Source organism: Azolla caroliniana, unplaced genomic scaffold (genome assembly GCF_043228905.1).
Source record: "Azolla caroliniana isolate FFs.n. ecotype wild unplaced genomic scaffold, voAzoCaro1.0.p SCAF_8, whole genome shotgun sequence".
Lineage (NCBI taxonomy): Eukaryota > Viridiplantae > Streptophyta > Polypodiopsida > Salviniales > Salviniaceae > Azolla > Azolla caroliniana.
The window spans coordinates 6,338,391-6,410,479 of NW_028230443.1; the positions used below are offsets into that span (position 1 = coordinate 6,338,391).

Below are 72,089 nucleotides of genomic sequence, written 5' to 3' on the forward strand. Positions count from 1 at the left end.
CTTCTATTTCTAGTACATTGAGGCAACATATGTCACATTTTCTCTTTTTCTACTCAATATTCTGGCAACCCATTGTTTCAAGCTTCAATGTATGTCCATGTGCTTTAGTGTGATGGCACATCTCTCTCTTGGGCATGTGCTAAATGTAAACTTGTGCATGGCCAACCACCCTCAATAGTCTCCCATTATTGAGTATTAATGTGGCAATAGTATTCAAACTTACATTTATGTTGGGTTGTTCTCCATTTCGTATGGAGGAATACCAATGTAGTGGAGTAACACACACACACACACAATTAGATTGGGCGCAATCATGTTGCTCCTTGTTATTTTTTGACATACAAAATCCAAGTTTTTTCAACATAATTATGAGAAGTTTATGATACAACTTTGTGCACCTAAATTGTATGCATATTAGAATGGGAAAGTAGTTCCTTTGATTCTATAACTTAGACTAAAATGTCCATCTACCCATTCCATAATATTCTCAAGCATATCCTTTACGATATTCATTTTTAAATAGTTCTTGAAACCATTGATCCAAATAAAAGAGGATGAAACCATAACCTTACAAACAAAATGAGGAATGTGACATCACAAGATCCTGTGGACAATATGTCATATCATATATTTGAATTGACATAGTTGTTTATTTATATCCTTTGGAGTGCATCAACTTTTAGATGGAAAGTATGGCACGCCATTGTTCGCCACTTATGAAATTCAATAAGCACATAATGCTATATCAAATTAGTCCACAATGTTTTTCCTTTCCCCAAACCTTGAAGAGCTTTCTGAATGTGTAGATTTTAAAATCGAATCCATTCTTGTTGTAGCCAAACTCAGTAAGGGAATGCATGAAAACAGGTGCACCAATTTTCTCATTAGTTGATTTTGAGGCAAATTACATGTCCATATTCGATTTAATAAAGAAGCATCATACAAACATTTGTTGTGGGTCGAAGAAAAATAAAAGTATCCTTTACAAGGATTGCCTTTCATAAACAATGACATCTTTTCCACCTAAACCTTGGTTGTTCGGTTTTGAGAAACTGAGATTTAGAGAACTACACGATCTTGTCACTTTGTGGGTGAGTCCAAACGTTGGTCTCATCATGTTGTGTAGTTATTTTTATTCATATATATTTTCTTCACCTTTATCTTGGCTTTGATTTCCATGTAATAATTTTGCTCATTTAACAATTTGTACTTCATCATCTCCTCCATGTTTCAATATCGTATTTCTGCTTGTTCCATTAATGACTTTGGTCTTCTATCTTTAATCATTTTTCTTTTTTGTAACTAATAATGATGGTCACCTTTGGCTTTTGGACAATAACAACAAACATTCAAAGGCTTGAGTTTCTTTCCTCTTTGAAGGTTTCTCGTTTGCATAATCATCAAGAGTCTCTACAATCTTTTGATATGAATTTTATTGATAAACATCCAATGAAAAGTGTTTATCGAAATTTACAACATTAGACCCTAGACATTTGTAAGAACCATTATAAGAAATGACTTCTGAAGATGTTTTGAGAACACAAATGTTATGGGCATGACCATATGATATCCCATGGTGAGAATTTACCGTAGTATTCTATACGCATGCATAAGTGTGAGGGTTAAACGAGAGTGTAAAGAAGGGAGAATTACTTTTAATCCTTGGGATTGAGACAACCCATTAGACCAAGTGTGAACTTGCCTAGGGGCCTTGGGTCTTGCTATATATATGAGGCCTAGGTACCCTCATTTCATCATCTCTTGACTACGTCGAGACTCAGTTTCGTGGTGGGTCAACTCTTGTAACGAGCGTGCTAGCACCAGGTACGACTCGACGCCACGGCGGTGGTATGGGACGCCGATCGAGGCTCCAGTCCGTCTCAATCCCTTCACTCGGGGATGGTCAGGTGGATCGACACCCTTCATTCTCTCTTACCTTTCTTATTTCTTAAATCGTATATCCTTATCATATACTTACGTTAGACCATCGCTCTAACAGTTGGTATGAGAGCTCATGTTTCTAATGTTCCTTTTGTTGGTTTTTGTTTTCTTCTTGATTGACGTGTGGTCAACCTTGATCCAGATAACAATCAACAAAGGAACTTCGGTAACTTTTCCTTCTTTTTTCTTATTCTTTCTTCTCCCAATATAATCATGTATAGTCAATATGTGTTGTTTTTCATTGATTCAATAATGTTGTAGTGGTAATTAATTGGTTGTATCAAATGTTCACATATGTGTATGAGGTCAATACCTCATTTGACATATATTTGATATGTGATTTGTGTCGTATGCGTACGAGGTCAATACCTCACATACATATGTTACATTTGCGTATGAGGTCAATACCTCGATTTCTATGTAAATGATATGTGATTTGTGTCATATGCATAAGAGGTCAATACCTCAATTGTGTATTACGATTAACCCTTAATATTGGATGTTTCGTGTGCGTAGAGGCTATATGCCTCGATTACATATCTTGATTACATCATTGTTGGCTATTTGATATTACGATTTTTTTTATATGCATATGTGGTCACGTGTATACGTATTTGATCGTATATATGTGATAAATATACATATGTGTATATTAGTTATTACGTGATTTCTATATCATATGTGTATATTCGAGGAAAGGATCTTGGTGGCCATCCTCACATTTTTGTGAGAATGGCGTAGTCACCATCCTTTTTTAAACAATCTTTTTTGTTGACATCCCCGTTGATCACTTCGACTTCATTACGTGACGAAACGATCATAACCACAATGATGGTGAGAACGTAGGGCTTGACCCACTTCATGTGAGGTCGCTCCTATGACACACATATTCAACATCCCTCCCTCATTACATGGATACGATGCCACCATGAGATCATTCTTACGAAAGGCATTCGTAATGACGTAACCATGTGATGAGCCACGTGGGCCTACTATGAAAAGAGGGCTCATTTGGCTTGACCATTAGGTTGCACTTTGGCGTATGCCATCGTAATTATGAGACTTGAGGTTAAGTAACATACCAACATAGTTTGTGGTAAACGAGAGGGAAATAAGGACTCTTGACATATATATTTCTTTTAGAAAACATATATGGGCAAATGCCTCGCATATCTCTTATACGCATAAAACGTTAAACATTCAACACGAACAACCTATTTGGTTAGCTCAAGTGTTTAATGCATCTGTTCTCGAGTTCAAATATGACCAAGACCATACAACATTGTTGATACATATGACTATAACACATGTTTAGACTTTAAGTCTAAGTGCAATTCAGGGTCCTCGTAATAGGACTTAAAGAGCCGAAACCACATACGTGGGCACAGAAACATAGTTTATTGTTAACATTTTTTCCGTGTATAAACTATTCATGACACGAACATAAATGGTTGAGGCTCGGGGAGCCGCCATGAAAAAATCGATATAGAGATCAGGGAAAGACATTCATTTGTGACCCCCATGGTTTTTAAAACACCTTTGTGTTACCATAGTAACCTAATCTTGAACCTCATCTCATACGTCTAAAGGAGTATTGACGTGAGATCATGATATTGATTAATGTTGGCCCACGTGGTTGGGCCGATGGTAGTCTCATTTTGAGCTCTGTCCCACGCCAGATAGTACGAAGATTGCATATGTCGGCCGAGAACTAGGGTCTAAGGCCGCCGCCTGGTGGCGTGGGCTCCGGACTTTGGGGAAATTGCCCGATACCTGGACAAATTTTGTCACAGTTTTCAAGGGCCAATTTCTACAACCTCCCTCTCGAACCAAGGCAACACAAGCTTTAATGAACCTCTCTAGCATGAAGTTTTCCTTGCTAGAAGACTATGTTCACCATGCTAGAACCCAAATCCAAAAATCAGGTCTAGAAGGAGACAATTGGTTGATAGCTTGTTTGGTCAATGGCATCCCCAATTCGGACTATCACTGGATAGTGCACGATAAGGATTCAAAATCCTTCGAAGAGGCCGTTGAAATAGTTCTTCTCTAACAACGCACTTTGAAGGACCATAACAAACCGAATGAAGCGCCTGGGACTAAGCAATCGCAATTCGCTAGGAAACGCAAGACACCCAACGAATTCATGGATCGTGATTGTAAGCGACAACATCCTTTTTGCGTATTCTGCAAAAATAAGGGTCATACAAAAGAACAATGTCGAAAGCTCCAATAGAAAGAGCACGAAAATAGAGAAAAAGTTGCAGACCATAAAGGTCAGATTCCTAATGACCTTGAGGTCTATACACATCATTTAAGTAATTGTCAATGTTCTTTCCCTCACTATGTATTGGGACCCAATGATTTACTACGTGCAAACGGGTATATCAATGGATCTCCCGTACAGTTTTTATTTGATTTGGGAAGCTCACACAATTTTGTGAATGATCATTTGGTTCAGATATGGGGAATCAAACCCACCGTAAGTGATCACATCTTTAGGGTGCACTTGGCTGATGGAACAGTACAATACATCAATGGGGTGATTCAATCATTAGGAATTTCTCTTGATACTTACATAGAGGAAGTAGACTTCCATGTAATGAATCTTTGTACCATTGATGTAATATTGGGTTATCCCTGGTTTTTTAATAAAAACGCTTCTTCATCTATTGATTGGGTTAATCATTCAATTACTTTTGTGCTAAACGATTTTACTCATTTTATTCAATGTGTTAAAAAATAATCCTTTCCATTGTTTCCTCTCCATCAATATCCGAGTTGTCTTGTTCTACTTGTTGAGAGACAAGCTCAACATTCGGTGCGAAGTACGCAGCGTAACCCACTACGTAGACTAGGTGCGTGAAAAAGTATGCACAACAGGGCCGCATCGGTGTGAAAACCGAAGAGGCCGTTAGAGCGTTATTCCTCATAAGGAATAATTTTGGGAGTGAGTGTCGCGGCTCATTTATGAGCGTCAAGTACTGTCAATACTTTTGTCAACCCGATTGTCAGGGCTTGTATATAAGGTGCTCACTGAGCACGAAGTATGTACACAGAACAAAGTGTCATTATTTTGAATCCGAGTTTTCTGTTGTTTGCTCTCTCTCTCCATCTCCATCTCTGCGTTTTCTGTGTTTTACTAAATTGTCTTATTCCTCCAAACTGTGTACTCTGTGTTTTCGCACACACTTCCGCACAACGTATTCTTTTACATGGTATCAGAGCGCGAGGGTTGAAGTCCTCTACAGCCGACAAGAAAAGTTTGTGACGAAACAGAGTTGAAGTTGTTCGCTTTCGGAGAAGAAAAAGACAATACTATGGACAGAGGAATGGGAAGCTCACTTCTGACTGAAAAGCTTGACAGAAGCAACTACGCATCTTGGTCTTACAAGATGCACCAGTACCTGCTCGGCCATGGCTACTGGAGTTATGTCGAAGAAGCAAACGATGTGGCACCCGACTCGACACACAGGGACTATCCGGCTTGGGAACAAGCGGCAAGCAAAGTGTTGTACTGCTTCACGTCCTGTGTGAGCGATCAGCTTTTGAGCTATATTCGGGATGCCAAGACGCCGAAGGACGCGTGGGTGAATCTCAAAAGGATTTTCGCCACCAGCACAACGGCCAGAAAGCTGCAGCTCAGACAAGAGCTCAACAATGTACGACAAAGAGATATGTCGGTGGCTAATTACACCACCAAGATCAAAGAAATTTGCGACTCTCTCGCCTCCGTCAACGTGAACGTCGAGGAAGATGAAATGGTGCAGGTTTGTCTTGGTGGCTTGGCATCAAAGTTTAGACCTTTCCAAACGGCAATTTGCATGAGGGAGATTACACCTTCGTTTTTCAAGCTTCAGTTAATCTTGCTCATAGAAGAAAACCATGCAGGTGCGTCGACAAGTGCGCACACCGATGGCAAGATGCTTTACACGAAGGATGATAGGCCCCGTGGTCGTGGTGGACGAGGCGGATCGGTGCGCAACGAAGGCGGCCAAAAAGAGCAGAATGTACGGCATAATAGAGATGTCGGAAGTAATTCCAAACCCTCCACAAGCAGGGGGAGTCATGGCGGCGCCGGAAGATGGCAAGAGAAGACCGCGCCGGATTGCTGGTACTGTGGCAAGAAAGGCCACAAGGAGAGCGAGTGCTGGAAAAAGCGAGCCGATTCGGACAAAACCGGATCGAGCCGAAGAGACGCAGAGAGGCGTTCGAGATCACACTACGCGGAAAGCTCTGAACGAGCCGAAAACAAATCGGGCCCAGCCTTCGTAATGAAGCATAAGGCCAATTCTATGGTCGTGAACACCTCGAAATCAAGCGAGGTGTGGTATGTTGATTCCGGAGCGTCAAATCATATGACGAGTCACCAAGAATGGTTCTCATACCTGGAGAAACCGGAATCACAAGGAGTGGTCAAAACGGGAGATCACACTCCGCATACCATCGAACATGTCGGCGAAGTTCCTCTCAACCACGTCGGGCAGAAAGGGAAACTCATGAACGTGTTGTACGTCCCGACAATAACGAAGAACCTAGTGTTGGTCGATCAGATCGTCGACCAGGGAATGCAGGTTTGATTCACGCATCTCGGCTGCTTCATAGAATGCAGGGATGTTTATCCTCGACACTAATCAAGCCGGAACTGCGTTGTACGCGAAAGGACAAAAAGTCGAATCAGATATCGACCTGTGGCACAAGGGGTTCGGCCACGTAAATTTCCCACGGCTTCGTGAAATGCAGACGAAGAACATTGTTTTCGGGTTGCCGAAATTTCGTGGCCAGAGTGGCCAAGTCTGAGAAGCGTGTCAGATGGGAAAACAACACCAACTTCCATTCCCCAATGAGCGTAATCGTAGTCAATGTCCGCTAGATTTGATCCCTTCATATGTGTAGGGTTCGGCACAGAACGTGAGTCTCGGTGGAAACCATTACTTTGTAACCTTCATCGACGACTTCACTCAGCACACGTGGGTATGCACGATCGCGAAGAAGAGCGAAGTCTTCGCATGTTTCCTGAAGGTTAAGAGCCTTGCAGAAAGGGAAATAGGGCGTAAGATCAAATGCCTACGATTCAATGGCGAGGAGTACTTCTCCGACCAGTTCACAAGTTCTCTACAAAAGGAGGGAATTCGACACGAATTCTTGTGTAGATATAAGCCAAAGCAGAACGGCGTAGCCGAGCGGAAGAATCGGACGATTGAAGAAGCAGCTAGGGCAATGCTTGAAGAGAAGCATATGCCGAAATTCTATTGGGCCAAAGCCGTGAAGACGGCTATCTACTTGCAGAATTGGACTTCTGCTAATTGAGGAATGTCGCCAAATGAGCTGTATTTCGGGAAGAAGCCGAACTTGGCACACTTGAGGATTTTCGGCAGCATCGCGTATGTGCATGTGCCGAAGGAGATGAGGAGGAAGCTAGATGCCAAGGCTGAGAAATGTATCTTGGTCGGCTATTCAGACGAGCAAAAGGGGTATAAGTGCTATAACCCCCAAACAAAGGAAGTACGCGTAAGCCGCGATGTCGTATTTGACGAGTCCGCTTCGTGGTACTTGCCTTCTCCTCCAGAACCTTATGACTCCATTCCAATTTCTGAAGAAGAAATCAGCGAGGCTGAAATGCCTTCGCATGATGAGGACGTCGGAGCTCTGAGAGAGAGTCCAATCTCATTTCGGCTAAGCGGGCCAATTGAGGGGTTGGGCTGAGATGGCCAACCAGATGATGAGACGTCGTGCATTCACCGTGCACGAAGCCGAGGAGACAGCTTACGCGCAAGGAAAAAGGCAAGAAGAAAATGTCAGAATACGACTTCGGCAGCGCTGAGTCAGAACTGAAAAAGAACCTCCACGGAAGAGGTCAACAATAGCCGAGAAGGTCGTTAAATCGGGTAATCACGAATTACGCCGATCTACCCGCCTCAAAAACCCCGTAAAGAGATACGAGTATAATGAGTACATGGCGCACCACTAATCGTACATGACGCGAGTGGCGGAAGTGCGTGAGCCGGAGAGCTACGCAGAAGCGGCGAAGGATGCAAATTGGTGTGCCACAATGGAGGAAGAGGTGCGCCCCTTAACGCAAAACGAGAAATGGGACCTGGTTGACACACCGAAGGGTGTGAATCCGATCGGCTGCCGGTGGGTGTATAAAGTGAAACACAACACGGACAGCTCCGTCAACTGCTACAAGGCCCACTTAGTAGCAAAAGGCTACGCGCAACAACGCGGCATCGATTATGATGAGACCTTCGTGCATGTCGCGAAGATGACCATCGTCCGTGTTCTACTAGCCGTAGTGACGGCAAAGGGGTGGCACTTACATCAGATGGATGTAAAGAATGTGTTCCTACAAGGTGATCTTGAGGAACAGGCGTAAATGGTACAACCCCCCGGATTTCTATCCGAACAAAACACCTCAGCAGTCTGCCGATTGAAGAAACCCTTATATGGACTAAAGCAAGCCCCGCGAGCTTGGAACGCAAAGATTATGCAACAATTGTGTAGGATGGGGTTTGCAACGTCGAAATCAGACTCTTCGCTATTTGTTCGACAAGGTCAACACGGATCGATTAGTATCCTATTATATATGTTGATGATTTAGTCATCGCCGGTGCTGACCTGGACGAAATCCGTCGCGTGAAATCTCAGCTTGCGGCATCGTTTGAAATGAAGGATCTTAGAGACCTTCATTACTTCCTCGGGATTGAAGTGATCCGTACCCCCGAAGGCATATTGATCAACCAGCTTCATTACGCGCTCAACATGCTCTTCAAGTTCGGGATGGCAAACTGTAAGCCCATCTCGACCCCTCTGGATAGAAACACGAAGCTTTGCCCAGATAGGGCCAAGGCATGCGACCCAACACAGTTCCGATAGATTGTCGGGAGCCTTATCTATTTGACAATTACTCGGCTGGATCTTAGCTACCCGGTCGGCTTAATCAGTCAATTCATGTCGCAGCCTACGGCCGAACACTTTCAATGCACGCAACGGATATTGTGATATGTCAGCGGCACGAAAGACATGGCGTTGTTATATCGAGCAGGCATACCCGAACAATTAGTCGACTACACGGATGCCGATTGGGCCGGAAACGCCAATGATCGTAGATCCACATCCAGATACGCCTTCTCGTTAGGAAGTGCGGCGATCGCGTGGAGCAGCAAAAAGCAGCCCACAGTGGCACTTTCGGGTACGGAGGCCGAATATCAAGGGGCGACTATCGCTACGTGCGAAGTCATTTGGCTGAAACGGCTATTACAGATCTGCAAGTAGAGGTGTCTGATCCGACGACGATCATTTGTGACAACCTCAGTAGTATCCACCTTGCGAAGAAGCCCATTTTCCACGCCCGGACCAAGCACATTGAGGTGCATTACCATTTTATCCGCGAGCGGGTCCTTTCAGGTGAAGTCGAACTGGTGCATGTTCCGATTGATCGGCAGGTTGCCAACATCTTCACCAAGCCTCTTGGTCTCGACCAGTTACGGCATTTCACGAGTGAGCTAGGGTTGTGTCACCTCAACATGCCGAACTTGAGGGGCAGAAAGGAAGACGAACAGGAACAAGAGCATGAAAGGAGCGGAAGTGACCGTGATGAGGAATCGGATGAAGAATTCGATTTCGAACCGGCTGAAAAAGCTAAAGAAGAAAGCAAGGGCTGCAATCGTAGGGAAGAGCCGAGGAAAGCCAAATCAGGGGGAGATACAGCCAAGAAGGGTGTAAAGGCCAAGACCAAGATGTGGTCTAATGTAGTCAAAGGCCTGAAGATTGAGGACGAATTGCAGACAGCCAACTCGGATGAGAGTGAAATTGAATCGGAAGAGTTTGATTCAATCAGTATGTTCGATTCGGATACGGCGAAACAACTCAAGGCCATGCGGAGAAAAGGGCAGCAAAGGACACGTCGACACCGTGACAGCAAGGGAGCTGAGAAGGACCGAACTAGCAAACAAGCCAACCAGAAGGGTCAAAGCGCGTGGAATCGAACGGGTCGAGGAGCGCGAGCGAGGCATGAAGCCAAAAGGAACCGGAGCATAGATCCAGCGGAGCAAGTGGAACCTCAGGTTGAGCTTGAGGGGGAGTGTTGAGACACAAGCTCAACAATCGGTATGAAGTACACAGCGTAACCCACTACGTAGACTGGGTGCGTGAAAAAGTACACACAACAGGGCCGCATCGGTGTGAAAACCGAAGAGGCCGTTAGAGCGTTATCCTCGTAAGGAATAATTTAGGGAGTGAGTGTCACGGCTCATTTGTGAGCGTCAAATATTGTCAGTACTTGTGTCAGCCCGATTGTCAGGGCTTGTATATAAGGTGGTCACTGAGCACGAAGAATGTACACAGAACAGAGTGTCATTATTTTGAGTCTAAGTTTTCTGTTGTCTGCTCTCTCTCTCTCTCCATCTCCATCTCTGCGTTTTCTGTGTTTTACTGAATTGTCTTATTCCTCCGAACTTGTTGGGAGATAGGTCCCTCCGGATGGGAAGGGAGAAGAACAGTGCTGAAGAACAAACTCGGCCGAGGCCGAAACCGTATGACAAGTACCCGGCTACGGAGAGCCGGATGATGCAGACCCGGTGAGAACCGGCTGAGGAGTACCCGGCTACAGAGAGACGGATGGTGCAGACCCGGTGAAGAACCGGATGAGGAGTACCCGGCTACGAAGAGCCGGATGGTGCAGGCCCGGTGAGAACCGGATGAGGAGTACCCGGCTACGGAGAGCCGGATGGTGCAGGCCCAGTGAGAACTGGATGAGGAGTACCCGGCTACGGAGAGCTGGATGGTGCAGACCCGGTGAGAAGTGCTCACCGGATGAAGAGACATATTCGTAAATATGTTTCTGAGAGTCCATCGTGGCTATATTTGTAAATAGCCGAAAAGTCATATTAGTATAAATATGACTTAGGGCAAACTTTTAGCTGTTGTTGTCATACTTGTTGGTGCAAGGAAAAAGAGAGAGTGTGTAACAGTGTATAGAGACAGTGAGAGAGAAAGAGGTCGTTACCTCTGTTGTAACCGCCGCCTGTGGCGAAGATCGTGAGCACGAGGTCGTTGCCTCCGTGAACTCACTGTTGTACATTCTAGCATAGTGATAGTTTGCAGCCTGTGGGCTGCCGTGGTTTTTCCCTTAGTTTGGGTTTTCCACGTAAACATCCTGTGTACTCTTCTCTCCTTCGTGTCGTGTTTTCTTTCCCGTTTTCTGTGTCTGATCCTAAGCTCGGTTGTGGCCGAGCGTTGTGTATAAGGAGCGTTTTAGTTCCTGTTAGAACAGTGTACTCTGTGTTTTCGCACACGCTTCTGCACAACGTATTCTTTTACACTACTTTATTTTATTGTGTACTTGTTCCGAACATTCACGTTTACAATATCGATAATGTCTCGGTTCAATTATCATATTTTGAACAACAACAACTCGATGAAATCTTAAATGATTTTCATGATGTTTTTCCGAGTTAACTACCACATGAGTTACCTCCTAAATGTAATATAGACCATCGTATAGATATTGTACCTGGCGTTGCACCAATAAGTATACCTCCTTATCGCTTAATTCGATCCGAAGAGGATGAGGTATCGAAGCAACTCAAGGACTATTTACAAATGGGTTATATACATTATAGTAAATCTCCATGGGGTGCACCTGTTCTCTTGGTAAAAAAGAAAGAGGGCACATGGCGTATGTGTATTCATTACCGACGCTTGAATAAAGTGACGAACAAGAATTCATATCCATTGCCCTGGGCTAACGATCTAATTGACCGTCTCCAGGGAGCTCGGTATTTTACAAAACTTGATCTCCGTACGGGCTACCACCAAATTCGTATGAGTTTTTGGATATGCCTTTTGGTTTGACCAATGCTTCGGCCACATTTCAACAAGAAATGAATGACATTTTTTGAGAACAACTTGGAAAATTTGTTGTTATTTTCTTGGATGGTATTCTAGTTTTTAGTCATACATTAGAAGAACATGCTAAACATGTCCGCTTTGTTTTACAAACATTGCACGACAAGCAATTCTACGCGAAGGTCTCAAAATTCGAGTTCTTCAAGAAATCAATTACTTATCTTGGACATCTCATAACCGAACGAGGAGTTGAAATTGATCCTTCTCGCATCGGAAAAATCAAACTTTGGCCCACTCTTCGGAATATTCGAGAAGTTCGATCATTCCTTGGTTTTGTCGAGTTTTTGCGAAAATCCCGTCGTAATCACTCCTAATTGACGACGTTGTTTACTGATCTTCTAAAAGGTCAAACGTGTAAGTCTACAAAACCTATTCTATGGAATGCTACATTAGACCTCGCCTTTAAGGAACTCAAGGACCTTGTGTGCAAGCTCCTTCGCTTCTTTTACCTGATCCTTCAAAACCTTTTGAGGTTGAAACCGATGCAAGCGATTATGTTATAGGTGTTGTCTTATATCACGATGGTAAACCAATGGCATTCGAAAGTAAGAAACTTGATTCTGCTCAATGTCGATATACCGTTCAAGAAAATGAATTATTTGCAGTTATACATGCACTCAAAACGTGGCGCCATTATCTTTATGGAAATCGTTTTGTGGTAACTACGGACCACGAGTCCTTGAAATATTTTTGTGACCAACAAGACCTGAAAGGTCGTAATGCACGATGGGCTGATCTCATCTAGGACTTTGATTTTTCCATACGATATCATAAAGGTTCCATGAACACTCTCGTTGATGCACTAAGTCGCATCCGTGAAGTTAACATGCTTAGCTTCATTGAAATAACATCAGATCTTTATGATCACTTTCGAGGAAAGTATCCTGATGACAGTTATTTTGCGAAATATTGGGCAAGAGTTGAGTCTGGAACAGACACCACCACATCCTCGAAGGAATACTTCCACATTACTAACGGTCTACTCGACCGTAATGGGAAGGTTTGTGTTCCATATTTGCCTGAGGTCAAAAAGAGAATTCTTTTTGTCAAATGCCATGATGCACCCTCAGAAAGGCACCTTGGAATACATTGTACACTCATTCTCATCTCCACTCAATTCTATTGGCCTAAGATGCGTCCTGACATACATAGCTATGTGACTAAATGTCACCAATCTCAGGTTAACAAAGCCGAGCGACTTAAAGCCGTAGGAGTTTTACATCCCTTAAACATTCCCAATAATAAGTGGAAAAGTATATCCATGGATTTTATTGTTAGCCTTCCTTGCACCCAAAAAGGCCATGATGCCATCTGGGTTGTAGTTGATAGACTAACTAAAATGGCGATATTTATTGCTACTAAAACCACAGTAATAGCTCCTGAATTGGCTTACCAATTCGTTGACAGGTTATTTCATTTTTATGGGTTACCGATAGATATCGTGAGTGATCGAGATCCAAAGTTTACTAGTGACTTCTGGACACAAGTCTTTAAGAAGTTAGAAACTATGTTGAGCATCATGGATCACCCTCAATCCGATGGACAGAGAAAACGCGTAAATCAAATTATTGAGGACATGCTTCGAGCATACGTTGGTGCAAAACCAACAAAATGGGAACGTTATCTCCCAATTTTGGAGTTTTCTTATAACAGTTCCAAGCATACATCGACGGGATATAGTCCTTTTATGTTGATGTATGGTTTTCATCCACGAGCCCCAATTGTTGTTAATATACATCATGATGAGTTGCGAAGTACGCAAAACATTCTTCGGGATATGCAAGATATGTTGCCTATTGCACGAGATAATATAAAAACAACTCAAGACAGAGTGCGTTTTTACATCGACCACAATAGGCAACCTCATGTATTCAACCCTTGACAGAAAGTATTTTTACGTGTATTCAACCTCACAATTCTAAGACATTGACTACGTGTAAGTGCGCTAAGTTAGCCCCACGGTTTTGTGGATCTTTTCAAGTCCTCAAACACATTGGTTCATCAGCCTATCGTCTCGCTCTTCCCCGATGGCGTTGAAATTCATCCAGTTTTTCATGTAAGTCATCTAAAAGAACTTCTAGGTTATGGTGACAATATAGTTACAACTGAAATTGTGGTTACTTTTGAAGAATTATCTTCTAAACCACATGTACCAGAAATATTTCTCGATGTTAAAACAAAAAATTTGCGTACGAAAATAATCCGAGAAATTAAAATTAAATGGATTGATAAGTCTATCAAAGATGCCACATGGGAACACGAAAATACTCTTAGAACTAGCTTCCCTAATTTTCCATTGCAAGAGTGCAATGTTTTAAAGAGGGGGAGTATGTTACAGGCATGACCATATAATATCCTGTGGTGAGAATTTGCCGTAGTATTCTATACACGTGGATAAGTGTGAGGGTTAAATGAGAGTGTAAAGAAGGGAGGATTACTTTTAATCCTCCGGATTGAGACAACCCATCAGGCCAAGTGTGAACTTGCCTGGGGGCCTTGGGTCTCGTTATAAATATGAGGTCTTTGTTAATTGTTATCTAGATCAAGGTTGACTGCACATCGATCAATCACCATCAATCAAGAAGAAAACAAAAACCAACAAAAGAACCATTAGAAACATGAGCTCTAATACCAATTGTTAGAGCGATGGTCTAACGTAAGCATATGATAAGGATATAAGATGTAAGAATTAAGAAAGGTGAGAGAGAAAGAAGAGTGTCGGTCCACCCGACCACCCCCGAGCGAAGGGATCGAGACGAACTCAAGCCTCGATCGGCGTCCCATACCACCGTCGTGGTGTCGAGTCGTACCTGCTCGTTACAAAAGTTGACCCACCACGAAACAGAGTCTCGACATAGTCAAGAGATGAAATGAGGGTAGCTAGGCCTCATATTTATAGTGAGACCCAAGGCCCCCAGGCCAATTCACACTTGGCCTAATGGGTTGTCTCAATCCGGAGGATTAAAAGTAATCCTCCCTTCTTTACACTCTCGTTTAACCCTCACACTTATCCATGTGTATAGAATACTACGGTAAATTATCACCACATGATATTATATGGTCATGCCCGTAACAGCAAAGCAAAGTCAATACATCATTTTCCACTTGAATACAATGGTAACCTACCACCTCTTGGGGTTTTTGCCTTCATTATTGATCATTGGATTTAGAAATGATTGTTGTTAGTTATCACAAGGGTCAAATGCTACCAAGGTTATTTCTTGTCATATTATACATGTAGAAGGATAGGCACCATATGGACATATGTTAGGTCATTGGTAAAATGAGAATGACGAGGATGTGTTTACCACCTAATGGCTCATGGATTATCTTTGTGGTCAACCAATACTACATTTAATAGTTTCTTTACATTGGTATGACCCATAGCATCTAGGACTCCACATTTTTTGTCCTAGCACATGGTACGTAAGGGTATGGAGTGTATACATTCTACTTTTTCTAATAATCGTACACACATCGACTAGAAACACATGGATAAACAAACTTGGCTTCACATCATGCATATTTATACATAATTAATGGATTGTTGTTGTGTGGATGCACATAAAAGTTATAAATGAATGGATGCATTCATTTTCACATAATCAAGTAAAACTTTGCCCCTTCCTCAACGAAATATTCATATGAAATCCAAATTCAACTCAATATAGTCTTTCCATGTCTCTAATATGATCGTCCTTATGACTGGAGAGCATTATGTGGAATCATATTTCAGTCCCCCTTGGTGGAAGTATCATCAATTTCTTTTAGTTAGGTGGGATTGTTGCATCACACTTCACAATATTTAACACAACCCATGCAATTAAAGTACATTCACTATTTTGTCGTAAAGCAAAACTCCAACTAATTGATGATAAGTAAACCTCTAAAACATAGCACCAATAACATCAATCATACGAATTGATCAACTCGGATGGCAACAAAAGATGATGCAAACACTTAACTTTTTCTTTTTTTGTACATATTAACAAGTCCTTGAGGACATTTTTACAATTATATTGGTTTATAGATAAACTGCAAGGTTCTTTCTAATTTATATTTGTCATTTTGTTCTTTAGACTTTGTTGGTTTTGACTTGATGTAATATGTTACTTAGATGCAAATAACAAAAGCTTCAATTCTAACCATCCGAACAAATAAACTAAGTGGTGATACAACATCGATAACAAAAGCTTCAATTCTAACCATCCGAACAAATAAACTAAGTGGTGATACAACATCGATCCCAAAATGCACAAGAGAACAAAAGAGAAACCAAAGTCTTGAGTCTTTTCCACCATTAAATTATTCCAAGTTTTCTCCAATTGCAACATAACATTTTCCATTTATCTTTCTCTAGATACTTTTTTCTAATTAATACAAATTGAGCTTCAAACTAATTATTGCATGACTTCATACACTTGTTTCATTGGACTGGATACAAGTATCCATGATATGTTCAAAGTAACACCACATATGGAAGTCATAATTTCGAACATATGAAACAAGGAAGACAACATCTTTTTTCCTTGTAACACCATGCGTGGAAGTCTCTCACTATAAAGAGGAAGGGGGGGGTAGATGGTGAATGTTAATTATAAACATGTCTTAGATGGTTGCCATGTGTCAATATCACCTTTTTGCATATATGACACTCCTTACCATAATTGTACATCACAATCAAGAAGAACAAGTCCCAAATATCTCATGAGATATGCACTTTTAATGTCTAAGGTTTCTTGTCCATGTTTCTACATAGTTTTTTCTACTTTCTTTCTCCTCACATAACCACCACTCCCTGGTGTTTTGGAGCAACTAACCACACCATCACACCTCTCTTTCAAGCCTTTTCCCCATGGTCAATGAATGAGAACTCGATAAGTGTCCTTTTCAAGGTCAAACATAAACAACCTATATGAATGTAGGTTTTGCTATTGACGATTGCACTATCTCAACAGCACATGAACTCACAAACTCAAGGTTATAAAAACCTGAGTTTTCAACCACCATGCGAAAGGCTTCCTGTCCTTTTATTAGAAACAAGAAACCTAAATCATGTTCAATAGCATCAGATTTCAATCCAAAAGATGGTGTTAAATAAACATACAACAAATAAGTCTAAAAGAAACTGCATTAAAAATTGGGATACCTCCAAGGCTTGCCAAAACCTTTTCAAAGTTGAAACATGATAAACTAAGGATTGTACAAAAACAAAGAAAGTAAAGGTTGCGGTGACCATGGTTTGTTACATTTATATACAAATAGTGCTATCCATTTTTTAATAAATTTCAAAATGTTTCACTTAATTTTTTCGTCAAAATCCGCCACTTCATGGTATAATTAAGAGAAACAATGGTTGGATATCGAATGTAATTACACAGATGTTCATGGGTATAGCACATGTGTCAAGGATTACCACACTTCATGGTATGATTAGGCGAAGTAATGGTTGCATATGGAATGTAAGTGTATGCAATCGCCATGGTTTGTCATATAAATGTCATGAAGGATAAAAGCATTGTATTATATGAATTCATCGAAGAGTGGTAATCATACCTTAGATGTCAAGAGACGAGAGGCCAAGCCAAGTTATAGCCATGTGGTCTATAAATTCTACTATCAGGCCATGTATCCTCCACAATGAATCCTCTACTCGCCTCAGTCCAAGCCCCATTATCTTCAACCATTTCCGCTAGCATGAACCTCATCTTTCTAGGGCTATGTGATCTCTCTGCTTCTTCTTGCACTTTAGTAGACACAACCAAGAATTCATCTATAGTGAGCAATTGATTGAACCTTCCATCCTCTTGTTCAATCACAACTGGAGATAACCATTCTAGCTTTGGCACGATGTACCATTTGTTGCCATTGTGACTTCGACTGTGGGCAAAGTCAAGAAACCCACTACACCTAGTCCACCATCCCATCCAATGATCTACATTGAGCTTAGCATTTTTATTAATTTCATTGGAAACATTCACAAATGACTCTGTATAAGCCGACTTGGAAGGTTTACCATACTCCGTATGAAGCAAATGACACCACAGTTCATGCTCATAGAACAAGTAACCTTTTAAGAGAGCCCGTGGCGAGACTTGTAGACTTCTTGCATGCTTTTTATTACTCTGTTCTTCAACTTTGCGGTTATGACCCATTGAGGGTGGCACAAAAAGCTTCCATAGCATAGATGCTGCATGGTCATTGCATGCTAGGTCAACTTGCTTCATTAATCGTGCTTTCCGATCATATAATGTCTCTCCAACATGTGGACCTAAAAAACAGCCTAGGAATTCATTTCTGTGCAAGGTTTCCTTCATTGGGAACCTCACCTCTCCATCAATGATTTGACCTTTGAAAGTGAAATTAGACTGTACGGGAGCTGCATCTAGGGGGAATTCACTTAATGAACTTTTCCATGCAGCACAACATGGAGTTTTTATTCCAAAAATCTCCCATGGCCCAGCATACAACAAAAATTTGACAGAAACTTCCCAATGATATATCCTAGTTTCTTCATACACTTCACAATCATCACATAAGTCTGAAGATCCACTCTCGAAATATATAGAAATTTCGTTGACTGTAGTTTCTTCCTCAAACAGAAAATCAAACTCACCAATTGTATGAACTCGACTTTTGCCATATTTCTTGTCTATTATGATGTCTTTTTTAGATTCATTTTTCTCATCCTCATCAATCAGTTCTTCATCCTTTGTTATTAACCTTTGAAATTCTTCACAAGGACTTCCTGCATTCAATTTGATAAGTACATGTCCTCCTATTTTTTCTGTCATCAATTCACTTAGTACTTTGCCCTTGTTTGGTATTTTGAGCTTTGATGCTTGATGAGATGGTCCAAAATACTCCCTATGTGTTACCTGTTGAGATGTTAACAAATTCTTCACACGTGCCACAGGTGAGAAAAGCAGAATATATTCAACACAACAAGCAAAATGATCCCCTGCACAAAGCAGAGATATGAAATTTATAGACTACATAGCTACACGAAACTCATTGAACGGAGTTCATCAAAATATCATATACAAAGAAACACTTGAAATAATCCTCTTACCACTTTGATGTAGAAGAAAATTCAAACCACAATCATTCTGATTTACTAGCACCAAGGAGAGTGATTTTATCATTTTCCTATTTATTGGTAAGGTTATACCAGACATTAACAATCAAGTGTTATGATAACTTGCGATATGTTAGGAACTCCAAGCATAACCCACATTTTGAGCCAAGCATGATGAAGAACTGGTGGTCTGGACTATATATCAACTTGGATGCCCCTAATACCATCATCTCGTGCACAAGGGTTACTATCTCAATCGGTGTGTAATGATGCAATATAGACACACCAACCTTGATAATTTGATGGTGTACGATGGGGGCTGATATGTGGTCAAACATATTGTACTATATCAGTGCAATACCATGCATGTTTGTCATGTGTGCGCAACATATTAGATATCCCTTGGTGGATATTGAGATCAGGACTTCATGGTACTTATTTCAATATCTTAACTGCCTAGACTATACATCAAGGTCACTTTGATGCCATTGTCTAGCATTGAAAGACTTGTAATTGTCTGAAACTGTAAAATCAATGTGCAGCTAGGCAACAGCTTTAGCATCAACCACCCTACACGGTGCACAAAAATTGTCACAGATATTCATGATCCAAAGTCCGCTTATAATTTGAATGAACTAGTTATCTTCAAAAGAATATCAGAAATATACTGATGATCTTCTTACATTTATAGTCAAAGTAGGTAAAGTTATTTAAAAAAATTGCAAATTGAATAAAGAGAGAGAAAACCATGTTTTCTGGATCCTCCATGCGTGGGGAAGATAGTGGCAGATAGGGGAGAGTTGATCGCAAATGAAGCTATGGAGCTCTTTTGAACAATTAAGAGTGAAGCTCTCCCTCATGACTGCTTACAACCCAGAGGCCAGCGGGAAAATAGAGCGTGGGCATGGACCCGTAGTTAAGGCAATCATCAGAGCTTGCAAAGTACAAGTCAAAGATTGGCCCTGGTTATTGCCTTATACCTTGTGGGTCAACAGGACCACCCACAGTTCAGTGACAGGCTTCATGCCAGCCGAGCTCGTGTATGGACAAAAGTAAATGATGCACGTCGAAGAGACAATCACGTCATGGGTAGCGATAATGTGGGAGAGCTTCACACAACAAGGATAAGACAACTCGAGAGAAGGCTAGAAGGTTTGGAGTTGGCATTGGGAAAGTTAGAAGTTGTTAGGCTCAAGTATAAGAGCAGGTTCGACAAGACGCACCGACTACGTCCCAAGAAGATCGAAGGTGACTATGTGATCAGGGGGTCTTGAAGGTGAGACATCTTTATCGGAAATAGGAGATTCTGAAGCAGCTAGGATTTCAACCATGAACTCAGGTGAAAGACTAGAGTCGTCCAACTGAGACTCCACAAAATGAACATCCCTAGAATTAGGAATGGTGTAAGGGTTAGGAGTGATGTCAATAGGGCTGAGGAATACTCAGGATTCACCTTAGTATATGCTCTTTAGATGCAATAGTGGAGCTATGGTAGAAAAGATAGGGAGAGAGCAATAGTTGGAGGGGATCTGTATACATATCTGATGTTGTGCTTTAGGTAAGCACTTGGTGAGTACACTTGCAGGGTTCTGTGATGCTGCAAAAGAAGCATGCAAAGCCTATTAAAGTCAAAGGGGTAAAGCCTACAGATATAGACCAAGATTATTGGCAAGAGTTGAACGAGCTAGTTGCACATGACAGAGGGCACACCCATGTCAACTCACCTGATTGAGTTCAATTCCATTTTCAGCCAGCTAGTTGCCTTAAAATTCATCATTGGTGATGAGTTTAAGGTCACGATTTTACTTTGCACCTTGCCAAAAAGTTGGGATACTTTCAGGACTGCTATGAGCAATTCAAATGTGATGCTTCTTTATGCCGATGTAGAGAGTTCTCTACTCATGGAAGAGATTCGGCAAAACAATGCATCAAATAAGTCCTCTAGTGCGTTGCATACTAGGGGTAGGTCACAGCAAAGAGGCAAATTTGATAGTTATCGCCTTAGTAAATCACGTGGTAAAGATATAGAATGCCATCACAATGGCCAAAAGGGTCATCCTAAACATGATTGTTTCAAATGGAAGAAAGAGAAAGGAAAGGGCAAGAAGATAGATGATTGCATAGAAAGAGAAGAGAGACATTCAACCAAGGAAAAGCAATGCTAAAATTGAAGATAAATGTAGTCACTCATGACAGTGATAGTGGAAATGATGTACTCTTTGTCTCTTCATGCCATAGAGAACATGCTTTACTTGCAAATACGGATGGTGACATGCACACTTGGATACTCGAGTCCGGTGCAGTCCGGTGCTTCTTTTCAAGTCACCCCTAATCGTGAGTGGTTTTCAGATTACACAGGGGATCGACATGGTGTTGTCCATCTTGGGGACAACTATGCATGTGAAATTGCAGGTGTGGGATCCCGAGAAAAGAAAAATAGTACGCAGCAATGATGTTATCTTCCGGGAAAATGGCATGCATAAACCACCTGAAAAGACCAAGGAAGTACGTAGAGAAGAAATACCTTTTATACAGAAAAATGTGCACGCTGTACAGCAGCAAACACCTGCTGTAAATTTACCTGCAAATGCAGAAAATGAGGCTGGAAATGATCAGCCAACCTTTGCCCATAATGATGAGCCACCAAATGTGCAGGAACGGCTAGAACACCAAGCTGTTAATGCTGATTTGCAAGCTGAAATGCCTAGACAGCGAGTTGAAAATGATGATTTGCAGGCTCAACAGCTACCAAACAATGAGCATTGGGTTAGGAGATCATCTAGAGTTACTAGACAGCCTGACAGATTTGTTCCTGATGCAAACAGTGTGGCTGATTATGACATGGTGACTGATTGTGGCGAACCGTCTTGCTTCAAGGAAGCAATGGACAGACAGGACAATAAGAAATGGTATAAAGCCATGTGGTCAGAGATGGAATCTCTTGAATAAAATGACACTTGGGCTTTGGTGCAGTTGCCTAAAGGGCAGAAAACACTTCAATGCAAGTGGGTTTATAAAATGAAGGCCATTTCTGATTCCTCGCCAAAGTACAAAGCAAGATTGGTTGCAAAAGGATACAAGCACGAATATGGAGTTGATTTTGATGAGATCTTCTCGCCCCTGTAGTCAAGATGACTACATTAAGAACCATTTTGGGCTTAGTTGCAGCTAAAGATATGGAGCACATACAGGTGGATGTGAAGTCCGCCTTTTTACATGGCGATCAGCATGAAGACATATATATGCAGCAGCCTGAAGGTTTTGTGGCTAAAGACAAAGAGAAAATGGTTTGTAAGCTCAAAAAGAGTTTGTATGGGTTGAAACAAGCACCAAGAGAATGGCATCATAAATTTGATACATTAATGCAGTCTCAAAGTTTTCGTAGAAGTCAAGTGGACCACTGCTTGTACACCACGAAGGCAGGAGATGGCAGCCTGATTATCTTGGTTTTGTATGTTGATGATATGTTGATTGCTGGCAAGGATATTCATGCCTTGGATTCATTGAAGCAAAGCCTTCATGACAGCTTTGATATGAAGGATTTTGGTGATGCAAATCACATCCTTGGCATGCGAATACTCTGAAACCGCTCAAACGGGGAACTCTTTCTATCTCAGCAGGAGTATATCTCTAAGGTTTTGCAGCATTTCAATATGGAGAGGGGGAAAACAAGTGGGGTTCCATTGCCTTCATATTTGAAACTCAGTGCAGAAAACAGCCCTATATCTGATGATGAGAAGGCTGAAATGGCCAAGGTTCCATATGCTTCAGCCGTTGGCAGTTTGATATATGCGATGGTTGCTACATGCCCTGATATTGCTTTTGCAGTGGGAGGGGTTAGTAGGTACATGGCAAATCCCGGCAAAAAGCATTGGGAAATGGTGAAAGGTATTATGAGATACCTCAAAGGCACAAAGGACTTGTGCATTTGCTTTGGAAAGCAAAAGGCATCTGTCGTTGGTTTTACGGATGCGGACTATGCTGGTCACGCAGACTGCAGAAAGTCTATTTCTGGGTATGTGTTTACTTTCATAGGAGCAGTCTCTAGGATCTCCAGGCTACAGAAGTGTGTTGAATTGTCTACTACAGAGGCAGAGTATGTTGGTGCCACTGAGGCATGCAAGGAGGCTTTATGGCTTTCATATCTAGTGAGAAATCTTGACATTAAAGAGTTACCTATTCTTCATTGTGACAGTCAGAGTGCTATCATGCTAGCTCGGAATCCCGTCTTTCATGCAAAGACGAAGCACATACAGGTGAAGTATCACTTCATCAAAGATGTACTTGACAGCAAGAACATTGAGCTTGTCATAGTACATATAAATGATAACCCTGCAGATCTTCTCACGAAGGGTCTTCCAGCTGTCCGATTTGCTCATTGCTGACAGATGATGGGAGTTGGATAGATGTATGTAGTTCAGCTTTGTACGTACTTGGACTTAGCTGACTTTCTTCTTCTTCTTCTTTTTTCCTCACGGCACATTGCCTTTAGGTGGGAGGTGGTTGGGAATAAAGGGCCATCAAGCCTTTTATTAGTGCACGAGTGTGAACGCACACGTAGCACATTTTGACTTGTATATACATGTATATATCTAAAAACCAAAAAAAAACGGTACACTCTTTGTACCCAACACAGTGTGCATCTCTCTCTCTCTCCCTTTGTCTCTCACTCAGACTCTCTCACTCTTTGGTTGACCTAAACCCTAATCCTCATGCTGCCCTTCAGATGCCTACATAATAGCTTTACTAGTCTATAAGGAATCTTAGCCTATGACCGACCCCCTTGGAGAAGAAGTTGAGGAACTACACGTGCGGAAGGATGCGAGAGAGCATGATTATGGCTATGGCTATGCGAGATGCTCGTGTTGCTGATCTATCTGAGTTTTCATCTTCATCCTATTCAGTTCATGATCTGTACTATCTTTCCATCTATGCAAATCATTCTCAAGAGAATGCATCTCATGTTGCCATCTCTCACCCTCTTCTTATATCAATGTGGTAAAACCTTCAATACATCATCAGTTCACCCAGCAAGCTTTCTAAAGCATTGGTCGCAGCCTCAGGATCATGGTTCAATCTTCCCTTCTTTGAAGCCTTGTTTCTCATCATCAAACTTGATGTCTTATTCAAACCTTGGCTATTACACAGGCGCACACATATTTCATCATCTTTCATATATTGATACATTGTGGGAATTGCATCGATTTATAATGCAGTGTTCCAAGGGGAAATAAGACGAGAAATCTATTGATGATCATCAATCTGAATTTTCTGCGGTATCAAATGGAGCTTCCCGGATACCACAGCCTATGCAAACAGGAAGTGATGCTGATGAGGAGGAGGTAGATATAGGTGATGACATGCCTGCTAAGGAGTTTCCTCCTATCGTTATCGAGAAAGAAACGGGTGCTAACGCAAAGAATAGCAATTACAGTATTTCAAGTAGTGGTTCTGGGTCTTCCTCAAGCGATTCAGTTTCTGGGAGTGATTCTGCGACTGATGATGGACGCTCTCCTAGGACAGCATCCAAAATCTCCTCTGCAAATAAGGTCTGAAAAACAAAGAGAGAGAAACCTCTACCTCAGATTGGATGTGAAAATTTGCATCTTTGCATCGTGAAAATTTGTGTGTTTTCAGTCTAAAGTGGATATTGATACTTCAATGGGCTTCATGAGAATTTGATTACTGATTGTGGTGGAGGCTGAAAGTGCCCTTCCTTGTGGAATGTCCCCACCGCTGGTGCAAGAACCACTTGCGGGTTTGAATCCGATTGGCTACCAAAGAGGCAGAGCCCCTGTCTATCCGGATGATGGGTTGAAAAGACTTGTAAACAAGTGGATTCCTCCTCTAGATTCAAGAAAAAGAAGGAAAAACAAGGACAGTCAGACAGCCGACCGGAGAGGGAGACGGAGGCGAACAGCCGGATAGTCGGTCCGACAATAGACGAACAAAGACGAAGGGCTGGACAGGCAGGAAGATATACAGCAAACGGCACGCCATTTCGTAGTTGCCAGACCATGGAGACGACACGCACACAAAAGAAAAAAGAACAACATCAAAAAACCAATGGAAACAGGAGGAAGAACCCGCACCAGCCACAAGATGGGGAGCTAGAAGTAGGATCAACATGAACAGAAACCAGCAAACAAAGTGGCCGAGATAGATGATGTAAAGAAGAAGAAAATGAAGATAAAAGAGGCAAACAGAAGAAGAGGAAGATAGAGGAAGAAATCCTAGAAGGAGACAGAAAGAGGAAGAGAAAAAGCAAGACGGACAGAGAAGAAAGAAAGGATTTACAAGAGAGAAGGAATACAGGGGCATACGAATAATTTCACAAATTGGAGGGCATCAACAAGAAAAGAGAGGGCCATGCGAGGAATTTTAAAAACTGAAGGCCATCAACACAATTTTTAAAAACTTGAGGGCAAGCAATAAAATTCCAAAAAATCAAAGGGCATCAATAAAATTTTGTAAAATCACGATAACTCACATAAAATAAAATAAAAACACACACACAACATTGTAAGACCTAAAAGAAAGTACCAAAGTTACCATGTTAGGGGATGTTCCGACCGAACGAGAGGTTCGTGTTGTTGAAATATAAGTTTGTGTTACGCGTGTTCCAGTCAAGGGAGTTCCGACCGTCACGATAGGAGATGACCGAGGGGGTTTTGGTCCAAGGTCCAATGTTCGTGTTTATTAAAGGCATGTGGGTTCAGCCATGCAAGGCACTGTCCCACCAGGCGTGTCAAATTATTGTGTTGTCTCTGTCGACCGACAAAGGGTCGGACGTCTTAATCACTAAGTCGTCCTATCAAGAAGATTGTGGTTGGAGATGGAATGTTTGTCGACTAGGATAAATGCTTACTCAGAACATCACACAGACATTAATTACTCAAACTTGATTAATTAGATTATGGCATTCGATTATGATCGACTGTTAGTTATAAATATAATCTGTGTAATAGAGAAAACGAATCAGAACATCCGACACAGTAAGTACTCTAACTACCAAAATTATATTATTAAACCAAAACAGACTGATGTTGATACAATGCTCTTGGCCCCTTTTTATAGGCAACCTGAGAGACTTTTCCAAGATAATACACTTCCCTGTTTGGCAAGAACCTACAGTTACAGTAGCTGTTCTATTTTCTAAATTACTCTATTTTCTACTTTGGCAAAAATACAATATCGATTACTATCTTTTCACACTCTTCCAACTCTGACTCCAACTCCTCCTATCGACCTTTACATTTCGGGTAGCCAACCAGCTAGCAAAAACAGTGGTTGTATTTACAATCTTACTTTAATTTTTCGCCAATGTTTACACATGCCTAAGTGCACCACAGCAAAGCCGATTATATCTATCAAGTGTATTAAGTTTTGGTCCTATAACCTTCAAGGTATTCATGGACATAAACACAAATTTCATTTTCTTCTCTCATATTTGACATTTGAGGACAATAATAAACCTTTCTATCTCTTTCTTTTCACCCAAACAAGGTTTCAGCCCACTAATACATGGTTTCTTTCTAACCCTCCCCAGGATGTTTTTTCATCGTTCAAGCTCTAATTAAAACAACATACACATTTACTACGCAGCATGAACTGGCAAAAAGGCAAAGAAAAGAAAACGTTCTTCGAATTTTTTCAAGGAATATTCTTCCTGGATTTAAGGCATAGGTTAGCTTGGACCTCTTTCAAAAATAAAATACCACATTAAAGGAGACATACCTAGTCTTCTATTGTTTCTTTTTGTTTCAAACCACTCTTTGACATGGTCCACCTCAATTGTAGCAAGCCATTTTGCAGAGTCAGACCAGTTTTTACATCCTCCACCAATCAAGTCAGAGCAAACCATCGGAAGCTACAAAAAAATGACACACGTCAAGAAGAATCTTAATTCAAGTTAGATGTAAGGTGAATTTAATTGTGCAGCATGCTACCAAATTCAATTCTCACTATATGTACCTCAAGAGAGTCAATAAGTAATGGTGGGCTTGAAATCACCATACCAAGATCTCTAAGAAGTCTATTCATCAAGAAATTGTAGATAAATTGTAAGAAAATGTGACAACCATTTAAAATATAGAATATGCTCAATAATGTGACCATTTAACAAGTATATCACCAAGTCATAACAAGAACTACAAGAAACTTTAAAGAAACATTTTATGTAGTCAACATTAGAATGGTTTGGTATGTCTGTAACTTCAATTCACATTACAAGGGGCTGAAATGAACTGCACCTTTAAATTGCAGTCATAATTCCTAATTTAATCTTTCAACCCAATCTTAAAATTGTGAGCGCTCCAATTATGGGTGTTGGTAAGATCATTTTGAATACTGTTGATGGTAGTTCTTTCACCTTGTCAGATGCTTTGTTTGTGTCAATGATCAAGAAAAATTTGTTGTAAGTTTCAGCTTTGGCCAAGCTTAGCTTGGTTGTTAAATTTGTTGTTAACATGTGAACAGTCCATGATCTGTCCAATGGCAATGTTATTATTGTTTCTGCCATTTAATGCCGTGGGTTGTAAAAGCTCATAGATTATAAAATATCTATAAATGATTCAGCATGGGCAATACAGGATTCTCATGCTATTTCAGATGCAAAGGTTTGGCATGCACGCTTTGGTCATTTGATTTTTGCAAGTTTGCTTCACCTGCAGAAATCTAAAATGTTGTCCTCCTTGCCTAAACTTGAGGCACCTCGAAAGCATGTCTATAAAGGTTGTATTTTGGGAAAAATGCAACGTTCATCCTTTCCAATAGACGGTTTAGTTAGAGCTACGCAGAAATTGCACCTTGTTAATAGTGATGTTTGTGGTCCTATGCAGACACATTCTCTTGGGAACTATCTTTATTTCGTGACTTTCATTAATGATTTTTCCAGCATGCATGGGTACATCCATTGACGGCAAAGTCTGAAGTGTTTATGTGCTTGAAACAATTTCTAGCTTTGGCTGAAGACTTGTCAGCATGTAAAATGGGCACCCTCAGTTCTAATTAGGAGGGGTTGTTGGGTTTCTAGCTGAACGTTGTTGGGTTCTTGTTTTGAGCACAAAAGCTACCCCACTTTAGGGTTATGAGAGTATTTATAGACGAGGGGAAAAAACCTCCTAAAGAGGGAAAAAATGTCCTTATAATCCTAAGTGTGTTCACACACATCATTGTTGTAGGTGTGTTCACACACACCATGGTCATCAGTGTGTTTACAAACATCACTACTGAAATATATCAACAAATCCCCCTTGGGAGTGATGCGGTGAACAAGGAGTTGGCACTCATGGTTATTGAAGTGCGAAGCTATGTGGACAAAGATCAATCCACAAATGAAATAGGCTTAAAGATTTTCTAAAAGCTTCAAACTTCTCCGTAGACAGAGCCTTTGTGAAAAGGTTTGCAATGTTCTCCTATGTGGGGACATGAGCCAAACTTATCTCCCCAACAGAGAACCTTTCCCTAACAAAAAGCTTCAAACTTCTCCCTAGGCAAAGCCTTTGTGAAGAGGTCTGCAATGTTCTCCTATGCGGGGACATCAGCCAAATTTATCTCCCTAGCGGAGAAACTTTCCCTGACATAGTGATAATGCACCTCAATGTGCTTAGTGCGACCATGGAACACAGGGTTCCTCGCAACTGCCAATGCGCTTTGACTGTTAGTGAAGATGGTGGTGGCAACATACTAACCAACACCCAAATCAGCTAAAAGGCATCTAAGCCACACACACACTCAACTGTAGTTGTGAAAGCAGTCCTATACTCAGCCTCACAACTGGAAGTGGCCACAGTAGGTGTTGGGTTCTTGTTTTGATATACCCATGCATGCCTGGAAAAGTCATCATTGAAAGTCACGAAGTAAATATAGTTCCCAAGAGAATGTGTCTGCATAAGATCACAAACATCATTATGAACAAGCTGCAATTTCTGTGAAGCTCTAACTGAACCATCTTTTGGAAAGGATGAACGCTGCATTTTGCACAAAATATAGCCTTCACAAACATGCTTCCAACGTGCCTCAAGTTTGGGCAAAGAGGACACCATGTCAGATTTCTGCATGAGAAGCAAACTTGCAAAATTCATATGGCCAAAGGTGCACGCCAAATCTTTGCATTTGTAATAGCCTGATAATCTTGTATTGCACATGTTGAATCATTTATAGATCTTTCATAATCTATGAGCTTATACAGTCCACAACATAAAATGCCAGAAGCAATAATAACATCGCCATTGGACAAATCATAAACTATACACCTATCATCAACAAATTTAACAACCATGCCAATCTTGGCTAATGCTAAAACTGACAACAGATTTTTCTTGATCCCTAGCACAAACAAAGCATCTGACAAGGTGAAAGAACTACCATCAACGGTAGTCAAAATGATCTTACCAACACCCATAATTGGATAAGATGAGTTGTTGGTGCAGGTGACAATATGCCCTGTTGGGGTAGGCTCGAATGAAGTGAAGAAATTGCATTGCAAGGTAATATGTTTGGTTGCCCCATTGTCCAAGTACGAAACATCTTATTCACAACAGACTACATTGTTCAAGTAAAGATGGGTCAAAACTACAAACAATAGTAAATGCCCATTCTTCATCTACACAAGATTTGCAAACTCTAGTTTCGGTGCAGAGAATTCTGCAACAACCAATACTATCTCTTTTTTCTTTGCCTCTTTTGCAGCCAATTTTGGACAGTTCTTAATAATATGATTAGTTCCTTTACAGTATTTACGAATCAATTTTTGTTTCTGGTCTTGTTTTTTTTCGTTTACTTCTGTTGAAGTATTAGCAAATCTTTGCTTCCTAGCTGATGAATTCCATTTACCTTTGCCCTTTTGACTAGCTAGGAAAGCTTGATCTGCTACACGCATAATAGACCTGTTTTGCCTAGACTGATCTTCCTGTATAAAACAGAAACTAACTCCTCTAACGATAAGGCATTGGGATTACCATTGATCATTAAACGAAGAGTAGAAGCAAAACTTTGACATGAATCAAAACGAAGACCATTTAGAACGGTTTGCACAAGAGAACTATCTGGTATCATTTTATCAACAGAAATTAATTGTTCCTTTAAGTCTTTGATTTTCGTAAGAAAGTTGTCCATAGAATCACCTTCGTTCATGTGCTCATTCTCCAACTGTTTTGGAGATAATCAACACGAGCCTCATTTCTTGCTTGGTACAAAGTGGTAAGTGTATCCCAAGCATCCTTTGTTGTCTCGCAAGAGCGAATATGGGGAATAATGCCACGTTTCACAAACAAAGCTACTAAAGCATGTGCCTGAGCATCTTTGCCATCCCAACGAAGTTGCTCTGCATTTTAGTACAATAAAAACTGTAGCATGAGCATGAGTAGGATGATCAACATCCTCGATAGAATCAATACTATCGACGTTTGTGTTCTCAACAATAGGGCGTTTTTCAACCCCTGAACCACATTCCACAACTCTTTTGCTACTAATACATGGCGCATCACATAAGCCCAGAGAGGGTAATTTGTTCCATTCAATTTATCCTCAACAACAAGCATCCAAAATACATCATTGATCTCAACCATGGACATTGACTCAACACATTTTGATGCAAAAAAATGGACTGCTAAATGAATAGAAGGCAATAACGTACCTCTTTGACTTAGAAGTTGAACCAACGAAGAGAAAAGGAAGAAAATCTGATTTCTATGTAGCAACCACACAGAAGAGGGTTGTAGGAATGTTGTAGAAGACTCGCGGAGGCTTTTAGTAGGATTGAATCAACTTGGAAGCAAATAGAAAACACAACTAAAACTACGTAGAGGAAGAAAACATGCAGAAATTTGTTTTGCAGAAGCAGAAAAATGCCACCATATACAGCGCAGATGAAATGCGTATGGGAGCCGTCGCCTTGCTGTTCGCTCATTGCATTGCTGCTCAAACGTCGCTTACTTGCTCTGATACCACTATTGGGTTCTTGTTTTGAATCACAAAAAACTTTTCCAGTTTAGGGTTATAAGAGAATTTATAGACAAGGGGAAAAAACCTCCTAAGGAGGGAAAAAATGCCCCTGTGGTTCTAAGTGTGTTCACACACATCACTGTCCTAAGTGTGTTCACACATCACTATTCTAAGTGTATTCACACATTACTATCTGAAGTATATTCACACATATCACTACCAAAATATGTCAACAGTAGGTTGCTTCTTGCTCAACCAAGATATGCATGAAGCAAAAACCACTTGTGAACACACGAGTGTCATTGCAACCAGCCCAATCTAAGTCAAAAAAAACATGCAAGTCTGGACGTAGTCATCCCCCCTTCAGATAAAACAATCTAAGTGGTCGGGTACCCCTTAAGTAGCATAAGATGCGCTTAACTGCCTGCCAATGCTTAACTCTTGGGCAATCCATAAACCTGCTCATCTGAGAGAGAGGAAACTAAATATCAAGTCGGGTTATGCATAAGTAAATCAAGCATCCAGCTGCCTGCTGATAGAGAATAACATCAAATGCATCGCCAACATCATGAAGGCTCAAACGTAAACCAGTCTCCATGCGAGTGGCAATTGAAGGCAACACGAGCATTAGGGTTTAGGTCAAAAACAGAGAGGGAGAGAGTCTAACTGAGAGACAAAGGGAGAGAGAGAGAGAGATGCACGTTGTCTTGGGTACAAAGAGTGTACCTCTTTTTTGGTTTTTAGATATTATGTATATACAAGTCAAAAGTGTGCTACGAGTGCGTTCACACTCGTGCACTAATAAAAGGCATGATGGCCCTTTATTCCCAACAACAATAGGTTTACAATCTTTAAGACCAAAACGCTACAATAATATGTCAATGTATTTCGATTGACACAAAACTATTCCACCAACTTGAAAATATTGAATGCCCAAATAATGATGCAAATGCCCCAAATCTTGTGCGGAATAGTGCTCGGCCACAACCGAGTCTCACTCACTTCAATGGTGGAAAATAGAAAATAAGACGACACTGAGTATTAACGTGGAAAACCCTAATAGGGAAAAAACACGGGAGTTCTCGGATCTCCGAATAGGATCACTATAGAGGAGAGGTACAACAATGTGAGACTCAAAGGCAACGACCTCGAGCTCTATCTTCACACAATCGGTGGTTACAACAGAAAAGCTCTCTCTCTCTCTCTCTCTCTCTCTCTCTCTCTCTCTCTCTCTCTCTCTCTCTCTCTCTCTCTCTCTCTCTCTCTCTCTCTCTCTCTCTTGTGTAATATCTATTGTGTAATATTTACTTTATTTTGATTTGTTCTCAAAGACGAGAAAACATTTAAGATGTAATCTCTTATTCGGTCTTATAGGCCATTTTGGCCTCTTAAAAGACGTTAATATATCTTTCTTTCTTTCTTTCTCTCTCTCTCGTCTCTTTTCTTTTCATCTTATTTACTTTTATATTTACTGTGTAATATTTACTTTATTTTGATTTGTTCTCAAAGACGAGAAAACATTTAAGATGTAATCTCTTATTCGGTCTTATAGGCCATTTTGGCCTCTTAAAAGACGTTAATATATCTTTCTTTCTTTCTCTCTCTCTCTCTCTCTCTCTCTCTCTCTCTCTCTCTCTCTCTCTCTCTCTCTCTCTCTCTCTCTCTCTCTGCGTACAACGATACAACAGAACAACTACAATGATGATCACTCTAACTACTAACAGTGTTGCCCTAATTATATTTATACTTATATAACTTTGGGGCTATTTACAAATATGATCTCAATGGTCATGTCTGAACATATTTACTAATATGTTCCTATTTGTTGGTTCATACCCAATCCAGCCGACTCCTTCCAAATCCATCCGGTCCGGTTCCTTCCTTCCTCCCGTCTAATCCGACTCGTCCGGTTCTCATCTGGATCCCATCAGGAGGGACCTATTTCCCAACAAATCTGACATCTCAAAAGAGGCATTCAAATCAGCCTTAAAGTCAGCAATGTGTTTCTCATTGGGAACAGTGAGCAACATATCATCAACATACACAACCATGATCAGAAATACATCGTCAACACGCTTAACATATAAGGTGCTTTCAGTTGAACTATTCTCAAAACCAAATGCAATCAAATAGGCATGTATCTTTTCATACCAAGAATGTGGCACTTGCTTCAAGCCATAATGCCTTTCTCAACCTGCACACTTTGTGTTCATGCCCTTTTTGCACCAAACCATGGGGCTGAGATATATACACTTCCTCATGAAGATCACCATTTAGAAATGTTTTAATGTCCAACTAATGTACATTCCGACCATGATGAGGTGCAATTCCACAGATGCTACAAACAGTAGTCATACAGCAGGTGGAAGCAAAGGTCTCATCAAAATCAATGCCTTTTTTGGGGCATAACCTTTCGCAACAAGTCTAGCCTTATACCTGTCAATTGTTCCATCAAGTTTACACTTCAGCTTATATACCCACTTAGTGCCAATGGCGTTCTTGCCAGGAGGCAAGTCACATAAAGACCATGTACCAGTCTTTATAATAGCATGATATTCTGATTGCATAGCAGCCATCCAATTTTCTGAATTTTGTGCTTCATCAAAAGAAACAAGCTCATTCTAATCACAAAGATTAGAGGCAGCCATAGCATAACAATTTGATGCAAAAAAAGCACTATGAGAACCTGAACGAGTACGGTATGACAAAGGAACATCTAATTTGCTATCTTGCAAAGTCTACAACAGCCATTTAGGCACAGTCTTTGCCTGCTCTAGATCAGCCCTCTCATCAGTAAGTGCATCATCTAAGTCTGCATCAGAAATGGAACGATCTGCATCATTATGTGTAGCTTCCAAAGGCTGAGAAGGTGCCTCAAGTGGGCCAACACTTAACTGTCCACTTGTAGAATGCGGCAGCAAAGTTTCATACACGTGTCTCGAGCTAACTGATGACAGCCTCAAGCCAGAAACTATGTGGTAAAGCTTGACATTTGACCATACACCTCACCATTTCTATGAGTGACATGTTCTTTCTTTCAGCAACTCCATTCTGTTGAGGGAGGTGTATACAGCAATGTACGTTGATGTTTTATCCCACGTTCAGCCAGAAATGGATTAAAAACAGAAGACATATACTCCCCCCCTCAATCAGAATGGAGGGTGCCCATTTTACATGTTGACAGATGTTCAACCAAAGCTAGAAACTGTTTGAAGCACAGAAACACTTCGGACCTTGCCTTCAATGGATATACCCATGCATGCCTAGAAAAATCATCAATGAAAGTCACGAAGTCAAGATAGTTCCCAAGAAAATGTGTCTACATAGGAGCACAAACATCACTATGAACAAGCTGCAATTTCTGTGTAGCATTAACTGAACCATCTTTTGGAAAGGATGAACACTGCATTTTAGGGATGGGCAATGGTTCGGCTCAAGCCTAAACCAGTTTAAAGCGGCTTAGCGACTTGGCTTGGCTTGGCATGAACCTTGCCAAACCGGTTCAAACTGGTTAAGCCGATTCTTAATAGGTCTTAGTACATACTTAAAAGTTTAAAAGTTAGAACAATTAAAAAATTTAAGTTATAGTTAGAACTTAGATAGTAGAAGGCTGAAGCAAAGAATCGAGTGTCGAGTGTCCGCAGTTGACATAGACATTGAAAAGAGAGGGGGAGTGTGATTGAAAATTAGAATTTTTATTGTCCATAAAGAGGCCAATTTGGACCTATGGGACCAGAGTATACATGTGTTCTTGATATGTGTCTCTTTCCTACAAAAGGGTATTCATACATCATGAGCATGAGTAAGATGATCAACATCCTCAACAAAATCAGTACCATCAGCATTTGTGTTCACAACAACAAGATGTTTTTCCACACTCTAAACCACATTCCACAACCCTTTTGCTAGTAATACATGGCGCATCATATAAGCCCAAAGAGGATAATTTGTTCCATCCAATTTATCGTCAACAAAAAGCATCCAAAATACATCATTGCTCTCAGCCATTGCCATTGACAAAACATGTTTTGATGCAGAAAATAGATTGTTGAAAGAATAAAAAGGAATAACGTACCTCTTTGACTTAAAAGATGAACCAATGAAGAGAAAAGTAAGCAAATCTGATTTCTGTGCAGCAACCGCACAAAAGAGGGTTGTGGGAAGGTCGTAGAAGACTCAAGGAGGCTTTTAGTAGGATTGAATCAATTTGAAGTAGAAAAATGCAACTAAAACTATGCACAAAGGAATAGAAAACACGCAGAAATTTGTTTTGCAATAGGAAAACGCCACCACAGATGGCGCACACGGACTATGGAAGGGGGCCATCACCTTGTTGTTCACTCGTTGCGTTGCTGCTCAAACGTCTTTTAGTTGCTTTGATACCACTATTGGGTTCTTGTTTTGAATCACAAAAACTACCCCACTTTAGAGTTATGAGAGCATTTATAGACAGGGGGGAAAACCCTCCTAAAGAGGGAAAAAATGTCGTTGTAGTCCTAATTGTGTTCACACACATCATTGCCGTATACACCTCTACAAAATGGAGTTGTTGAAAGAAAGAACAGGTCACTCATGGAAGTGGCGAGGTGTATGGTCAAAACTCAAGCTTTACCACATAGTTTCTGGCTTGAGGCTGTCATCAATTAGCTCGAGACATGTGTATGAAACTTTGTTGCCGCATTCTACAAGTGGACAGTTAAGTGTTGGCCCACTTGAGGCACCTTCTCAGCCTTTGGAAGCTACACATAATGATGCAGATCATTCCATTTCTAATGCAAACATACATGATGCACTTACTGATGAGAGGGCTGATATAGAGCAGGCAAAGACTATGCCTAAATGGTTGTTGCAGACTTTGCCAGATAGCAAATTAGATGTTCCTTTGTCATACATACCGTACTCGTTCAAGTTCTCATAGTGCTTCTTTTGCATCAGATTGCATCAGACAGGTATAAGGCTAGGCTTGTTACAAAAGGTTATGCCAAAAAATGGCATTGGTTTTGATGAGACCTTTGCTCCCACCTACCATATGACTACTGTTCGTAGCATCTGTGCAATTGCAGCTCATCGTGGTTGGAATGTACATCAGTGCTAACATATTTTGGTAGTGATGTGTGTGAACACACTTAGGAAAATGATGTGTGAACACACTTAGGATAGTGATGTGTGTGAACACACTTACGACCACAAGGGCATTTTTACCGTCTTTCGGAGGTTTTTTCCCCCTATCTATAAATACTCTCATAACCCTAAAGTGGTTAAGTTTTTGTGATTCAAAACAAGAACCCAACAGTGCTATCAGATCCATTAAGCAAAGTTTGAGCAGCAATGCAAGAGCAAGGGTACGGCTCCCATACGCAGTTTGTCCACGCCATCTATGGTGGCATTTTTCTACTGTTGCAAAACAATTTTTTGTGTGTTTCCTTCCTCTACGCAGTTTCAGTTGTGTTTTTCTTCTGCTTCCAAGTCAATTCAATCCTACTAAAAGCCTCCTTGAGTCTTCTACAACATTCCTACAACACTCATGTGCGGTTGCTACATAGAAATCAAATTTCCTTCCTTTTCTCTTCATCTTCTAAGTCAAAGAGGTACTTTATTGCCTTTTATTCATTCAGCAGTCCATTTTTTGCATCAAAACGTGTTCAATCAATGGCCATGGCTAAGAGCAATGATGTATTTCGGATGCTTGTTGTTGAGGATAAATTGGATGGAACAAATTACCCTCTGGGCTTATATGATGCGCCATGTATTAGTAGCAAAAGAGTTGTGGAATGTGGTTCAGGGGTTGAAAAACGCCCTATTGTTGAGAACACAAACGTCGATAGTATTGATTCTATCGAGGATGTTGATCATCCTACTCATGCTCATGCTACAGTTTCTATTGTACCAAATGCAGAGCAACTTCGTTGGGATGGCAGAGATGCTCAGGCACATGCTTTGATAGCTTTGTTTGTGAAACGTGCCATTATTCCCCATGTTTGCTCTTGCAAGACAACAAGGGATGCTTGGTATACTCTTACCACTTTGTACCAAGCAAGAAATGAGGCTCGTGGTGCTTATCTCCGAAAACAGTTGGAGAGTGAGCACATGAACGAAGGCGATTCTATGGACAGCTCTCTTACGAAAATCAAAGATTTAATTTCTGTTGATGAAATGATACCAGATAGTTCACTTGTGCAAACTGTTCTAAATGGCCTTCCTAATTCATATCAGAGTTTTGCTTCTAACTCTTCATTTAAAGATGAAAGGTAATCCCAATGCCTTATCGTTCGAGGAGTTAGTTGCAAAACAGGTCTATTATGTGTGTTCTAGATCAAGCTTTCCTAGCTAGTCAAAAGGGCAAAGGTAAATGGAACTCTTCTGTTAGCAAGAAGGGATTTGCTAATACTTCACAAGTGAATGAAAAAAAACAAGAGCAAAAACAAAATTGTTTTGCAAATACTATAAAGGAACTAATCATATTATAAAGAACTGTCCAAATTTGGCTGCAAAAGAGGCAAAGAAAAAAGAGGCAGGACTGGTTGTTGCAGAAGTCTCACCACCAAAAACAAAGTCTACAAATCATGTCCAAAATGAAGAATGGGCATTTACTACTGTTTGCAGTTTTGACCCATCTTCACTTGATCAATGTATGTTTGCTATAGAATCATATGTTTGCTACTTCGACAGTGGGGCAACCAACCATATTACCTTGCAACGCAATTTCCAATCTTCATTGGAGCCTGCCCCTATAGGGAATACTGTGACATGCACCAACAACTCATCTTATCCAGTTATGGGTGTTCGTAAGATCATTTTGACTACTGCTAATGGTAGTTCGTTCACCTTGTTAGATGGTTTGTTTGTGCCAGGTATCAAGAAAAATCTGTTGTCAGTTTCAGCATTAGCCAAGATTGGCTTGGTTGTTAAATTTGTTGATGGCAGGTGTACAATTCATGATCTGTCCAATGGCAATGTTATTATTGCTTCTGGCGTTTTATGTCGTGGGTTGTATAAGCTCATAGATTATGAAAGATCTATAACTGATTCAGCATGTGCAATACAAGATTCTCAAGATATTACAGATCCAAAAATTTGGCATGCACGCTTTGGTCATCTGAATTTTGCAAGTTTGCTTCACCTTTAGAAATCTGAAATGGTGTCCTCCTTGCCCGAACTTGAGGCACCTCGGAAGCATGTCAGTGAAGGCTGTATTTTTTTCGCAAATGCAACGTTCATCTTTTCCAAAAGATTGTTCAATTAGAGCTACGCAGAAATTGCAGTTTGTTCATAGTGATGATGTATGTGGTCCTATGCAGACACATTCCCTTAGGAACTATATTTACTTCGTGACTTTCATTGATGACTTTTCCAGGCATGCATGGGTATATCCATTGAAGGCAAAGTCCCAAGTGTCTCTGTGCTTCAAACAATTTCTAGCTTTGGCTAAAAATCTATTATCATGTAAAATGGGCACCCTCCATTTTGATCGATGGGGGGAAGTATATGTCTTCTGATTTTAATGCATTTCTGGCTGAACGTGGGATAAAACATTAGTGTACAATGCCATATACACCTCAACAAAATGGAGTTGGTGAAAGAAAGAACAGGTCACTCATGTAAATGGCGAGGTGTATGGTCAAAAGTTAGGCTTTACCACATGGTTTCTGGCTTGAGGCTGTCATGTGTGCAACATATGTACTTAACAGGTGTCCCACTAAAGCACTTTACTCTATCACTCCATATGAGGCTTGGCATGGCCGCAAGCCATCTGTTGCTCATTTGCGTATTTTTGGTTGTTTGGCATATGCATTAGTGCCTAAACAACAACGCAAAAAATTGGATGCTAAAGCAGTGAAATGTATTTTTGTTGGATACATTTCTGAAAGTAAAGCCTATCGACTATATCATCCACAAACTAAACGCATTCTAGCTAGCCGTGAATGCTGTTTTTGTGGAGGATGCAATTCAACCATTGCTTTCATGCACTACGGAGACATCAGTTAGCTCGAGAGATGTGTATGACATTTTGCTGCCTCTTTTTATAAGTGGACAGTTAAGTGTTGGCCCACTTGAGGCACCTTCTCAGCCTGTGTAAGCTACTCACAATGATGCAGATCATTCCATTTCTGATACAGACTTACATGATGCACTTACTTATGAAAGGGTTGATATAGAGGAGGCAAAGATTGTGCCTAAATGGCTGTTGTTGACTCTGCAAGATAGCAAATTAGATGGTCCTTTGTCATACCGTACTCGTTCAGGTTCTCATAGTGCTTCTTTTGCATCAGATTGCTATGCTATGGCTGCCTCTAATCTTTGTGATTAGAATGAGTCTGTTTCTTTGGATGAAGCACAAAATTCAGAAAATTGGATAGGTGCTATGCAATCAGAATACGATGCTATCATGAAGACTGGTGCATGGTCTTTATGTGACTTGTCTTTATGGTGCATGGTCTTGATGAAAGGGCTGATAAAGAGGCAAAGACTGTGCCTAAATGGCTGTTGCAGACTTTGCAAGATAGCAAATTAGATGGTCCTTTGTCATACCGTACTCGTTCAGGTTCTCATAGTGCTTCTTTTGCATCAGATTGCTATGCTTTGGCTGCCTCTAGTCTTTGTGATGAGAATGATCCTGTTTCTCTTGATGAAGCACAAAATTCAGAAAATTGGATAGCTGCTATGCGATCAGAATACGACGCTATTATGGAGACTGGTGCATGGTCTTTATGTGACTTGCCTCCTGGCAAGAAGGCTATTGGCACTAAGCGGGTATATAAGCTAAAGCGTAATCCTGATGGAACAATTGACAGGTATAAGGCTAGGCTTGTTGCGAAAGGTTATGCCCAAGAAAAAGGCATTGATTTTGATGAGACCTTTGCTCCCACCTACCGTATGACTACTATTCGTAGCATTTGTGGAATTGCACCTCATCATGGTTGGAATGTACATCAGTTGGACATTAAAACAGCATTTCTAAATGGTGATCTTCATGAGGAAGTCTATGTATCTCAGCCCCATGGTTTGGTGCAGAAAGGGCATGAACACAAAGTGTGCAGGTTGAGAAAGGCATTATATGGTTTGAAGCAAGCACCATGCTCTTCGTATGAAAAGATACACGCTTATTTGATTGCATTTGGGTTTGACAATAGTCTAACTGAAAGCACCTTATATGTTAAGCGTGTTGACGATGTATTTCTAATCATGGTTGTGTATGTTGATGATATGTTGCTCACTGGACCCAATGAGAAGCACATTGCCAACGTTAAGGCTGATTGGCATGCCTCTTTTGAGATGTCAGATTTGGGGCATTTGCATCATTATTTGAGCATCCAATTTAGGCAAGTTGATGGTGGAATATCTTTGTGTCAATCAAAATACATTGACAAATTATTGCGGCGTTTTGGCCTTGAAAACTGTAAACCTATTGCCACTGCCATGGAGACAGGTTTATGTTTGAGCCTTCATGATGCTAGAGATGCATTTGATGTTATTCTCTATCAGCAAGCAATTGGGTGCTTGATTTACTTATGCATAACCCGACCTGATATTCAGTTTTCTGTCCCTCAGATGAGCAGGTTTATGCATTGCCCAAGAGTTAATCATTGGCAGGCAGTTAAGCGCATCTTTCGCTACTTGAGTGGTGCCTGGTCACTTGGATTGTTTTATCCCAAGGGGGGATCATTACCTCCAAACCTGCATGCTTTTTCTGACTCTGATTGGGCTGGTTGTTATGACACTCATGTGTTCACAAGTGGTTTTTGCTTCATGCTTGGTAGCTCATGCATATTTTGGTTGAGCAAGAAGCAACATACTGTGGCCACTTCCAGTTGTGAGGCTGAGTATAGGGCAGCTTTCACAACTATCGTTGAGTGTGTGGCTCAGACGCCGTTTAGCTGATTTGGGTGTTGGTCAGTCTTCTGTCATCACCATCTTCACTGACAGTCAAAGCGTAATGGCAGTTGCGAGGAACCCTGTGTTCCATGCTCGCACTAAGCACATTGAGGTGCATTATCACTATGTCAGGGAAAGGTTCTGCGCTGGAGAGATCAGTTTGGCTTATGTGCCCACACAAGAGAACATTGCAGACCTCTTCACAAAGGCTCTGCTCTGCCTAGGGAGAAGTTTGAAGCTTTCCACAAAGCTTTAGACCTACTCCCATTTGTGGATTGATCTCTATCCACATAGCTTGGCACTTGCTTAACCATGAGTGCCAGCTCCTTGTTCACCGCATCACTCCCAAGGGGGATTTGTTACATATTTTGGTAGTGATGTGTGTGAACACACTTAGGACAATGATGTGTGTGAACACAAAAATGATTCATATCCAGCATGACTCACTACAATTCTAGAATGTAGAATACAATTCCCAATGAACATCACTATTAGAGCTCTCATTTTCGCAAATAACGGTTGCCACTTCATGGATGAACTTCCTTGTATTGTTTTTTTTTTCCTGAGAAAAATACTTTAATGATGGATGTCTTGTTTTGCCAATGTCACATGTCTCTATGTTGTAACAATCTTCATAATATAGTTGTTGCAACCACAAGAGTTTAACACTTCTTTGAATCTTTGACAGCATAAACTTCTTCAACATGGATGCTTGAAGAGCTTCCTCTATTCTTATAGCTCAAATGATCAATTACAGTCAATTCTAATTGTCAATGATGGGAGATGTTGGAAGCTGAAGCATCATTCTAATAGCCGCCATAGTTTTCGTTGCCACTATGGCTCTAATGGAGTCCCTCAATGAATCACTAGAATCGATTATATACCTAGTTACTTGAATCTTAATTGTGCCTTATCCCTGTACACAGTTGAAGCATATACATAAATAAGTCACCAAGAAGATCCCAGTGACTAGGTTGACGGAACCCCGTTAGTGCCATGGCAGGGACAACAATTACAGGCAATGGAAGGTCCACATTGCACAGTCATGACGGAGCTACCAGCATCATTTGACTCGTTTACTGTTCATTGCTTTGACTTCCAAAGTCTTGAAAGCTACAGCATGGAATGGATATGACAACAATTCTAACAATTCCTCCCTGAGAATGTCTATAACAAAGGCAGATCAATTGTTCCTTGATGCGCATAGAAGAAAGAAGTACAATTAAACATCTCTAGAAGACCATAATAACCTTTAAGACCTGACAAAGATTACTAAGTGTATGGTTAACAACTCGAAGGTATGATGCCATAGAACAAATTGGAGCGAAATCTATAAGGGGAATTATTAGCAAGGAAGAATTTGAGCTTAGTCGACCATAATTTTTACTTTTATCGGATATTTTAGTGTTGAAACATAGAAAGACCTCATACGGATCACGGTTGTGCCACTGCAAAGGCGGGCAATGCCTGCCCTGTTCTAGTGAGACTGCATCGCCTTTCTCTGCACCACACACTGTTGCTCGTCTATTCTCATTGCTTCCTAGCCGACGATCATTGGCAAGCGAGGGCCATTGTTTCTAATAATAAAAAACTCGATACAAACATGGACTGCTAGTGCATATTACGACATCGACCTCACACACAGACTCGAGAAAACAGCGTAAAGCTTACTTGTGAGGCAGACGTTTGAGAAAGCTCCATGGATCCATGGCGGCGCAGAAGAAGGTGGGTGAGGGGGGGGAGGAGGAGGGTACAAAGGAGCCATGAGTGGGAGACGTCCTTCCAATCCTGTGGAAGGAGCCGGAGCTTTCCTCTCCGGGACGGCATCGCATGTCGGGGAAGCTTGTAGAGGAAGCCATCGCTTGCATCGGTGCCGAGGGACAGAGGATTTAGGGTTTACAGTTCAGGTTTAGGGTTTCGGGTTTCGGGTTTAAGCTTTCTTGGTGTCTGGCTCATGGGGCCGGGTGGCCGAAGGATGGGCCGGCCATCTGCCCGCCCAACCGTTGGAGTCCTTCTATGAGTTAATGAAATTTAGGATATACTTCTTAGCAGGCCATAAAGCGTGATATCGTGTGTTTGGCAAGTGGCATCAAGTAAACGTAATAAGAACGGGCCGATTTTCATTACCCTCTTATTCTTGTAGAGGAGAATAACACAATGATTGTTGAAAGAAGCAGGTGGAAAATGCCAAAGCTATGATTGGATCACTGACCTAAAGGCATCCAACCAGGGTTAGCTCATGATTTTACCTCATTATTTCTCATGCACAACACAATACCCCCAACACCATTTGCCTAAGGCTTCCTATGACACCTTACCAAACAAGTATTGATACAACGCGAAAAACTTACCTATGAACCATTTTGCTTAAATCTTTATACATTAGGTTAGATTCTCGCAATGATAAATTTACATCATTTGCGAATCAAAGCTACCTCGGAACAACATAAAAGATGGATGTTGATCCCACTTACCAACTTTGCAATAATACTTGCATTTGGGGTTCTATCGCTATCCCATCTACTTATGTCTCCTATCGTTGTCATAGTTCACACCACCCCTTGTACATAATGTCAAATTGGGACTATCATGGATGACACATGTCAATACCAATTATCAATGTATGAGTGCACCGGGGTAAAAGTACCCTTGGGTAGACACATGCCCGATAGGTGTTCGTCTTCTACTTACATTTTATCATTGCATTACAATTGTGCATGCATAACCAATTCGGAATATTGGTGGAACGACCACTATGGAGTCTCAATTAAGTCAAATTTTATCAATACATATATATAAATATGAGGTAGTGCAAGCAATCATGTTTCCTTAAGACCTAGATTTTGATTGGGTCAAAGAAAAATATATTAGTCCTATGTTTTAGAGAAAAAAAATTAGGCCAAACTTTGTTGTGGTGCACCCAATGCTCTAGTTTAGGTTTAGCCAAGCTTATATATCTATCATCATCGATACACATACCAATAAAAGCATGTGGTATAATTTAGGGAAAATTACCAAACTTAAAAGTTACAAAGTAAAATCGATTATTTTTCGAAAACTACTAAAATATGCTTTGTTGAAGTTGTGTCTCTTAATCACATGAAAATTAAATTTAAAGTGGGGCATATATTAATTAATCAGATTGTAATTTAATTTGATTCATTCGAAATAGCTTCGATTAGATGCTACATTCAATTGATATTATTAGTCATAAAATAACCTTAGGATAGAATCTAGATTATTTGTAAGCAAATATGAACTCTAAATATAAGCATATCCCCTCGATTGTGCACCAAATCTTAATTTTAGTGTCCTTAGGAGCATCAATATAACCAAGCATATGTTGGCAATGTTGAAGGTACAAAACAAGTATACGTTGGTAGTTTCGGTAACTTATAAACATGCCTCGGTAACTTCGGTAACTTAAAAGCATATTCCGGTAAATTCTCCCTACCATTTCTCATTCACGAGATTTAAGAGGATACCTTTTGTGATCCACGTACTCATTTGGAGTAAAACAAGCATGCTTTTCCAAAATATCACGAGATTGGGAGGTGGCCCTTCCGCATACAAGTCAGTCCAACTCTAGAATAAACTAAAGAAAAGGTTACCAAAATATGTCTATATATATATATGTATTAGAATTCCAACACAAGAATGCGTGTCCCCCTCAAAATTAAGAACGCTTATATGATGTGTGTAAGATTATGGAAAAATACGAGTTTGGTTACTAATATCGAATCTCTACATGGTCAAATATAATTTGGGATTAGGGTCATGCGAAGGGTGCAAAGAGGCTTACACAGAGAAGTGAAAGTGAAGCATAAACGTACGATGTGGGTGCAAATGCTTCCCTGGTGTCAAGATGGGACCATGTGGACACGACAGGCCTACACATTATTGAGAATGGGAGATCTTGAACCATGGAGTATGAAGGTTTGAGGACATTGATTTCAACTAACTAGCCTTCTGACGGATGTGAACATTTTGTGATTGCCAAAAGCAACATGGACATTAAACTCTTCCTTTTACCTGTCTTTCCCTATGTCTAGACCAAGCCTTAGGGATGTGAACATGTTGAATCTCGTTTTCCGAGAAAACACATAATACAGAGATAAAAGCAGTGGTTAATTTCAAGTCATTTTTTTGACACGTTCTCCATTTCGTAATGCAAAGAAAGTAGAGCAACTCCTAATGTAAAAAGCATTCGAGCGCCCCACACTTTCACATACGTTACTCGTAACTTTCTCATCTTTCTTTTTTGTTTTATACTTTATGTGCTCTCCCTTGTCTCTATATAGAGACAACACAATCAAATCTAAAGGCGGTAGGTATGACTTCACACCCAAAAAGGCATTTTAAACAAGTGTGAACACCGGAGGTTGGGGGACCGAAGGTGAAGAATAATGGGAAAATATTGCTCCTTCCTTTCCCTTGTGGGACTTGTGATTTTGCATCAAAGTCTCTTTCTACCTGTCCTCTGTTACAATATGAAAGGAGCAACAAAGAATTGTTTTGCTAATGATCATGCCCAAGGGTTAGGCCTAGTGCTTTTTGCAATGACAAAGGTGTGAAGAGTTGAACACTAATCTAAACCCTCATTGATTTGAAACAACCCTTGTTTCCCATCGTTCTCCATCCATTGTAGCGTGAAAGGAGAACTATGTTTTCCTATCATCATATAGAAGGGTTATCCCTATGTTTTCGTGTGCAATGCCAAAGGTTTAGGGAGCAAAACTACAATCACATCCCTCCTCGATTTGAAACAACACTTGTTTCTCGGCATTCTCCATCCATTGTAGGATGAAAGGAGCAAAAGAGGACCATTTTTTTCCCAACCATCATATTCAAGGGTTATCCTAGTGTGTGTGCAATGCCAAAGTCTTTGCTGCAAAACTTCGATCTCATCCTCCTTGAATTGAAGCACTAACATGTATCTCCTCTCCATATTTATATCATAGTGTGAAAGGAGCAACAAAGAACCATTTCTCTTGTGATCATATCTGAGAATTTTCCTACCCTTTTCGTGTTTTCGTGTGCAATGCTAGAGGTTAGATCCCAACTGACTCCGATTTGAAGCAAAATGCTTGTTTCTCCTCATATACTTCGTCCCATCATATTGTGAATAGAGCAACAAAGGACCATTTCCCTAATTGTTATGTCCAAGGGTTAGTTAACCCGGTATTTCCAACAAGCAATGCCAAAGAAAGGTTTCAAGAGCCCAAATCCCAGCCCTCCCTGACTTGAAGCAACAATTGTTTCTCTACTCACCCTACGCCCATACAGTGTGAAACCATCTATATCCCCGCAGATTGTCGTGTCCAAGGGTTAGCCTAGTTCTTTTCCATGTGCGAAGGCAAAGAATTTGGGTGTTCAATTCTGATTCCCCTCAAACATATTGAATCATCTATCTTTCTCGATCATTTATTTTCATTCATTCAATTTATTCAAAATTGTTGCAAATGGAGAGAGGAGGAAAAGGAAATCAATCAAATCATTTAGGTTTTACAAATTACATGGGAGGAGCTTCAATGGTGTTTAGCTCCATTGTGTTTATGGTGTGATCTTCATCTTTAATATAAGACCCCAGGGTTACAACATGATGTGATCAAACCTGCAGAACACATTCAATTCTAGGAGAAAGATGATATGATGATGGTGGTGATTATGTTGATGGATGATGATCATATGATACCTCTGGAAATGCTGCACGTATCATCTTCTGCAACACTGATGGAAAAAGCTTGATCTACTTATCCTTGGTTTGATCTTCTGAGTACTGCCAATGGAGAACCTCTTGCCTTTTCCTCTTTAGATTTGATCCTCTGCATTAGCCATGGAAAAGCTTTGATCTATATAATGTTTCATTTATTTTATGTTCAGCACTAGCTAGTAGCAAAGCAAACTTGTGCTAATCTAGGATCTTCTGCAGCAAATACGGAAATCTTGGGCTTTTCTTATTGATAATCTCCTGCACTGGTTATGGGGAGCTTGAGCTACTCTTAACTTCTCATTGATGCATTAGCCATGGAAACCTTGGTATATAATGCCGGTTGATAAGCTTCTATATTGACAATGAAAAGCTTAATTAGCTTCTGCATTAGCAATGGAAAGCTTCAGCTATTCTGATCGGGTATCTTCTGCACTAGCAGTGGAAAGCTTCATCTATTCTTGTCAATTATCTTCTGCACTTGCAGTGGAAAGCTTCATCCATTCTAATTAATTATCTTCTGCACTAGCGGTGAAAAGCTTGAGTTATTCTTCGTTCATGATGATCTGCATTAGTGATGAAAAGCTTAGTCTATACTGCTCGTTAATGGGTGTCTACACTGGCAATTGAACGTTTGATAGATGATGCTCATTTATGACAGAATTCACCCAAGCAATAGAAAGCTTCCTCTATATTTATTGATGGGCTTCTTCATGGAAAGCTTGATCTATACTGGTTATTGTTGATTTTCTGCATAACAACATTGAGATTTGTGAATTCTCATGGCTGATCTTCTGCCCTACCGATGGAAAGCTTGATCTATCCATATTGATGATCTTCTACACTAGTAATGGCAGCACGATGAACCTCAATCCAGATATTCTATGCCACAAATCACAGCAGCTGCAATGGAGAACTGCAGATCATACGCCTGTATAAATGACAAAGAAGAAATCTATGACTCCTGGATAGAGATCTTCTGTAGAATCAATGGAAAGCTTGATCTATTCATTGATATGACAAATTATGGATGCTCTGACAAGTACTAATTAGCTCCTTCGCAATTAGAAATCTCAAAACGCAAGAGGATAAGGAAAGCAGTAGCAGATCAAGTGTTCTTCTAAATCAGATGCTCCGATTAAGCAGCTATGGAGATAGCTGCAGATCAGTGGCTCAATAATTATGGAAAAGATAGTCAAACGACTCCTCAACTCTCTTCTGTGCCTTCAATGGAAAAGATCGATTTCTGTACTCAGCACATCTTATAAATTATGTTTCTGCCAAGTAAAATAGATTAGCCCCCTTCATGTTGAGAAACATAGAAGCAGCTATGGATATAGTACTGTAGTTCAATGCCTGTTTAAACAGCAGGACTCAAAAAATAATCTTCTTCTTCTTCATCTTCAGCAGCAGAGCAATAATGGAAAGCTTGATCTATTTATCATTGCAGATATTAGAAACCATGCTTCAGCCAAGTACATTAAATTATCACCTTGTTCACAGTCAGAAGCTCAGAATCAGGCAGTTATCGACAACTTCTGCAGATCAACACCTGTTCGAAAGAGGAAAGCTTGATCTAATACAGACTGCAGATGTTAACAGATCACAATGCAAAGCCTGTTCATAGTCAGATCAAGCCCAGAACCTATGGGGAACTGCAGATCAATAAGGAAATTAAGGCCTATATTGACTCCTTTGAGGGAACTGCAGCTTCAATGGAAAGCTTGAAGTTTTACTCACTGAATATATTACAGATAATGTTCTGCAAAAGAACAAAAATTCTGGATCAACAAATCAGGAAGCACAAGAAGCAACTATGGAGTACTCATAGAAACATATAAATGCAGTGTGGGAGAAGAAAAATGACTTACAGACAAGCGAAGGATGGCATACCTGTGTTGCTGTTGTTGTTGCATGATTGCTTGTTATTATCTCCTCCATGTTTCAGCTTTGCGAGCTCCACCTGTGTCTGCATGAATAGCTGTAGTCTCTGAAGCTCTAACTCTTTCGTAAACTCCATTCTCTGCTTCTCCATCTCCATCATCTGCTGATGCTTGGCAATCTCTATCCTCTCATAGACCTCACCGAATTTGGCTATGGCTTTAGCGAGAATCTTGATAGGATTACTACTATTCCGAGGAGACACGGATGTTGTGGTGGTGGTGGAATAGAATCGTTTACGTTTGAGACGATGTGCTGCAGATACTGTGTTGTTGTCTGCATCTGCGTCATGGCAGCTTATGTCTTCCGCCATGACCATATCTGGACTGTGTTCTTTGGACCTCGACAAGGTATCAGTGTCTACGGCGCCATGATTAGGGTTCGTGTTAAGGTTATCGTTAAAGTTCAGATTAGGGTTAGGGTTAGGGTTAACATTAGGGTTCAGATTAGGGTTAGCAGGTTGAGCTAGCGATGGATGAAGCTTCTGCGTACTATGATAAAACTCATGCTTAGGCTGAATTAGATGGATCTGCATATGCTTCTGTTCCGCCATTAAAGCTTCATGGTCAGATTCGAGAGGACGCTGCAAAGAAGGCATTGGGGTGCCTGTAGCAGAAGAAGGAAGAGCAGAAGAAGATGGCATAATCTGGCGCAGAGCAGAAGAAGGAGAAGGATTAGGCTGTGCACTCTGGTTCTGAAGCTTCGATGATGGAGAAAGCTTTTTTAGCAATGGCTTCTTTGTCGAGGTTCCTATTAATTCATCGAGCTGCTCAAAGAATGTCCATTTACTGGGCCCTCCTCCTGTCAGGATCTTACTCTTCTCGAGCTTATACTTCTTCTTCAATGTATCAAGCCGATTCTTACACTGAACATCAGTCTTTGGAGCTTTAATGGCGCCATTGAAGCTGCAGCGGGTGTTCACACAGTCTGCAACCTCCTTCCAGTGCTTCTGTTTCAGGTTACCCCGATTCAGCTCCACATATCTATCGCCCCATGCCTTGATGAGAGTAAGAGTAGCCCCTTCACTCCAGCAATCATCACGAGAGTGACGGTCAGGGATAGCTGAAATTACTGCAGAATTCTGCACGTTTAATGGAGTTGCATCGATAGGAAGAGCTAGTATTGTTTTGACAGTAGCAGGAGGAGGAGGGGGAGGGGGAGGGGGAGGAGATGATGAAGAAGAGAGATGGAGGGAGAGAAGACGTTGCTGCTGGTTAGGGTGAAACTGAAGAAGAGGGATAGCAGTGGCTATGGGGGCAGAATTACTAGCAGACGAATTAACAGGTATAATTGCAGTGGACGAATTAGGCATCATATTACTAACTGCAGCAGAATTAGCTGAAGAAATTCCTACAGGTATACTTGTGGCTATGGCGGAATTAGCTGAACTAGAACTTACAGGGACAGCAGTGGCTGTACTACTTACAGCAGAAGCTACAGGAGGAGTGATGGAGGAGGAGGTAGGAGGTATGGAAGCCACAGGAAGATGATTCGTGAGTGCAGTAGAATTAGGGTTTTCGCTGTTGTTATCACTGCTACTGTCACTGCTCGTGGAAGAGTCTGCAGAATTTTCATGGTGGTCGTGTTTCTGCTGCTGTTGATGATGGTGGTGGTGAAGAAGAAGACGGCCTGTATGGCCATGGCTATGGCCATGGTGGTGGTGGTGGTGGTGGTCATCTTCGATGTTATTATTCGATAAGGGTGGATGAGGAGAAGCTGCCATGGAAGCTTCGATTTTGGCCGGATCTGATCAGATCAAGAAGAAAAAGGAAGGGATTTTGACTGCAGAATCCTGGATCTCTACAATGAAAAGCTTCGAATTTTCCTGGAAAGCAGAAGAAGAAAGAGGGAAATTCTGCGAGAAACCTTCAACACAGATATGGAAGCTCGGAGGGATTTAGCAGGAGGAGGAAATTGGGGGGGGGGGGGGATTTTGAGAGAGCAAAACCTTCTTTTATGATGGTGATCTCTCTGTTGCTTCTTCTGTTCCTCCTCTTTCTTCTTCTTCTTCTTCGTCTTCTTCAGTTTCTGACAGAAGCTTTCTTCGATGAAGGAAGGATCTATACGTTCTTCTTCTTCCACTTCATTTCAGAGAAACTTTCTATGCGAGAAATCTCTCTTCTCTTCTTCAATCTTCTCTGTTTCTTCTTCTTCTTCTTCTATTTCTTCTTCTTCGATCTTCTCTGTTTCTTCTTCTTCTTCTTCAATCTCCTCTGTTTCTGCTGTTTCTGCGTCAATTTTTTCTCTGTTTCTCCACCGTCTTCCTTCAGCTTTCTGTGATTTCTTCTGCTTCTCTCTCTCTCTCTCTCTCTCTCTCTCTCTCTTTCTCTCTGCGTCCAATTTCCTCTGTTTTCTTTCTTCTGCTCCAAATTCCTCTCTGTTTCTCCTTCTTCTTCTGCCTCTCTCTGTTTCTTCTTCCCCCTCCCTTCTGGTTTTCTGATGCCCCCGAGCTTTAGCCGGCCGGCGGCTTCTTTACGTCGCCGTTACTACTAACGGCCGCTTAACGGCAGGCAGGCGTGCCACTCACTTCTACTGTCTGTGTGTGTGTGTGTGTGTTCACTCACTCACACACTTGCTTTCTTTGTCAAAACTTTTGGTAGGTGTCTCGAGAGGGCTCGACTGGTTCACATGAGTTCACACATGAGCTCATAGACTACATATGGATGATGATGGATCAATCCATCAATATGTTATGTATGTATATATATACATATTTATTTATTTATTTATTTATATGTAATGCAAGCCTCGATTGATCACACACGGTTCGGCTTGTCTGAGGTCCACGACATGGATGGCCCCCATATGTAGACATGCAAGAAGACCCTGGGGACGCATGAACCCGATGGTAGCACGCAATCCGGTCGATACTTCGACCCCCCCCCCCCCCCCCCCCCCAAGTGTGTCCCTCCATAACTCGACGAGCACACCGATATATATGCCTTATGGGAGGGGGCAGAGAGGCTCGCTTGTTTACTTACCTGAGTAACACCACACACAAAAAAGCACAACAATATGCATTAGTAGGCTCATTTGGCATGATGGGGAAGGCAAGTAGGAATCATGTAACTAACTGCATTATTTTGCTGCTTCGTGAGCGTTCTAGCAATGCACTCTCGTTTTTTCAGGGCCTTCTGCAAACAAAGACGGTTTAGCTATAGGAAAAGTGTGCGCGAAGAGCCTAAGAGAGTTTTGGTAGACAACGACAACAATAGGAGGGGGGGGAATAGAAACAAACATATGCATTACTTTCTTTGTAAAAGCAATGGATGGATATAAGTGGTGGGGTTAGCTAGGAGTGTTTGTTGAGGATAAGGCATGAGGATAGCCGATGCAGGAAAATTAATAATAATAAGATTAAAAATTTTAGTTCTTGGATTTTTCTTCTCTTTCTCTTCCCTTCTCTCGTTTCTCCGGATCCCTCACTCACTACGTGTCAACTCTTGGCATGAAATGTTTCTATGTGGTTTCACATTCCTAGCTTGGCTAGCAGAGTCGCATCCCACTATTATTGTGAACGTGTCGTGTTTGAACCACTTTTCAGGCTCAATCAACCAACCAACCACCTCTCCCTTCCACTAGTTTGCTCATTCGGTTTCACCACTCGGTCATCGGGTATCCATGTTTATGCACTGAGCTCTTAGAATAGTGTGTGAATATTTGACTACATCTAGCACTTCGCCCACAGAAGCTTGAGCCATGGCCCTGCTTTTTCTCGCAACCAACCGGCACAATGATAGGCCATGTTCACGTGTCGAGCAAGGTAAGGTTTTTATGGATGTTAAGGTTGGAATGTAGGACGGAGTGCAATAACGTGTAATCATGAAGGTACATAAAGGCTTTTCTACCATTTGCTCACAAATCAAGATGCATGTAAAAGGCATGGAATAGGCACCGTATCGAAATACAACTAATTTGTGGAGGAGGCGTACCTTTTGAGTTTCATCAAACCAACAAACTCATTCCTACTACTTACATAAGAATAAGACAATGCATTATAAACCATCCTCGTTCCTAATTGTCTATGTTACCTCTTGATGATTGCTTGGTCAACTTAGCCGAATCGTTGAGTGTTTGCACACAAAAGGGGATCGTAAAAGGAAAATGTATTCCTACACGCTCTGCCTAAGAATCTCTCTCCCACGCGTGTGCAATATAGCACTTCAAAGTTAGTTGTTTGTTTCTTGTTTACAACACTATATACTTTCGTTGCATATTGACTAAATACTATTCAACCTTTGTGAACTTGCCTCAAGAATGGGTTATCTTCAACCCAATAATACATTTAAGCAAATTATATGCGCACAATTATTGTGTAATGTTTTAGACTTGATTGGGAAATGAATCAATTATCAAATGACTGAGTAGATTACAAAACAAATATAATTAAGAGTGATTAAATCACATTGTTCTCACATAAACAATTAGGATTGATCAAATTAAACCCAATATTAATCAATAACCTCTAAAGTTTTGCGGCGGTGGATGTTTGAATAGAGTTTTTGGTCTTGCGCATGGTTAAGGGTGTCTTTCTTTGCTATAAATGTTGGTGTCAAGTGTAGCATATTACAAGGTGGCTTGGTTTGTTATGGTAAATAGGCTAGATATTAAAGACTTGCAATGAGATAAGAGGGCACGGTTTCAACAATTCAAGCAAGGATGTTGCCAACAAAAATGGTTTACAATATACATGCTTTGTGGTTGTTAGCATAAAGTTAACCAACGAAAGGTACACGAATTTTCACGTGCTATTAATTGTAACAATTTCGAAATCGGAAGAGATAGTACTTTGTTGTGAAAGTTATGTCTTGAATAGAAGGATGGTGAATCAAGATCATTGTAGAGGAGAGATGTTATTTTATCATGTTGTGCAACAAATCAAGTGGCCCAAGAGAGAGGAGAGCCATTCTTGCCAAATATTTCTACCTCACAATAACTAGATTTTACATTCCACACATCAAGCATTCTAAAAAAAGGTTGACCATATATTGGACTTTAATCTTGCCTCATGTCCTAAACGATTGTCAATGTTCCCTTGATTTGCAAGTTTATCATTTGTGGCAATTCATTGGGGAAACTTTGGTACGCTAAGCGTGGTTCCTCAATATGCATATGATGATCAGAAACAAATCAGAATTTTAAGGTTTATTAGATGAGTGCAAGTACTTGACATTCACGAAATCAACTTAGTACATTCCCCTAAAACAAACATTGCCAACATCAAAGCCAATTTTAGCGGAGGTTACTTATAGACAAAAGAAAATGAACTCGACAAGGGATGTAGTAACAAGGAAGAACATATCCCTATGTTTTCAAACCAATCCTTAAAGCCCATGTTTTCTTGTGCTTTCCTTTACATGATAAACCATCATAAAGTTTTTCATCCTTGGTTTTTACCAAAGAGTTGCATACACTCGAGATAACAAAGCACCATGCCTTAAAAGCTTAGCTTGACACGATAAGAAAAAGGCAACTTTCATGCCTTTTGGTACATTTTTTGAGATTTTTTACAAGGCACAATTTTCTTACTGTATCTTTTCATGCACAAGCCTGAGGAAGGAAACCAACTTATGTTGATTAAACTTCTTCCCAAGTTTCATGATGTTGCCGTATTTTCTCACATAAAATGTATGTTCTTGGGTTTTCCATTCACCTTGCAAATTGCTAAGTGAATCATGAACGTGTATAGCTAAAACTACAATTGTGTGTGGCATCATTGCACACTCCATACATCACTGTATAACCATGTCACAAATGGGAATACCAAAGAGAGACAATTAAAAGTTTATTAGCATTGCTTGACCAAGAAATCATCTCATTTTGATAAACCAAGTTTGAGAACTTATGCCAAAGCTTAAATTTAGACAACAAATTTGTCTATATGAGAATGCAATTTCCTAATGTTCATCTTTTTTGCACCCATGATAAAATAACATAGTTGAATAGTGTGGTTCACTTGCATCTATCAACTAGAACGATGCCATCAACCATTTATTAAGCTTTAGAAATGTAGTGCAAGCGGATCACAAGTTGCTTCGAGCATTGTCTCTTATTTGATTCCATTTCTATAAACTACCTAACTCATTTGTATAGAATTGTGACATTTAAATTATTTTCTTGGTAAGAACCAAGCGACATTTCACATCCTTGTTAAAAATTGAAATTCCAAAACATTTACATGCCAATAATGTCCAATAATTAACATCATGCAACTTGTCTTTGTGCATGCATTTCATAGACGTAATACACATGCAAGCCAGTTCTAAACTCTACAAAGATCGATAAGCTATTGCCATCTCCTTTAGAATGTGCCATTTATTTATTGATCTTAAATTTTACAATCTATCTCTTAAGATTATGTTGTTGAGTTGCAATTCTTTTCAACTATCTTACGCACCTTGAAAATGGTTATTTGAGCATGAGTCATGACTATCAATATGCTTGTTTATATACTCATAAACCTATTAATGCATGTGCTAGAGAAACTACGAATGGGCCATATTTTCATTGGTCAGGCTAGGTGTTAATATTCTCAATCATGTACTTATTAGGAGAACAAAAGTTAATTTGTTCGTTACATTTCTAGTGAAAACTTGGGTTTATGCAAATTAGGAAAATGAAAAACACTTGTGATGATTTATGAATCTTAGGATACTTCTATTGATGCTATTAGGGCAAATAAGTTAATGGATTATCCTTAGTATACTTAAGCTAATGTAACCTCTAACGTGAGTCTGTAATGTAACCTCTTATTTATCCTAGTTTATGCCATTAGGAGGCTTGACTTTGAGCGATCGTGTTTCCCATAGGTTTTAGAAACAAAGCAAGCAGGATTTTGGAAGTTCTCTTACCTACAAGCATGAGTAGGTAGTTTTCCATACTAAGACTTAAACACACATTTGTTGTCAAATCAAAGTAGAGAGAGAGAGAGAGAGAGAGAGAGAGAGAGAGAGAGAGAGAGAGAGATCATACAAGATTTATAAAGGAATGTGCCGGCTTGCCATAGATGTGGTCCAATCTTTGTTAGTGCCATCCATAAGATTGGTCATAAACTTAGAGCTTTAAGGATGTCTTAAAAGTGATTGTTGAAGTTAAGTTCTCTCACAAAGTCAAGCTGAAGTCTACAAAAACTTATATATTGTTATACTCAATTTGAGTTTTTGATTCTTTTTCGCAATTTGCATACTATGAGCATGTGTGCCCACAAACTTGCATTTTTGAAGAGCTATATAGGGCATTCAATATCTTAGTAATTAGCCCAATCTAGAATCATTGACCATTAAATAAACTACTAAAGGCATTTGCACCCTGTTCAAGTGCGACATATGTTTGTCCATTTAATTAACGGAATTGTATTAACTTTTTAGACTTTATGTGATATAAAGGTCACTAAATTTCGGTGACATGCTATTTACTATGATGAACGATAAGGCTTCCACTCGTTTCAGAATACAATAAATTGAAACTTGAGATGAGTAAACTAATGAAAACTTGCAATGCAAATAGCATGCAATAGCTTAGTTGCATTGATAATGTTAACTGCAACGAAGTCAAAAACACAACAAATGATCACAAAAGCAAAAAGTATTTGTCACCATCAACATGATTATGAGGGAAAGCATTCTTGCATGCATTTTTAGAGAACTTAGAAGAAGTATAGAATATGTTACATTAAGCGAGGAACACAAACACCAATTATCGGTATCATAAAAACTTTTACTAAGTAAAGATTTTATGTGGCCTACTCTACGGAAACAACATAAACAATATTTACTCCGCCTCAACTTGACAAGGTGGGAAGAAAAATCTTAGACCAAACTTCACAGAGGGGCAAAATCAAAGGAAATGATGGAATCGTGGCAGTTCTCGAAAAATAGGCCAAGACAACCATTCTTTCAATGTCTCCCAGAAAACAAGGATTAAAATGTTGTCCATTACAAAAAAGGCGACCTCCACGAAAGCTCATATTTTTTTATAATTTTATTGTTTATTGGTCAATTGATTGAACAAGGAACGTGTGTAATACAAGGATTATTCCAAAGTCTACTACACAAGATGAACTATTTGGAATTTTTCTTTTACACACGATGACAAGACTTTAGAGAAATCCAGTAAAGCATGAATAGATAAGCACGAGGAGCGTGGTTATGCCCCACTTCTACTACTACTACTTCTTTTTGCGTGTTCGAGATAGAGGAATATGGTTGAGCATTTAACAAAGGGCGACAACATACATGTAAAATATATTGGCGAATGACAATGTACCATAATTGGCTGAAGGATAGGATTTCTCATAGACAAAAAACTTTTAATGTGATGGTGACAAGCTTGTAAAAAAGGAACCGAAGAAAATACGATCAAAAAAGTAGAACTAAACTAGATAGGATAAGAAATTTGTTAAAGTTCATGTAAAACACCAAGAGTTTCTAGATAGAAATATATTAAAACTATCTAAGAATTCAATCGCAAAACCTTTTTTTCCCCTTGAGTGGAACTTTGATAATCGATGGCATCATATTACCAAATCCAACGTTGCTTGAAATATAGTATATTAATTATCATGAAGTAGGAGAGATTTTAGAATATCATATCTATTTTACAAGTCCGTTTCTATTTTATGCTGACATAACTCATACTCAACATACGTGTATTGCTGGTTAGGTTCACATAGTTTATTCACATAATCTTGATGAGGGTACGGGAATTTCAAGTGAAAATCGTGTGTGGGTCTATTTGTTTCGAGCTATATATACGTAACACAACATATCAATGATGTTATGACATGACCATTTTAGCAAAGGAGAAGGTTTGAGGCGAGGTTCACAACATTAGAATGACGACTTCGATAACATAATTAGAGTTTCTCAGTGGCATTGAACCATTGGCTTGTGTGGAAAGGTAGTTATTTAGACCAATTATTGTTTGCTCCAACAAACATATGATCAAAAACACCTTACACGACCAAATAATCAAATATACATTGATAAGCAATGAAATATAAAATTTGAGACAACCATAAAATAGTTGGGTTGCAATCAATGTTGTTACTATAAAATCAAATTATATTCCTTCAAGCAAACAATATCATGATAGACACTCTTTTGTTTGAAATGTTAACGAATTTTGTAATGCTTATTTTAGGCAATAACATACATACTAAAGCTTGGTCATGTATTTGACCAACATTTGGTTGATGTTACAATGCCTCTAACCTATGATCCTATTGTTTTCTAAGCACAATATTATTATATTAGCTAAGTTAATGTGGACTCTTGCTAAACACACAAAATATGCTTGGTTTGCAAGTAAATTAAGAGTGTAGCCATTGATATATGTAGCTTTATGTTGAGCCGTGCATGTCGGTGGCAAACATCTTGGTCCTTGCCTCTTTCGACATCTTATATGATGCTAAGCATGTGATCTTGCATACATGATGCTAGACATACATCATATGGTTGGCCTCTTGCTTCCAACTTGCATGCTTGTTGTGCACTTAATCATGTATATTCTTTCCATATTTACCAAGGTAGTCCAAATATTCTTGTCTAACAATGGACCAAGCCATTTTATACTTCCACGAAGTAGGATTGTTTCTATCTAGCTTCTCACTTGGGAGAAAGCTTCCCATTGCATATTCATGCCAATGACATTGCTTCTTCTTCTTTTGATTGTCGACTTCCTTCAAACCTTCCTTCTTCATGACATGCAAGATACAATGGAGCTCTTCCACATATGAACCATGTGAACATTCTATGATAGCAGAGGTCAACCAAATCGATAGGCATAAGCTAGGTTCTAACTAATGACTTCAATGACACATCAAAAAGGGGAGGGGGAGGATAAAAAAAAAAGTTTCTATGTGTGGGGGGATAATAAGAGCGTAGTGGCTCACAAAATCTTGGGATGGGGCTTGGAATCTGAGTTATAAGTTAATATTGAAAATGAAATCACAATTTTGTTTCATTCGAGTATAATATGTAATGTAAAATTCAAAACTTAATACTTAATAAAAAAAAAAATAAAAAAAAATCTCAAAGTTTGCAATGACGAAACCGAACTTAGCAACAAAAATCTTTACAGACCATCTTTTCATTCCTCGATTGCCACATGCAAATAGAGGCTCGGTGCTTGTCTACACATGTGCGACATGATATAATTTGTTGGACATTATGTGAAGTGCGCGGGGTGGTAGATGGAGGCATCATGAATGATGAATGTTGTCTTGGTGGCGTACGATGTCGTGATGTGGCCGTGCCAAAGGTGGGAATGTGGTATAGAATGAGGAAAATGAAAGGTGGAAGAGTTTGAAGAGGGAGGAGAGAGGAAAGGTATAAAAAACGTGAGAAAAGGCAAGGGGACAAAAAAGTGTTGGGAAAACAGGTCCCTTCGGATGGGAGAAGAGAACGAACCGAATCGAAGACACATGGGTAATTCGGCCGAGGCCGAAATCGAGAATCAATTTAATAACCAATTCGGGAGACTATATTTGTAAATAGTCTAGATGTGCCAATTGAGGCTATCTTTGTAAATAGTCTGCTATGTGTGTGTGTGTGTATATATATATATATATATATATATATATATATGGGTATATATACACTTAGAGCAAGTAGTTAAAAGTGAGTAGTGTAGGTGAATCATTGTTGCGTAGTTACACAGAAGGTAGTTGTAACTACGAGTGAGTGAGAAAGTGAGAGTTAGCTAGTAACTCTACGACCATCAATTTGACGAAGGAGAGCTTAAGGTTTTTGCCTTCAAGCTTCTCATTGTACTCCTCATTATAGTGATCTAGTTCGGAGTTTGAGGACTCCCGTGGTTTTTTTCCTTTCAGATTTTCCACGTAAATATCTATGTCTCGTTTCTGAGTTTCTTAAGTTTTTTGTTCTTTCTTGTCAATCCATTACCTTGCTCGTTTTCTTTGCACCCGAACAAGTAAATAAGAGGAGTGAAGCCGATTATGATCCTAACAAGTGATATCAGAGCGATGGAAGATTCGTTTGGCAGCATTTTCAAGCTAACCGACTCCAACTACTCAGTGTGGAAGTCGAAGATGAGAGACATGCTTGTGTCATAACTAGACTCGAACCCATAACCTTTTGTTACACGGGTCGAGACTTTACCATTAGGTTATGAATTGTAATTTGAAGGATATTATTTTCATTTAGGTTTTATTAGGAAATTGATGTATATTCCAGATTTCTCTGGAACATTCTAGAAACTTCAGGAGTATTCCTGAAGACACTATAAAAGGAGGCGCAAGGCATTAGTTCGAACCAAATCGGTTCAACGCCAGTCTTAAGCCTTCTAACCACTGTTGTATATCTTCCTTCATATAATACATATATCTTTCGCATCATCATTCTCTCTCTCTCTCTCTCTCTCTCTCTCTCTCTCTCACTCACTCATTCCTTCTCTCAAAGTTCAACACCTCTCATAGTACTAATCCTTCTCTGTCGTAGTACTATTCCCCGACAATAGTACTAATCCTTCTTTTAGTACTAATTCCTTCTCTGCCTTAATAGAGTTCCTGACAGTTTGAACCGATTTGTCGGTGCCTGTCTGGTCTTTTCTCTCCCTCTTCCTTCTGTCTCCCTCCTTTCCTATTAGTCTCTTATTCCCCTTTTCCTTCATCCCATGGCCACCGTTAGCGCTGAAGAGTATCAATCCGTTTTCTCGGAATTTCAATGCTTGAAAGAGAAGTTTCATGCTTTGGAACAAGAAAATCAACGCTTGTTGGGGGATCTTCAGCAAATTTCCTTAGAAAAGCAGCAAACGCAACAACAGCATGGGGAACTTGCGTTACGCGTGCAACAACTCGAAGCAACCATCGTAGCAATGCAACAACAAGGGCATGGAGCACAAGGGATTCATAAAGAACCCAAGATTGGCCTTCCCACGAAGTTCGATGGAACGCGATCGCAGTTTAGAGGGTTTCTTAACCAGGTACGGTTAGTTATTCAAATGCATCCGTCCCGATATCCCACCGATGCATCACGAGTGGGTTTAGTAGGCACGTTGTTAAATGGCTCAGCATTAGCATGGTTCGCTCCGCTACTAGAAAAGGAATCTCCAGTACTAAATAATTTTGAAGAATTCATAAGTGAGTTTAAAGCATGTTTTGGAGATACTGACAGCATAAGGACTGCAATCAATAAAATCCGGCGATTACGCCAAGGTGACCGTCCAGCCTCCGCATATGCTGCAGATTTCCGCCTACTCGCCGCCGATATCCCCTGGGATGATCAAGCATTGATGGAGCAGTTCCGCTATGGTCTACGCAACGATGTCAAGGATTTACTCTTGACTTTCCCTGAAGAGCCAAAATCATTAACAGAAGCAATCAGTCGAGCGGTCAGATGTGACAACCGCCTCTTCGAGCGACGTTCGGAACGACAATTTCAGATGCCGAGGGCAAGATCCGAGCCTACCTATGCCTCAGTGGTAGCGAAACCTTTTCAAAGGGAGTCACATAATGCGCCTCCAGTAAGTACTCCAACTCCAATGGAAATTGACACTACACGTCGTCGTGGGCCGCTATCGGAGGAGGAAAAGCAACGACGCCGAACAAACCGATTATGCCTTTATTGCGGTGGACCAGGGCATATCGCGATAAACTGTCCCCATAGACCAAGAAGGCAGGTAAACCAAGTCGTTGTTAGTTCTGACTATACTAAACCCGAGTCTATTTCAGTAGGAATCTCTGATAGTCCTCATAGTCATGATAATCCCAATAGTACTAATAGTCCGAATCTCGCAAACAAATTTGATATCCTTAGCCAATTAGAAGAAGAGTTAAACGACTAAGTCCAGCCAAAATAGGAGCCGTTTGGTTGGACAGCCCTAGATCTGTGCAGCCCATTAGTGGTTCCATTCCCTCTAAGCAAGTTAGTGATGTGTTCGTAGCCCAAGTAGCAGTTAGTACTAAAAGTACCCCTCCAGTACATACCTTAGCCCTTCTAGATTCCGGAGCTAATTCTTGCTTCATGGATAGGAATTTTGCCCGAGCTCATCAGATATCTCTCAGAAAGCTCCCATGTCCAGCCTCAGTAGTAGTCATTGATGGTCGTCCCATTGCTTCTGGTAATATCATAGAAGAGTCGGAACCCGTTAATATTGTCCTAGATAACTTAACATGTGTAGTATCATTTAATATTATTAGTATTCCAGAACATCCCATAGTTTTAGGATTACCATGGTTCGAGTTACATAACCCAGACATAGATTGGAGGACAAGGGAAATCCGGTTGCGACAAACCCAAGGATCTACCCAGAAGGTTGCAACCATTTCGCTACGTCAGTTGCGTGAGGAAGGGCGCAAGGAGGAAATGTTTCTCTTCGCAATATCAGTACAACCCTCCAGCACCACCAAAGAGGAGTCCACCGTTCAACTTCCCGAGAAGTATCATCAGTATGCTGATGTGTTCGATAAAGTACAAGCCAACACACTTCCTCATCATCGGCCGTACGATTGCGCCATCGACTTACAACCGGGAAAAGAGCCGCCATGGGGGCCGATCTACAATTTGTCACCAACCGAGCTAGAAGTCCTTCGAGCCTATATAGAGGAGAATTTGGAGAACGGTTTCATTCGGCATTCGAAATCTCCAGCCGGCGCACCCATTTTCTTCATCAAGAAAAAAGATGGCTCGCTTCGACTCGTTGTAGATTACCGTGGCTTGAATAAGGTCACAGTAAGAAATAGGTATGCTCTTCCCCTTATCTCAAGTCTTTTAGAACGGATCAACGGTGCCAGGTTCTTCACGAAGATCGACTTACGAGGAGCCTATAACCTCGTACGGATCCGACCAGGAGATGAATGGAAGACCGCGTTTCGCACCAGATATGGGCACTTCGAGTATACGGTCATGCCGTTCGGACTCACTAATGCGCCGGCAGTCTTCCAGCACATGGCGAATGATATATTTCGAGATCTCTTGGATGATTTTTTGATCATCTATTTGGATGATCTACTGGTTTATTCAAAGACCCAAGAAGAACATGATTCTCATGTACTATTAGTACTAAAACGACTTCGAGAACATGGTCTGTATGCAAAGTTAGAGAAATGTAGTTTCGGGTGCAACCAAGTGGAGTTTCTCGGCTATGTCATCTCCTCAGAAGGCATATCTATGGACCAAGCCAAGGTCAAAACGGTGATAGAATGGCACACTCCGCGTTCGGTGCGGGATGTGCAATGCTTCCTAGGCTTTGCAAATTTTTACCGGAAGTTCATACAAAATTACTCAAAAATTGTGCTGCCTCTCACACAGCTCACCAGGAAGGGACAATCATTCATTTGGTCTAAAGAGACGGACATGGCTTTCGAGAGTCTTAAGAAGGCGTTTACATCAGCTCCAATTTTAGGTCATGTGGATCCGGAAAAACCATTCATTATCGAAGCTGACGCATCGGATTTCGCATTGGGGAGCATTCTGTCACAACAAGGTAACGACGAGAAGCTACATCCTGTGGCTTTCCACTCCCGTAAGTTTGACGCCGCCGAAATCAACTACGAAATTCATGATAAAGAGCTATTAGCAATAGTTGATTCTTTTATGCAATGGAGGCATTTCCTGGAGGGATCTCCTCATCAGGTCACTGTATTCAGTGACCACAAGAACCTTGCCTACTTTCAAGATGCTCGTGTACTGAATCGACGTCAAGCTCGGTGGGCCCACTTCCTCACACGCTTCGACTTCAAAATTATATATCGTCCGGGGAAGCACCAAGGGAAGGCAGATGCATTATCACGGCGTTCGTATCTAACACCACGTCCCGGTGAGCCAGCTTTCGATAACCAGAAGCAAGTAATCTTGGGTCCAGCACGACTGCAAGCAGCACAGGTCTTTGACATGCCCGTGGATTCCGACATTACCAATACTATACGTGAGGACTTGAAGACTGACGCTTTCGCCCAAGCTATACTAGCACAAATTGACCCCTCTCGAGCGTCATGTTCACAATCACAATCACCAGGTACGGATTATCGGCAATTCAAATACTGTGATGGATTACTCTTCTTTAAAGAACTTTTGTATGTTCCTAATGGTTCTGGCCGCCTTCGAGTAGTACAAAACTGCCATGACACATATACAGCAGGACATTTTGGTAGTACTAAAACATTAGATTTAGTACAACGATCATTCTGGTGGCCCCGTATGCGACAATTTGTCGAAGATTTTGTTCGGACTTGCGATACATGCTGCAGAGCGAAAATGCCAAGACATCATCCATATGGTTTATTAGAACCATTACCAATTCCAAGCAAGCCATGGCAATCCATTGCTCTTGACTTCATTACAGATCTTCCAGTCTCTAAGGGATTCAGTGCGATTCTCACAGTGGTGGATCGATATACGAAGATGGCTCATTTCTTACCATGTACTAAAGAAATATCTAGTGAAGACACCGCCGAAATTGTCATGCGGGAAGTATGTCGGCATCATGGACTCCCTGATAATATCATCAGCGATCGTGGACCCCAGTTTGTGTCAAAATTCTGGAAGCACCTTTTTAAAATGCTGAAGGTCACTTGTAACCTCTCCTCCGGCTACCACCCACAAACCGACGGTCAAGCCGAACGAACAAATCAAACACTGGAGCAGTATCTGCGGTGTTTTCTCAACTATCATCAGAATGACTGGGCAGATATTCTTCAGTTCGCCGAATTTGCCTATAATAACGCTATCCACGCATCGACTAAAGTCACGCCATTCTACGCTTATACAGGATATCATCCCCGGTGGTGTGTCCTTGAAACCCCAGAAGTGTCCACAAATCCTTGCGCGGAGGATCGTTTGGAGCGGTTACGCAAGATACAAGCGGATTTATCTACTCAACTCCAGCAAGCTCAACAATCACACAAGGACTACGCAGATCGTCATCGACTTCCATCCAGTTTTAACATTGGAGATCGGGTGTGGCTGCTACGACGACACATCAAGACTACTCGCCCATGTGAGAAGTTGGATTATCGGCGATTAGGTCCTTTCCGTATTATCGGGAAGATTAATGATGTCGCTTTTCGTCTCGAGCTACCTCCGCAACTTCGGATACATCCGGTGTTTCATAGTTCTCTCCTCGAACCCTATCACGAGAGCACTATCCCAGGACGTACTATACAACCACCACCTCCTATCGAGCTCGAAGATGGACCTGAGTATGAGGTCGCTGCCATCCTCGATTCCAAGATTGTTCGCAACAAGCTCTACTATCTAGTCGATTGGCTAGGATATAGTCCCAGCGAGCGTACTTGGGAACCGATCGAGAATGTGACCAATGCTCGTGCTCTTCTAGAAGACTTCCATCGACGATATCCCGAGAAACCAGGTCCTCAATCCAAAACGACTCGTGGAACTCGTCGTTTTAAAGGGGGGATAGTGTCATAACTAGACTCGAACCCATAACCTTTTGTTACACGGGTCGAGACTTTACCATTAGGTTATGAATTGTAATTTGAAGGATATTATTTTCATTTAGGTTTTATTAGGAAATTGATGTATATTCCAGATTTCTCTGGAACATTCTAGAAACTTCAGGAGTATTCCTGAAGACACTATAAAAGGAGGCGCAAGGCATTAGTTCGAACCAAATCGGTTCAACGCCAGTCTTAAGCCTTCTAACCACTGTTGTATATCTTCCTTCATATAATACATATATCTTTCGCATCATCATTCTCTCTCTCTCTCTCTCTCTCTCTCTCTCTCTCTCTCTCTCTCACTCACTCATTCCTTCTCTCAAAGTTCAACACCTCTCATAGTACTAATCCTTCTCTGTCGTAGTACTATTCCCCGACAATAGTACTAATCCTTCTTTTAGTACTAATTCCTTCTCTGCCTTAATAGAGTTCCTGACAGCTTGTGTGTAAAGACCTTTGGCTGCCGGTGCAGTTCGGAGATAAAAGGCCATACAAGATCGATGCAACAACTTGGGAAATGTTGCATTTGAAGGTGGCTGACCGCATACATAAGGTGTTTTATAGACATGAGTCTGTACAACAACTTTGGCGAAGAAACAGAAGTGGATGTCCTGTGGAAGAAGATTGGCGCGATGTTCGAAAACAAGAACGTTGTGAACAAAGTCTCAATTTTCGGAAAAATCGTGAGACTCCGGTATCAAGACGGCTCCAACATGGTGGAGCACATTAATGCCTTCCAAGGACTAATGAATCATACCACCTCTCTAGAAGTACCCTTGCCGACGAGGTATTAGCACTATTGTTGCTAGGATCCCTTCTTGTAAAGTAATGGAGTTGGTGGTGTAATGCAACGGAAGATAATTGAGTGTGTGTGTGTGTACATCAAATAGAGAGAGAGAGAGACAAAGAGAGAGAGAGAGAGAGAGCTCTTAACAAGAAAACTGTATATTACTTCCAACAACAACTAAGTTACAACAAGTTGGTTTAAATACCAACTAAGCTAGGGCAAGCGCCCTTTCTACTATTTACAAAACTAACATGGTATGTCCATGAGCTAGTGCGAAACCTATCTATGGGAATTTGAGTTCGATTCTCAACACACCCCTTCGAACACAACTTCCATTTGCTGAAAAGTTGTTTCAGTCTTCGGAATACTTCGATTTAATGAATCGGATTCCGGCTTTATCGCTTTACGCTCCGCGTAACGTATTTGATGCGTGTTGCATAGTCTATCCGTGCTACGTATATTGTGTACTCCCCCTCAAGCTCGGCAATGTGGATGTCGTGAGACCAAGGTCCGATGCAAATTGCTCGAGCTTGTCGATGCCTAAGGCCTTCGTAAAGATATTAGCAGCCTGGAGGTGTGTACTAATATGTTGTAGATCAATTTCTCCGGCTTGTACGTGCTCGTGGATGAAGTGGTAGTGCACTTCGATATGCTTAGTCCGCGCGTGGAAGACGGGGTTCCGCACCAGGTAGATACTGCTCATGTTGTCGCAGTAGAGACGAATTGGATCCTTGATGGGTACGCCCAGATCCTTTAGTACGCGTTTGAGGCAGACAGCTTCACATGCGGCGACTGCTGCGCCCCTGTATTCGGATTCCATGCTCGATAGTACGATTGTCAGCTGCTTCTTACTACTCCAGGAGATCGCTCCGCTACCAAGAGAGGAGACGAATCCGGATGTGGATCGTCTGTCCGCTTTATATCTTGCCCAGTCCGCGTCTGTGTACCCTTTTAGTCGAATGATCGCATTCGTCTTCTACATAATGCCGTAGTCCATTGTCGTATTGACATACCGAAGTATCCTCTTAGCGCAGTCTAGATGAAGATTTCGTGGATTTTGCATAAACTGGCTGAGTATGCCGACCGAATAACTGAGGTCAGGTCGCGTAATGGTCAGATAGATCAAACTACTGATCAGTTGTCGATACTGAGTTGGCTCGCTCTCAGCGGTTCCGGAATTGGCATCAATCTTGAGATTACGATCAAGAGGGGTAGACACAGGCTTGCACTCGGTCATTCCAAACTTGTAGAATAAGTTGATAATGTAGTGCCGTTGAGAGATCATTATTCTGACTGGTGTCCGAATTACTTCAATACCTAGGAAGTAATGGAGCTCGTGTAGGTCTTTCATTTCGAATCTGCCGGAAAGAAGTGATTTGACATTGTTAATCTCGACGAGATCCTTTCCTCCAATGACCAAATCATCCACATATAAGATGATGATGATCAGGCTTCTGACTCGTTTCGGATGTACAGAGAAGTATCAGATTTTGACATTCGAAATCCGACTTGGTGAAGATACTGCGTGATCTTCAAGTGCCAAGTGCGCAATGCTTGTTTGAGGCCGTAGAGTGGCTTCTTGAGTTGGCATATGGCGAGCGTATATTTATGCGATTCGAATCTGGGTGGTTGTATCATGTACACCTCTTCTTCTAACTCTCCTTGGAGGAAAGCATTTTTCACGTCCATTTGATGGAGGTGCCACCCTTTCGCTGCAGCGAGAGCAATTACGGTCCGTACAATCGTCATCTTTACCACCGGGGCAAAGGTTTCTTTGTAGTCTACGCCGTGCATTTGTGCGTAGCCTTTTGCAATGAGCCATGCTTTGAAGAGATTTACGGAGCCGTCGGCATTGTGTTTCACTTTGTAAATCCATCTGCAACCGATCGCTTTCTTGTTCGGGGGGTGAGGAACGAGATCCCATGTCTCGTTGTTGCATAGCGCTTCCATTTCCTCATTCATCACGTTGACCCATCGCGGATCCTTTACGGTTTCAGAAAGCGTTTCCGGCTCCCGTACTGACACTACTTTCATCATAAACGCATAATGATATGCCATGTACTCATTGTATCCGTAGAGGTTTACAGGGTTCTTTTCATGCGTGGAGTGGCGTGACTTTTCGTTTGCGGATTCTAGAGCGTCCTTCACACAGTCTATATGGAAGTCAAGGCCTTCGAACTCACTATCAAGATCGAAATGATCTTCGTATTCCTGCATTTTCACCTTGCCTTTGTCGAGCTTTGGACTTGGCCGAGATGTGCTTTGATCGCTCGGCGGCTCTAACGGCCCACTCAGTTGTGTTGTAATTGGGTTTTCTTCGAACATCTATGTGAGTCAATCCTCAACTTCTATTTCTATTTCGGCGTCATCCGCGTCGAGCGGAGTTGGAGTCGAAGTATTCTTTGGTGCGTACCAGGATGCGTACTCGTCGAAGTCTACGTCTCGACTTGTTCAAACTTTTTGGGTAGATGGGTTGTTGCATTTGTACCCCTTCTATTCGAGCAAATATCCCACAAGGATACACTTCTCCGACTTCGGATCAAGCTTTTGTCGCGTATCGTTGGGAATATGTACGTAGGCGATTGAGCCGAAAATGCAGACATGTGACAAGTTTGGTTTCTTCTCAAAGAACTTCTCATGGGGAGTTATGTCATGTACTCCCGAGGTTGTGCACCTGTTCATGAGGTATACGACTGTGTTTACCACTTCTGCCCAATATGATTTCGGCAGGTTCTTCTCGTTCATCATAGCCTGTGCGACTTCTACTATATGTCGGTTCTTACGCTCAACTATGCCGTTCTGCTGAGGTGTATGACGGTATGAGAATTCTCGTCGGATTCCTTCCTTTCGGAGATATGCCGTAAACTCATCCGAAAAGAATTCTTTGCCTCCGTTTGATCGAAGGCAGTGTACGTGTCGACCCATAGCTTTTTCGATTTCGGCTTTAAACCTCTAGAAGTGTCCAAACACTTCGCTCTTCTATTTCATTAGGTAGATCCAGGTATTTCTAGAGAAGTCATCGATGAACGTGACATAGTATCGACAACCTCCGAATTTTGCCGTCTGGGCTGGTCCCCACACATCTGAATGTACAACATCCAGGATTCCTTTGCTCACATTCCATTCTTTCGGGAATGGGTGACGACGTTGCTTTCCGAATTGACATGCCTCGCAAACGCCCGTAATCTCCTTTGCCGTAAAGTTCAGGAGTCTGATTACGACTCCTTTTGATTGCATGTTCTGAAGCTTCTAGAGATTAATGTGGCCGATTCTCTTGTGCCACAGTTTTAAGTCGGTTTCGACTTTCAGGCCCTTTGTGAACATGGCCGACTTTACCTCGTTCGATTCGAGGATGAACATACGGCCTTCTCGACGACCGTGAACTACGACTTGATCGCCCATTTCGATGAAGCACCCATCATTATTGAATCATACTTGCATTACTTGTTCGACAATCTGGCCAACCGAGACTAGGTTTTTCGTAATAGTGGGGACATGCAACACGTTCTTGAGGTAGGTTTGTTTTCCGTTGTTTCCGAATAGGACGTTCCCGATATGCTGTATTGGATGAGTCGTGTCATCTCCTGTTTCGACATATCCAGGATGTTCGGGCTTCCGTAGTTCCCGAAACCAATCTTCATGTGACGTCATGTGATTGGATGCTCCCGAATCAACAAACCGTACGCTATTCGGAGTGGAGGTGCTAGTTGACGTTAGTGCGGACATTGAATGCACTTTGTGCTTCATTATGAACATTCCACTATGATAGCCGTAGTTGAAGTTCGTGGCGTAATTTGTTAGCTGTCGGCATGTCTCACGTTTCTTCTTCTGACACTCCTCTTCGTAGTGGCCGGGTTTTCCGTAGTACCCACACTCGATTGGGTTTCTACGGTTGCTTGATCTGGTGTGATGACTTCCTCTTCCGCCGAACTCTCTGGGACTGCTTCTATTTGTTTGCCATTGGTGGGAGTTACGCTCTTGGGTCTGTCGACCGTTATGGCCTTGTTCGAATCGACCTCTGTTTCCACGGCCAAAATTTCTTCTATCATCCGACTGAGAGTAGAGCATATGACCATCTGGTGCGTTGCTCCTTTGTCGGGCGTGATTTTCTTCGACCAACAATATGGATTGGAGATCGAAGAATGAAGGAGGATTCTCCCTTGCTAGGATGGACGATCTAATCGAGCCAAGCCGAGGTGCTAAGCCACTGAGGCATATTTGCACCATCTCGTCATCATCAATGATGACGTTGATCGATCCGAGGGCGTCACATAGTTCCTCTGAGGCATATTTGTACCATCTTGTCATAATCAATGATGACGTTGATCGATCCGAGGGCGTCACATAGTTCCTTGATCCTCAAGGTATAACTTGTGATCGACATGTCCCTATGTTGTAGATTGTTTCGCTCCTGTCGAAGTTGGAGCTTTCGTGCGGCCATATTGGTTGCGAAAATCTTCTTGAGGTTTTCCCATGCCTGTTTCGGCATTTTTGCCTCTCGAATATAGCCTAACATATGATCATGGACGCATGATGCGAGACAGTACAACACACGGCTTGCAACCTGCTCCCACGCTGGGTAGTCGGCGTGTGTCGGGTTGGGTTGCATTTTGTGAGCTCCTTCAATATAGCTCCAGTATCCTTGTCCGACAAGGTATTGATGCATCTTGTACTCCCAAGATGCGAAATATGTCCCGTCGAGCTTCTCCGTAGGAAGACCGCTTCCCATTTGAGTATTCATGGTGATTTCTTCTCTATTAATAAGCCGGTTTTGTTGATCGTTGGCATGTACCACAACACAGTCGAATGTATTCGATTAAGCAACCACACGCTTTGATACCATGTAAAGTGATGGAGCTGGTGGTGTAATGCAACGGAAGATAATTGAGTGTGTGTGTGTGTGTACAACAAATAAAGAGAGAGAGAGAGAGAGAGAGAGAGAGAGAGAGAGAGCTCTTAACAAGAAAACTGTATATTACTTCCAACAACAACTAAGTTACAACAAGTTGGTTTAAATACCAACTAAGCTAGGGCAAGTGCCCTTTCTACTATTTACAAAACTAGCATGGTATGTCCATGAGCTAGTGTGAAACCTATCTATGGGAAGTTGAGTTCGATTCTCAACACATCTGGATAGCTGGGAAATGCTAGTTATTGTGAACGATTACTTGCGGAAGCGTTAGAAAACAGAGAAAGTAGGGAATACAAGGAGTACACGGGAGAGACAGAAAGAGCAGAACGTAAAACCTATATTCAAAACGATATAATCACTCTATTTTTATACAACTGTGCTCAGTAGCACTATTTATATGAGTCCTCAGGGGACTAACAGAAGTACCGCGTACTTCAATGCTCACACGAGCTTCTGACACTTACTACGAGACTATAATTGCCTAGTAGTCTAAACTAATACTAGGCTTCCGGTTACCGATTGGATCCGGCTAACTGGCTCTGTTGCTTGCCGGCTCGGTTGCTCACGGCTTACTGATCAGTCTCGCTTGCCAGCTCAAGCTTATTCAGCCGATCTGGCTCCAGTTGAGCTTGCTGCTCAACACTCCCCCTCAAGCTCAACTTGAGGTTGGATCCTAGTGTCAGTCTCTGTGGCTGTCGGTTCTTCCAACCAACTTCTCCTGGCGTCACTCCGCCTTGCTCGCGCTCCTCGTCCGGTTCGGTTCTGTTTGCCGTGACCCCTCTTGTTCTACGCGCCTCGACCTTCTCGGTCGATATGTCTGCTCAATAGGCCCTCTCAGCTCCTTCGCTGCTATGACTCCGGCGCTTATCGATCCGTCGGTTCCTCCGCGATGGCATCGACTTCTGCTGCATCGTGTCTACTTGGCCTTGAATTGATCCGATTCTTCTGAATTTGTCTTTTGAACCGAATCGACTGTCTCCGATTCGTTCTAGCTCTTGTTCGAATCGGTTGCTCCCGATTCGTCTTCTGGTTCCAAGCCCTTTACCACATCGGACCATGTTCGGGTCTTGGCCTTCTTCCTTCGGTCGACTTTGTCCTTCTTGACTCTCAATTGGACCGTGAAGTCGAAACAAGGAGTGCGGACGGTAGGCAATCGGTGGGTGCAATATATAAGATGTAGAGTTATAGAGAAAAAAGGTTTAGGGTTTAGGAATTAGGGTTTGAGTTTTGGTTTAGGTTTAGGTTTAGGGTTAGGGTTAGGGTTTAAGAATTAGGGTTTAGTGTTTGTTTTGGGCTTAGGGTTTAGAGGGTAAAAGGGTTTACGATTAAGTGCAAGAGGGGATAAAGTGAAAAGAAACACCAGGGGAGAGAGAGAGAGAGAGAGAGAGAGAGAGAGAGAGAGAGACGAGGGATTCACAAACATTAAAATTAGAAACAAGGTAAAACATAACCATAAGCTAAATAGTCTAGATTAGAAAGAGGGAGAGATTAAGAAGGAGACTAATTTTCATTAAGAAAAAGGAAACAATTACAATACGATGGGTAATGGTCATGAGCAAACTAGTTTCGCCCCCT

The 72,089-nt window shown here is 41.2% G+C and overlaps 2 protein-coding genes and 1 long non-coding RNA gene across 5 annotated transcripts; 1 reads left to right on the top strand and 2 right to left on the bottom strand.

Moving 5' to 3' along the window:
* Positions 1 to 16,965: 16,965 nt before the first annotated feature.
* Positions 16,966 to 42,673, bottom strand: LOC147860917 (uncharacterized). Of its 3 annotated transcripts, XM_087323772.1 has the most exons (4): positions 42,419 to 42,673; positions 26,903 to 26,963; positions 26,666 to 26,798; positions 16,966 to 18,811 (listed from the first exon to the last, which is right to left on the bottom strand). In XM_087323772.1, the coding sequence occupies exons 1-4, from the start codon at positions 42,613 to 42,615 to the stop codon at positions 17,415 to 17,417; spliced, it is 1,788 nt and encodes a 595-aa protein (XP_087179898.1). In that variant the 5' UTR covers positions 42,616 to 42,673; the 3' UTR covers positions 16,966 to 17,414. The 3 variants fall into 3 exon arrangements, with proteins under 3 accessions (XP_087179898.1, XP_087179899.1, XP_087179900.1); XM_087323773.1 differs by lacking the exon at positions 26,903 to 26,963; XM_087323774.1 differs by lacking the exons at positions 26,666 to 26,798; positions 26,903 to 26,963; positions 42,419 to 42,673 and adding an exon at positions 18,923 to 19,190.
* On the top strand, positions 24,110 to 24,753 carry LOC147860918 (uncharacterized). Its single transcript, XR_015530132.1, has 2 exons — positions 24,110 to 24,477; positions 24,566 to 24,753. It is a non-coding gene; the product is annotated as an uncharacterized LOC147860918 (long non-coding RNA).
* A 3,547-nt stretch (positions 42,674 to 46,220) lies between the features above and the next one.
* LOC147860919 (uncharacterized) lies at positions 46,221 to 50,445 on the bottom strand. Its single transcript, XM_087323299.1, has 2 exons — positions 48,351 to 50,445; positions 46,221 to 48,219 (listed from the first exon to the last, which is right to left on the bottom strand). The coding sequence occupies exons 1-2, from the start codon at positions 50,119 to 50,121 to the stop codon at positions 48,206 to 48,208; spliced, it is 1,785 nt and encodes a 594-aa protein (XP_087179425.1). The 5' UTR covers positions 50,122 to 50,445; the 3' UTR covers positions 46,221 to 48,205.
* Positions 50,446 to 72,089: the final 21,644 nt, after the last annotated feature.

Excerpts from the sequence above, each read along its gene's own strand:
- LOC147860917 (XM_087323772.1), bottom strand. The coding sequence starts at position 42,615 with ATGCAAGCGATGGCTTCCTCTACAAGCTTCCCCGACATGCGATGCCGT. Across the intron at positions 26,964-42,418 it reads CTCAAACGTCTGCCTCACAA|ACTTCTTAGAGATCTTGGTA; the intron begins GTAAGCTTTACG and ends CTTGATGAATAG. Across the intron at positions 18,812-26,665 it reads AAGAAACAATAGAAGACTAG|GGGATCATTTTGCTTGTTGT; the intron begins GTATGTCTCCTT and ends TGCTTTGTGCAG.
- LOC147860919 (XM_087323299.1), bottom strand. The coding sequence starts at position 50,121 with ATGGCAGCTTCTCCTCATCCACCCTTATCGAATAATAACATCGAAGAT.